Source organism: Leptosomus discolor, chromosome 21, assembly GCF_034619465.1.
Source record: "Leptosomus discolor isolate bLepDis1 chromosome 21, bLepDis1.hap2, whole genome shotgun sequence".
In the NCBI taxonomy this organism is placed as follows: Eukaryota; Metazoa; Chordata; class Aves; order Leptosomiformes; family Leptosomidae; genus Leptosomus; species Leptosomus discolor.
Genome location: NC_141411.1, coordinates 7,431,607 through 7,496,314, shown reverse-complemented (window position 1 = coordinate 7,496,314; position 64,708 = coordinate 7,431,607). Strand labels below are relative to the sequence as shown.

Below are 64,708 nucleotides of genomic sequence, written 5' to 3'. Positions count from 1 at the left end.
AGGACCTGATGCAGACACCACATCCAGCCCTGCAGGGCTTGTTTGGATCTGCCCCAGCCCTGACACAAGTTCATCCCACATCTGGACCAGCCTGTGGAGTGCTGTGCCCACAGCGGGCAGCTCCTCCCTGCCTTTGGCTCACAACCGTAACAAAGATACCGCTGGCCTGAAGCAAAACGGTTCTCATGACACCTGATGGCATGTCTCCCAGCATGCCTCTGCTCCTGGGACTGGGGCAGGGGGCAAAGAAGGAGAACAGGAGCCAAAATAAGTAAGGCTGCAGTTAGGAAAAGGAAGGGTCTTGGTCAGTTTTGGGCTATCCTGTGGCCAGAGCTTTCTGTCTACCTCAGGCCCAAACTACAGGTCTTGGCTGCCATGAGACTTCACTCCCACCAGCTTGGCAGCAGCAGAGCTCTTCATGGTATGAGCATGGCTGGCCAAACCTGCTCCCTGCCCAAGGTACAGCCTTCTCACTTGTGAAGCCTGGCTGCAAACAGGAGCGTCTGTGTGCTTTGGGGGACAGGCCAGGTGGAAAGCTGGTAGGTTTGCTTGAGGGACTGTACCCCTATGTGTAACTTGGGGCTGTGGAGGGAAGCTGCTGAGAAGTTCATATTTATCCTCCATCAGCAAGTGTGACCCCACTAACCACGGTGTCACCCTGATTCCTGTGCTGGCCACCCTAAGCCTGGTCCACCTGGGCACCTTCTTCCCCAGCAGTGGGGATTTGACAGCAGTCCTGCCTCTCCTCCGTCAAGCAGCATCATCAGATCCTTGTGGGAGTTCCTGGCAGAGTCACACTCAGATGGCCCCATGCTGATCCACGGCCACAGATATGACTCCATCCAGGAACTGTGGTATTTTCAAATCAGGACCAGGGACCCAGTGCTGCCTCTCCAGTGCCACGGGAAGCCCGAGGTGTCTTGGCAGCACGTGTTCATTCTTCGCTGCTGGTGACCTGTGAGGGGCACACATGCTTCTGGGGACATTCCAACTCTCCATCCGCTTGGCGTCCCGTGGGAAGATTTAAGGCACGTGCTGATGAGCAGTAGGACGTGACGGGGAGTACTTGTGGTCATGCCCATCCTGCTGCAGCTTGGCTGGTGGTCTCCCAACAGCACACCACCATGGCCCTCGTGTCTAGCAAGACTGGGACAGGTTCAGTGGGAGCAGGTAAGATTTAAGCTAATCAGGAGAACCTGACCACCAGCAGTGCTTTAGGACTGGGTCCAGCAAAGCAGAGGAAGGCTGTAGGAGCACCCCAATCGACTGCAGCTGCTTCTCTGAGTATAGCTCGTGCTGGTGATGGGGTGGCCCAAGCCAGCCTGGATCACCTCCAGCCTTGTACACACACATAGTGCCGGACTTGGCTGGCCTGTAAATGGCCACAGGAGGGCAATGACCACATGGGACACTCAGAGAGTGCTTGTAACAAACTGTATATCAATTGAGACCACTCCTGCATGGAGCTGGTGAGCCTATGTAACCCTGTGGGTCATCCTCCAAGTGCAGATTTAAGCTGTTTGTTCTTTTGCTGTTATAGCACTGTCTTTCTTCCAGTTTAGGATCATAGGATAGAATCACAGAATCATAGAATAGTTTGAGTTGCAAGGGACCTGTAAAGGTCATCTAGTCCAACTCCCCCCGCAATGAGTAGGGACATCTTCAACTAGATCAGAGCCTTGTCCAACCTGACCTTGAATATTTCCAGGGATGGGGCATCTACCACCTCTCTGAGCAACCTGTTCCAGTGTTTCACCAGCCTCATTGTAAAATATTTCTTCCTTCTATCTAGTCTAAATCTCCCTTCTTTGAGTTTAAAACCATTACCCCTTGTCCTATCACTAGCCTCCCTGATGAAGAGTCCCTCACCACCTGTCCTGCAGACCCCCTTTAAGTACTGGAAGGTCGTTATAATGTCCCCCGGAGCCTTCTCTTCCCGAGGCTGAACAACCCCACCTCTCTCAGCCTGTCCTCACAGGGGAGATGCTCCAGCCCCCTGAGCATGTTCATGGCCTCCTCTGGACCCGCTCGAGCAGGTCCGTGTCTGTCTTGTGCTGGGAGCCCCAGAGCTGGGCGCAGCGCTGCAGGTGGGGTCTCACCAGAGCAGAGGAGCAGAATCACCTTCCTCAACTTGTTGCCCACGCTGCTTTTGGTGCAGCCCAGGGCATGGTTGGCCTTCTGGGCTGCAAGTCACGTTGCCAGCTCATGTCCAGCTTTTCGTCCACCAGCACCTCCAAGTCCTTCCCAGCAGGGCTGCTCCCAATCCTTTCATCCCTTAGCCTGTATTGATACTGGGGATTGCCCTGACCCAGGTTCAGGACCTTGCACTTGGCCTTGTTGAACCTCATGAAGGTCACACAGGTCTGCTTCTCAAGCTTGTCCAGGTCCCTCTGGATGGCATCCCATCCCATTCCATCCCATCCCATCCCATCCCATCCCATCCCATCCCATCCCATCCCTCAGGCGTGTCAACTGTACCACTCAGCTTGGTGTTATCTGCAGCCTTGCCGAGGGTGCACTGGATCCCACTGTCTGTGTCACTGATGAAGATACTAAACAGTACTGGTCCCAATATGGACCCCTGAGGGACATCTCTTGTCACCGATCTCCATCCGAACATTGAGCCATTGACTACTGCCCTCTGGATGCAGCCAGTTCCTCATCCGCAGAACAGTCTGTCCATAACTCTCCAATTTAGAGAGGAGGATGTTGCAGGGGGACCATGTCGAAGGCTTTACAGAATTCCAGATAGAGAACATCCATAGCTCTTCCCTTGGCCACTGATGTAGTCAGTCCATCATAGAAGGCCACTAGGTTGGTCAGGCAGGACTTGCCTTGGTGAAGCCATGTTGGCTGTCTCAAATCACCTCCCTGTCCTCCCTGTGCATTAGCATATCTTCTAGGAGGATCTGTTCTATGATCTTCCCAGGTCCAGAGGTGTGGCTGGCAGGTCAATAGTTCCCAGGGTCCTCCTTTCTACTCCTTTTAAAAATGAGTGCAAAGTTTCCCTTTTTCCAGTCGCAGGGGACTTCATCTGACTGCCATGACTTTTCAAATATCACAGAGAGTGACTTGTCAACTGCATCAGCCCGTTCTCTCAGGACTCTGGGATTCATCTCATCAGGTACCATACACTTATGTTTGGCTTAAACCAGTTCACAGGTGATGTACATGAACACATCAGCCATCCCATTTCTGTGAAGAAAAGACACCAGCACCAATTTACTGCCTTGAATTCATGCCAGACTGAGACTGAAGTGGGTTTGCTCTGTCATCAGCAGACTTTGGTCTTAGAGATGTCTTCATGTTATCCTTCTGGACTTGGAGAAATCAGTTCAAACCAGCCTATCCGTTTGATCAGTGCAGTTTCCCAGTGGGGACTTGACTGGGAGAAGCCTGAGAACTCTGTCACTGGCTGAGCTGGCAGTGCTGGGGATGTGGGGTTGGGTCCTGGGGTGCTTGTGATCTGCCCCCGATTATTAGCCCTAGCTAGCAGTGAGCCTGCAGCCACCAAACAGGAGATAACAAATCCTGACAGGAAAAAGCAGAGTTCAGAGCCCTGCCATGGCTGAGACCTTGTCCCTGGGACAACAGTGGTGTGGAGGAGGGATGGTGCAGGTTCAGGACTCCTGGCTACACTGCTATGGACCCAGGATTCACCCCCCATCCCGGCACCCACCCTGTCACAGCAAATTGGCTTTCCCATGTAGGAATTCTTGTGTCATCACCACCATCACATAGGGGTGACAGCAGTCATGGGGTAAAGCAGATCTGTTTGCCCCTGAACACAAGGCTGGTGAATCTCTCCCCTACCCCACAACAACCCTTCTGGCTCCAGCAGTCGTGGCTCGCCAGGCCTCCCCACCCTGCAGCCTCCCAGCTCAAACTGGATTTTTATTGCAAAGCCTGCAATGGGGGGAGCATGGGGAGGCACCAGTGGGGACATGGCCAGTGCCGGCCCTCCCTGCCAGCTGCTCGTCTCTCCCCACACACTGTTTGCTCAGTGCCGGGTGCCATGTGGAGGCAAACATTGCCGTGCTGGAAGAAGCAGAAACAAGGGCAGAGGCTGGCACAGCCCCACAGCCTCCCGCCACAGTGAGTGGCATTTGGGGGGTTCCCAGGGGGCACAGACAGAGCTGACGGCACCCCAGGGCCCTGACAGCCCTCACCTCTTCACTAAGACAGCTCAGAGCACAGTGCATGGGAACCACTGCCTGAGGGTCTCTTGTCCCAAGAGGAAAGCTGCATGACCCGTGCCATGGGAGACCTCAGCCCAGGGGCTCTGGCTGCCGCAGCCCCAGCAGCATCCCACAAGTTGCATTCACAGACAGCAGATTTAAAACTGTGCCATGTGAGCCAGGAGGACCAAGCTCCCAGGGCCAGAGAGACTGGTGGCTCCCGAGGACAGGGGCACAGTCCCCAGTGGGAGGATGGTTGATGCCATCACACTAAATTTGCTGTCTTCGTGCGCTGTCCTGAGGAGCAGAACCTGGACCAAACGGTCCTGCTGTGGGAGAGCGGCCCTGTGCCGCACTGGCTGTCCCCCTACACCCCGCATGCAGCACCCTGCCCTTCTCTCTTAGCCGCAGCCATGTCCTGTGCTGGTGTCACATCTGCAGCCAGAGGGGCTGGGGCGATGCACCCCCTGCTATTCCCAGCTCCCTTTGGCTGCCCAACGGAGGGGAGGGAAGCGAAAGGCTGAAGCATCTCTGCTGTGCTGCCTGGGGAAGGATGAGCCGGTTCAAAGCAGGGGTGGAAGTGGTGGGGGGTCAGGTCCTCATCTGAGATGATTGACATGTGTTGGCCTAGCCCCACTGGTGAGCTTCCTAGGGCCCTGCCTGGCAGGGCTGTCTTCATCAAGGCAGCAGCAGCTCGGGGAGACAAGGTGCCTCTTTGACCCAAAGGGCCATGCTGGGATTGTGCACACTCAGCTCCTTGGGAACCTGCAGCCCACGGTCAGAGCTGACCCCACACCAGTCCAGGACCTGGCTGACCCTTGGCCGCAGGAGCCTCTGAGCCAATACAAATCACCTCCTCCTCCTATAATTAGCACAACGATTTACTGGGGAGCCATGCTAATTTCTCATATGAAGTCCCAGGTCAGAGACAGTCCTAGTTTTCCTCCTAACACCTGCTGAGCCTGACCTGCTGAAAACACACCCCGCTCATCACCCATGTGTCACAGCAGGCTTTGCTCTCTGCTGGACATGTGGGCAGGCGGGAGCCTGGCCTTGTACTTTGGAAGCCATTTACACCTCTTAAAAGGGAGCCCAAAATATCTTCTCACCCGTTCTGATCTGCCTCATAGGTACCAGCCAAGGGGATTCGGTGTGCCTGCTGTACCAGGAGCCGCATTGACGCAGACCAGAGGGATGTGGCCCTGGGGAGCATGGCCTGGTTGCGTAAGAGCACTGGCATTTCCAGGGCCACCTATGCCAATTTAAAGCAGACAGAGAAATACAGTGTTCACAGGCTGATAGCTGCATGCACAAGGTGTGAGGTGTGTCTGCAGATAATGACGGTGGGGTCTGAAGTCCAGGAGATAAGAGGCTGGGGAAAGTAGGCTGGGGAGCTGCAGCCAGGAGACATTTCAGGGTCCTGCAGAAGGAGCAGAGCAGGTTCCCAGTGCACAGTGCTGGGGCTGCCAGGTCATGCCAGGAGAGGTCAGGTCCCCACTGGCCACCTGTCCAGCGTGGCTCTGGCTGCCCCCACCCTGCTCATCTGTGCAGCCCCAGAGCACAGCCCTGGCAGAGGGGCAGGGGGACATTACTGGAGGATGTGCTGGGAGCAGTGGAGGGTGCCCATTACTGGAGGATGTGCTGGGAGCAGTGAAGGGTGCCCGGCCGGGGATGGCAGGTGGTGGGAGAGGGCGAGGGGAACAGCCGGGGCTCACAGCATGCAGAAGGGGGTGACTGCTGCTCTGCCAAAGCTCCCCACGCCCGCCCTGCCCCGCACAACGGCCCTTTGTCCCTGCCTGACACAGCGGGGACAATGGCTCCGCTGCTGCTGCTGCTCTCCGAGCGAACTCCAAGTCCTGCAGCCCCAGCGGCTGTCACAGGCAAAATGAGAATAATTAGAAGGAGGTGCCTTTTATTACAGGTGTCTCTGAAGGCCTGGCAGAGCCCGACCCTGGAGGACCCTTTGATCTCGGCCTTTGAAACCCTATAGCTTTGGTGACAGAGCTGCTCTGTGTTTCCAGGTCACCGGGATGATCATTTCCATCTGGGAACAATGAGTTCTTTATGCCACCCCGTGTGCTGGAGCCTCCCCGTGCCGAGCGGACTGGGAGGATGCAGCACCGTGCAAGCCTTCATCAGAGTGGAGCCGGCTCCTTCTCTGAGTGGGTGACACAAGGGACAGAGGTGGGAGGAGGCCACCCAGTTCAGCATCCTCCTTCCCCATGGCAAAAGGGAGGCTTTTAGTGCCGGGAGATCAAATTCCCCCAATGCATAGCTTGGGGAGACAGCCTTTTGTCCCCAGGATGTACCACCATGAAACCTTCCTGCTTCCCTGCAGGAAACCCCTGCACATCCCCAGTCCCAGCAGCTAAACCAAAATCCAGCCTCTGGGACGGGCCAAGCAGGCACGCAGGGGTGGTTGTGCACATGAGTTTCTGCATCTCCCGTGAGGAGCAGGTTATGTGAGGGCTCCCAGAGCAGGTCCCCGAGCCAGGGTGGGCACCTCTGCTGTGTGCTGCCACCAGAAGGAAAGGTTCCTGGCATTGCCCCTGAAACAGCCGCTCCCCAGGCATTGTGCTGGGGCCTCTCGCTGCTCCAGACTCTGCACGCTCAGCTCTCTGCGCTCTGCTGGTGCCCGGGCAGCAGGAGAAAGCTGTATTTCTCAGGGCAACATGGACTTTGCTGGTTGGACAGCCCTGCTACAGAGCCTGGGAGCTGGTCACCTGGGGACAAGCCCAGAGAAGGATTTGGGGAGGAGAAGCCCCTCAACACCCTGTTGGCCCTTGTCCCCCTTTGGGACTTCGTCTGAACTGGAGAAAGAGCATCTGAAAAACCCAGCATCTTCATTGTCCGCGTGTTCTGCCTCTGTGCCTTTTCCAGCTCCACAGCCTTTCCCAGCCCAGGAATCTGCAGGGGCACCTTCACCTACCCTTTCACTCCCCACTGCAGCCTGCCTGGCTCCCTTGCCTACCCTGGGGTTTGTACCTCCATCCTTCTGTGGGTCCCAGCTTGGCATGGGGCTGCTGAAGGCTGTGGTTTGCATTTGTCTTTGTCACAACAATACATTGTTCTCCAACAGCAGGCACAGGGACCGGTTGTGCAAGTTTCCTTGGTTGTGACAGTCAGTGTTTCCTGGGGTACGAGGCAAGATTTTGACTAGATGAGCTCTGAGGTCTGCTCCCTGGGGAACAGGGTGTCCCCAAAGTGCTCTGGGGACACACAATGGGGATGTGTCTGGGTTCAGTCTGACTCCTTTGGGCTGTGCTTGGGCGTTGCTTGTCACCCCCATACACCATGATGGAGCCAAGAATCGCATGGCTGTTCTCAGCCTGAGGAATGAAATGAGTTGTTCCTGGGGAAGCCAGCAGCATCAGCCACCATCTTCCATGTTCCAGCAGCAACTGGCTCCACCGTCATACACCAGCCCCTCCTCACCTGACCCACAGAGGCTTGGCAGACCCTGTGTGATGAGGCATGCTGAAGCCAGAGCACCGATCCTACAGCAGCAGCTGCTGTGGAGACTGTGGTTGTGGTGACTGGCTGGCTGATCGATGAGTGGATAATACGGTCAGAGTCAGCGTTGTCCTGGTGTGCAGTTCCTGAGTGCATTTGTTGCCCTCTCCCTGTGCTGGATGTTACCTTCTGGTTTTGCAAAGCAAATCCCGGCTGTGCAGGGGTGGTGCAAAGGGAAACCTGCTCATTTGCCAGGTAAATTCCCCGAGGAGCAGAGCAAGACCTCTCGGCCTGGCCCCATGAAGCTGTTGTCAAGGGAGGGCAGGATGAGGGGGCCCATCTCCACTCCCCCCACCCCCTCCCTTTCTGCTCCATGCTCCCCCCATGCAGAGCTATCTCCAGGCAACCCAGCCAGGGCAAAGGAGCTCTCCCGGCCCAGCCTGGTGTGCTTGTGCCGGCACATACCTTGCATACCTGGATGCAGGCATCACCAGGAACGCTAACCCTTTCCTGCTCTCCAGACATGAACGCCCGCCTGGGCACTGGCCTCTCACAGGTGCCACTGTCCTCCTAACCCAGTCCCAGCATCCTGAGGATCCAGCACTGACAGGCACTGCCAGCACCCACCTGGGCAAGGAGGCAAGAGCCTCCATGGTGCCAAAACTTGTGCTTCGCCGCCTCTACCTGTGTCATTGCTGCCTAAGAGCTGCTTTACTCCATAAGCAAGCTGGAGGGCAATTTGCCCTGCTTAAACCCTGCCACCCACTCACTGCTACAACCCCTCTTGCCCTGGGATTGCAGGGGCTCCCTCCAGCAGCCTCTGAGGTAAGGATGCTCCCAGCTGCCCCAGCAAAACAGAAGTCACCGTGTCCAAAGGGTCCACCACAGGTGGGGCACTTTGCAGCAGCTGTTTACCTCCTCTGAGCAGTGCTTCGGTGGATCAGACTGAATCCCTGCATCTCTCCAGGATAGTGAAAGATCCAGCATGCTCACTGCACATCTTCCACTCACGCTTGCAGCCTGGCCAGATACATGCTGGCTGCCAGTAGCTGCTGCCAGCTGGTGCTCACTCACGCTCAGGCCATGGTGGTCTGACTGATGTCCTGCACCCAAACCTGGTACATGCAGGGGTGTTACAAAAGGAGCCTGGGGACAAATCAACTCATGCCAGAAGTGGCAGTTCGTGCTGGGTAATTGCTCTTCTGGTTCAGCACAGACGTCCCAGCCCACACTTCACATGAAACATCCCTGGAGTAAGGTGTTTTTTCTGTTGGAGGCTGAGATCCAGCTGAGACCATGCCAGCACAGACATGAAGATGTCCATGTGTGTCTGGCACTGCAGGTGCTGTGTGTCCATTTTTGCATGCATGTGGATGCATGTGCCTCTGTGTACACACCGTAATGGGTGGGAGCCTGCATGCAACTTGGTCCCGAAGTTGCTTGCAGGTGTGTGCGTGTTCTCCTGGCTCTGTGTGCTATCTGCAGGGATGGATGTATGGAGAATAGGATCAGCTTATGCCTGGTCTTTCTCCATAGGTTTTGGTTGAAAGGACTCCACAAGATGTCCTCACTCTCTTCTCTCTGCCAGGTCTTGCTTAACCCACCCTAATTGCTACTTCTGCATCCTCATTCAGTCTGCTACCTGACTGCCTGGCTTCAGGCAGCCCACGCTGCAGGGTCTGAGACCTGGATGTAGCAGAAATCTCTCACCTGAGCCAGCCTACCGAGCCTGACCATGTCCAGAGACTCAGGTAATCCAGGTCCAAGCTCCCAAGACCCCTCTATCCAAAGGCCGAACTTTGCAGGGGTGTGTGGGTGGTCTGGACACCCTCAGCCATGTAGGCTGCTCAGCCTGTCTACTGCCGCTTCAACTCCCCACAGATCTGCATAGCCCATGGTGGAGCAGGAGGTCTACAGAATGGGGCAAAACTGTGAATGGGATTTTTTTGTGCTTGAGATTAGGGGAGCTTGTGCTCCCATGGTTCCAAGGCTTAAGCAATGTCTTAGAAGTAGATGAGGCGTGGAAGAGCACAGACACAGCACAAGCAGTGGCACCAGGACAGGCGTGGCTGTTAGGGATGCTAAGGCTGCACTCATAGCAGAAGCAGTGCCATTCTGAAGCCCCAGCAAGTGGTCCAAAGCAGAAAAGGGGCAGGCCAACCTCGAAGCATCTCATGAGATCATGCAGGCATCTCTGGAGGACGCTAAGGGTGAGCTACAGGTACAGGCAGTACCTGGTGCACACTGTACTCCGGGCCCTTTGCTAGGCAGGAGTCTAATCTGCCCAGATGAGCTAGAAGATTTTGGCTGTTTCCTGGAGAGGTGGATCCCAGGAGACTTGAGGGACTGCTAGCCCCAGCTCTCCTTGACTGTGGGTGCTGCCCGCTGGCCCTGTAGCCCAAGAGCATCTGCCGTGTGCCGGCTGGTCCAGACCGTGCCAGCCTGAGCACGACTCTCCGCCACTGGCACCCTCCGGCTGGTGGTTGTTTTGCCGGTGACTAATGGTAAGTGCCCAGGTGACAGGGCCGGCGCTTGTCCCTGAGGGCAAGCTAAGTTGGCTTGAGCTGGGGATGCAGCTCTGAGTGACAGAGCTCTGCTACACATCTGATGCTGAGTCCTCAGGGCATGGCACAGAGGCGAGCAGGGAAAGCCAGACAGGGAGCTCAGAGCACCTGGAGCAGAGCCGGGTCTGGCACCTTTGCTGTGTTTCCATCTCCCCGGTTATTATTGCTGTTTCCAGTATTGCCAGCTCCTGAGTGAGAGAAGTTTAAGGAAATCCCAACTTGATGTTGAGACCAGATTTAGATCTTGTGGCTGCTGAAGGAAGCCTGCTCCAGGGCATATTCCAGCACTGAGCACCCAGTCTGGAGCAGGTTTCCAAGCTGATGGGCATCTTATTCAGTCCCAGGCAGCATGGCTTGTGCTCAGCAGGGCTGCTCACAGCCACAGGGCAGCCCCACATTGGGAAAGCGGTTGGTGAAAGTGCCCAGGGTGATACACACCAGTGTGTGCGGAGCATGGCTGCACACCACAGCTAGCCTGCAGCACACTAGCCGAGGCATGGGGAGATCCCTGTGGCAAGCAAACCAGAAAAGCAGAGGAGCACATTGCTGTGGGCTTTACCTGCCTAAGACAGAACCACTCCACAGCCCCAGGAGCTGAGCCTGCCCATTGCCTCCACCTCTCCAAGCTCATGGGCTGTGCCTGGACGAGCTCTGGGACTGCACAGGAGGGAGACAACGGCTCTCTCCAGTCCTCTTCTCCTAACACAGCACAAGCCCCCCCTGGCCCCGCCGGGTGCTGGGGTGAGCCAAGAGCTGGGGTGAGCCAAGAGCTGAGCCCTGCTGCTGCCTTTCCCCCTAAACTGGGTGCTGGCAGCCTGTGCTGTGCTGCGCCCGGGCTGCAGGCCCAGGAGTTGCACAACAAGCAGGGATGAGCCTGCTCCGCAGCCACCAGCTCAGAGGCACCAGCCTGGACCTCCACCAGCCCCTGCCTCTCCTCGTGCTCAGGGGTACTGAGGAGCAAATCTACAGCTGGGGTCTTGGAGCAGCCCAGGCTGGGACAGCTTTGGGGATCTCCCCAGCTGCTTGCAGCCAACCCAGTACCCTGTGCCATGGGTCCTGGTGTCACACTGCACTGGACAGGTGGCAGCACCATCCTGGCACACTGCCACAGCGGCTTGTTTCCACGCCAGGGAACTGCATCACTTCAGAGCAACTGGAGAGGAGCTAAAGTCCTCCCTCGCGTGACCTTGGCACAGCTCGCTCTTCTCAGAGGCAGTGAAAAGCATAGAGATGGCCTTGGGGGTCTCCCACCACCAGTCCTGTCCTTGGCCCCCAGTGATGAAGGAGAGGTGGGGCCAGCTGAGCACTGCTGCCAGGGAGGTGGTGCCTGCCAGCTCCCAGAGGCACAGCCAAACTCTCCAGGCAGAGCAGGCAGCATGCCTGCATTTTTTTTCTCTGTGCCTTGTTTTGTGAGCTGCGTTTGCGCTGTGTTTTGGTACAAGGCATTTCAATCTCCAGCAGCTTTGGCTGGCCCTGGGTGCACACCCTGGGGGTACCTGGCAGGAGTGCACTGCTGGGCATTCGCAAGAGTGGAAAAACCGTCCCCAGGTGCAAGACCCCTCTGGGAAGCTGTCCTTCCACACGGGTGTAGTGTGTGATGTGCTTGGCCCTGCAGAGGCTGTCTCTGACATGTTTGCCTTCTCGCAGGCTGCTGGTAAACTGAGTCAGATGCCTCCTAACCGGAACACGTTCTACCATGGATGGGGAAACTGAGGCAGGGTAGGGGTTGTGACTCACTCCCATCTTCAGGCAATGCTGCGGAGGAGCCAGCGCCCTGCTCCGTGCTGCATTGCCCGCAAGAGGAGGGGAGCTGCGCTGGTGACACAGTGCAAAGGAGAGGGCAGGCTGGCTGAGCCGGGACTGCGAAAGAAGCAGCCTGGAGCACAGGATGACTCAGCTGTGATGTGGGGGTGTGAGGCTCAGGCTCCGCCAAACCCAGCCTTTCGCAATGTGTTTACCAGGACCCAGGCAGCCAGTGCCTTCCAGGACGTCAGCTCATCCTCCTTGGCCTTGAACCTGCCCACCAGGCTCAGCCAGGCAGAGGAGGGACTGTGTCCCCACCCCAGCCTCGCTGGCTCACGGTGGGGAGCCAGGCAAAGAGCCTCCAGCCAGCATCGTGCTCCCTCAGCGCTGCTGCTGGTGCTCGGCCCTTGCCCGAGAGGAAAGCGGTGCACCATGCCGAGGTTGGGCAGCATGCTCCCAGGGCAGCTGAAAATTACTGGGTGCACCCAAATATGGCCCCAACCCACAGGAAGGTGGTGGCACATTGGAGCATTGGAGTATTTATATGCAGATGATGTCATCCCAGGGAGAGAGACAGAAATTCCCCTGCTTTCCTCACACCGTTTGCTAACTGGTGTCCCAACCACCAGGCCACCTTCTGTCAGCTACCACGTTACAGGTCCTGGGTGGGAAGACACAGACAGTGAGGGGTTAGTCCCTTTTTACGCATGGCTTCAGAGCAAAATGTGCTGTTTTGAAAAATTTCCCTAGAGGAAAGCCAAGGACCACAGATCCAAATTATGTTTTATTTCATTTCAGCTTCTTGTGGAGTTTGAGATGGGAAATGCTGGTCAGAAGTGGAAACACCAACCTTTCTTTCAACATTGAGCTGGAAAGGAGGGTGTCAGGTGGTAGCCCTTCTCCCTGCTTTCTTTTGTAGGTGAACTTGGCTTTGCTGGTGCAGCACTGCCAGGGGTGAACACCCAACAGCAAGGGTCACCAGTGCTCCTGCAACCCACTGCAACTTGGAACCCACTTCAGGAACGCCTGCTGTACTATGGGCAGGAGCACCTGACCCATGGAGGCCCCCAGAAAAGAGGCACTGGAGCCATCAGTGGACGTCTCAGATGATTTCAACAGGTCCGTGTTGATCCCCACCACACTGGATACAGGGCATCATAGAGTGATGCCATCATCGCCTGAATTCTGCTTGCGCCTGTCCAGTCAGGACCCTTTGTCAGGCCACGCAAATGAACCATTTTCAGCAGTTAACCTCAAAAGGCAGTTCCCAGTTAACCCAGTTTGGCTCTGGGCAAGGCTGGGCCCTCCAGAAAAAAACACACATGGGCTTGTCTCCCGCTAGCCTCTTTGCTGGATGATTTCCATCATGTGATTCATATCAGTTCCCAGCGCCAACGGCTGGGAAGGGACCTGTGTCATTGCATTGTCCCTGGGATATTTATTGCTTGGTTACCAAACCAGGTTCAGGCTGGCAGGAGCTCACAGCACAAGCAGCAGACAGAAACTGGTGTCCCCAACCTGGCAGGAGCGGTGGTGGGGGTAAGGAGGGCAGCTGGGCAATGCTCTCTGCTGCTGGAGACCTGGCTCCTCTGGCACTGGGGGGGCCATGGGGATGGGTGGCACGAGGCAGTTGTGCAGTGCCGTGGCTGGGCATAGTTCTCGCTACCTGCTCTGGCTGCCTGCAGAGGGCTCAGCCACCCTCGCTGCCCTCTGGGCTCTTGTTCCTCCCCCCCAGTGCCCAAATGTTCACTTCAGCTGCTCCGTTGCTCCAGCTCCGCAGCAGGAACATCAGAGAGGGCAGGGCCCACACGTGAAAGAGAAATGTGTTCACCCACCCCATGCCAGGAATATCTGCCTGCAGGGTGTGTGCACCCGTGGGCACGGCAGGTTTTGCATTGGCTGCTGCTCAAGGGTGGGTGCCCAAATGGGCACCCAGCCCAGCCCACCGCCCCTTACTCTCCCAGTGCCAGCCTGTGGCAGCTCTCCCTCAGCTCGGGCTGACCTGCAGCCTCCCCGCTGCAGTAGGACCTGGCAGGTTTTTGGCTGTTGCGAGATATAAAACTCTTGCCCCCATCCCTGGGGTCAGAGGGTGTCCGGGCAGGTGGGGGAGGCGTTGCACGGCACATCCAGGAGCCACCCATGCCTGTAAATCAGTAACGAAGCCGACAGGTCCTTTGCTGCTCCTGTTTTCCCACTCTTGTGACTCTCCTGTCTGTGGCCTCTCCCCTCGGATGGAAGCAGGAACAGGTGACAATGTGACTATCGACTGCCATGTGCCCCTGGGCTGCCTCCGCCCTGCCGCGCAGTGGCACTGGGATGTGCACTGATGGGAATATGGGGAGCAGGGCATGGGATGGGGTGGGCTCCTTTCCTACGGGGGATCGTGCTTACCCCATGGTCCCAGCACTGAGTAGCAGACAGCCGTGCCAGGGCATGGTGTGGCTGGGGGCTCAGCCCTGGGACACAGACCTGTGCCTCTTCTCTTTCTTGCAGTCCTTGCTTAGTGACGCCCCTCATTTGGTACCTGCTCTTCCCTGACCACTTCTCATGACTCTGTGTGTATGTGGCATGAACCTACCTGGCTGGCAGCACCTCAGTGGTTTCTGGCAGGTGGCACCCCCTGGGACGTACCCATCCCTCCAGCAAGCTCCAGAGACTGAAATGAAGTTTTATTTCAATTATCATATCCGTAATATTGAGGGACAGAGGGGGCATGAAAAAAAATAACCAGTTTCTATGGCAACCAGGAATAACCTCCTTGGAGACAGTGCCGTCTCTGTCAGTCTCCGGTCCAAATCCCAGCGATACGTCAGTTCCCTGATATGTTGGCCACAAAAAAACATTTAAAAAGCCCCACGAGATCTGCAGCAGAGGTTGCAAACAGCAGGGTTCCTCAGCTGCAGAACCCTCCCATCCCTGAAATGCCTTTCCTCCTCTCTGTACCATCTCCCTTTGCTTGCTGTCCCGTCATGCTCTGCCAAAACCAGAGCCAGGAGGAATTTCTGCCATTTCATGGCTGGGGGAGCAGGACAGAGACCTGCCCTCTCTCAGCCGGTGAGTCAGCAGCCAAGCCTGCACCACCACCAGCTCTTTGCTGCAGATGAGTGCCCCTCACCTACAGTCTCACCCTGGCTCGGGAGAGCCTCTGCCCCGTCCTGCACCTCTCCAGGCTTCAAAGGGGGGTGACGGAGCACTGTTTACTCTGTCGCACAGTGGCAGGGGTGTTCCCACACGGAGATCTCACTGGGGTGTCCCGGCAGCCCATGACTTCTGGGAGAAGGCAGCATGTGCTACATCATATCATACCTAGGTGAGGCAACTCAACATGGGGGTACACAGGTGTCCACCAGCCACCCATGGAGCAGCCAGAGACTTATCTGCTCTGAGGTAGCTCATGGCACTGCATGGCACAAAGCCCGCCATTCCCACAACTAGAGAAAACCCTGGAAGGGGTTGCCCAGAGAAGTTGTGGAGACATCATCTGGGCATGGTGCTGGGAAACCTCTTCTAGAGCTGACCCTCCTCTGAGCAGGCGCGTTGGACTGGTGATCTCCAGAGGTGCCTCCAACCTTAACCTTCCTCTGATCTCCACTTTGGGAACCTTATGGGCGTCTGAAGAAAGGCACCTATGGGGAGGTATCTCTGTGCCTCCCCAAGTGCAGGGCCACAGAGTCCCACCAGAGCCATGTTCAGGCTAGGGGAGGAGATGTCCGAATATCCTCCAGGCTCCAGGTGTGTCACAGGCCAATCATTTCAATTTCAGCTATTCTGGCATAATTTTGTTTCCAGCAACAGGAAATTCTGACCCCTGAGTAACCCTTTATTAGCGGTCACTTCCAGTGGGCTCCAGTGCAGAACAAGGTCGCTCCCAGGGCCAATCAGAACACAGCTGCCACTCCTACATGCGCAGCAGCAACAGGCAGCCTCTGATTGGCCAGTTGAGTCTCTCCTGAGGGTTTCTTGATGAAAGCTTGGCTCTGATTGGCTGCTTGGGTCCCTCCTGGAGGCTCATTAGTTTTCATGACTGGTTTCTCGCTGGCTGCTGCATCGCAGCCTGGGACAACCCCTAGTGTCACAGCCGTGCCCAGTGGCCCAGCTCCTGGCTGCAGCTCACAGCGATACCCGGTCCCTGGGAGGCTGCACAGCACCCATCCCTACCCCTTGCACGTCCCCAGCCCCTGCCCGTGGGGTAGACACAACACCACTGGGGCTGCCCCCGTGCCCTGCGCTTGGCCAGTTGTGCATGGGGCAGGCTGCCCACGGTGCTGTGGCTCTCCTGTGGGGCCAGCTCCTGGGGAGAGGGTAGAGCCTTCCCTTGGCTCACCCTGTGGGTGCACACTCTGTTGGAAGCCAGCCCAGGCACACACATCCCCAGTGCAGGAGCTGGTGTCACACCTTCAGGGCGCTGAGGCTGTCTCTGCTGCCTTCCTGGGGATCCCTGTCTTCCAGGAATGGCCATCGCAGGCCTGGGCCAGGTTTTAAGCATCGGTTCCCCATCTTCCCTGCTCCACTTTGGGATCTCAGAGCATGCCCCAGAGCCTGAGAAAACAAAGCAGTACAGGTGGAAAATTAATCCTGGCTGCAGTCCTGAGAGCTTCAAACAATATCGCTGATTCCTTAGGAGAATAGTGGAAGGGAGCGGCTCCATCTGTGCAGCAGAGCATGGAGCAGGTCATAAAACACATGCATAGGCAGAGGCACTGGACAAAGTCGGGGGAAATAGGTACGAGGCATCACTTGTGTCCCTTCCCTCCTTGTTGAGTCTCCCTTTGTGGCACTAGGCCAATTAGCACAGCGCATGAAAACAGAAAGGACCTTTCCCACTCCACCATACCTGCACAGGGGTTTTCCTGAGAAGCTCTGTCTTTACCATTATCAGACCTTTACTGACTTAACTGGCAAGAGTTCGTCACCAAAAGGTCTTTCTGTAGCTTTTAATGCCATCGGCAGCACCAGCTCCAGAAAGGATCCCCGTGAGACTCAGCTGGTGACCTCAGTCTTTAGAGAGCATTGCTCTGCCAAATCACTCTGACTCTTCCCCATAACATACTTCTAAACCACATGCCGTGGATCCCCTGCTGGTCAGCAGCAGCACCAGTGAGTTCCCCAAGCCTCTGTGTGAAGACATTTCTCTGGGTGAAGGTCCCGGCGTTTTTTCTCTCCATTTGTGTAAAATAACACGTTCTGAAATTTTCTTCTCCTGGCATCCCCGTTGGAGGGACCTCATCTAACTTCTTCACTGTGAAGAAACAGTCCAGCCCAGGAAGCCCTTGGGTGCCTCTGCAGGGGACAACCATGTGAGGAATTCATCTCACTTCTCTTTACAGCTTATCTTCAAGTGCTCCTGTCGTACTCCATTGTTGGTTGACTCCGGCCTCTTTGGCAGGCAACCATCTTTTGTGTACTTTAAAAAACGTTTGAAAGTTGTTATGCCTTTAGCAAGTTGTTCCTCAAAACCAATTTTGGCTTGCCTTACTGTGGTTTTATATTTCACTTGCCCAGGTTTATACTCTTTGCTGTTTGCCTTGTTTGGACACGGCTATGGCTTATTCAAAGATATCACTTTACTTCTAACAGGATCCCATACTTGCTTTTTAAAAACATTTACTATAATAGTGCTACAATCTCTTTGGGCAGACAGTGTACATTTACTCTGTACCTCCAGTATCGTATTTGCATAACGTCCAACATTTTACTCTTTTGGTTGCCACTTTTAATTTCTTTATTTCCCTGTTTTCTTAGTTCCTTAATTTTAAGCATCTCTCTTTTTGCATACAACTATTGCTGCAGGTTTTATGCCACTGGTTTTCCTGTCCAAGACATCGTTATGGTCATCAGAATGACATTTTGGACTAGGTTTGTTGTCCCAGTTGTAGAGCTATGTGACAGATATACTAAGACTGGGATGGAGAAAGGGTGTATGGGAATGTCTGGATGTGAAAGTACCAGAAGAAACCCTAAAGAGGAAATTATGAGAATGTCCTGCAATGATAACCAGGGGCACAATCAACATCAGGCAGATTCTGAGGAATCTGGTGTTTGCATCAGCCCAGATGATTTGATAAGGCCTGGGTGTAGATGACTCACCAGCAGAAGACTTGTGCTTTGATAGCAGGAGGATGGCAACAAGATACAAGCACATCTCTTCCATCTTCATCCTAGCTCAACACCATGATGGCATCTATAAAGACACCCACAACAAAGAAGTCCAGACAAAGGGCAGCAATCCTGCCTGAGGCTCCTGGAGGGTGGCGTAAGCAAGGACCAGAGGCTGAAGGTGCTGCAGTGAAAATGGTTAACTCCTAAATAGTATAAAAGGCCTGTCATCACCAGTTTGCTGCAGCCAATAAAGAGAAGCCCGTGAGATACAGTGAAGACCCATCTACCAGCATCCTTCATACTCAGTGCTGCACACTGGTAACCTGGTCAGACCCTTCGTGTGGGGATGAGTGAAATTGGGCGAGTGGCAGTGTGAGAGACTGAGTCAGTCTGATTGAAATTAAAATTCCCCTGCCCCAATTTATTACATGAACAGCTTATGGTGAGCCTGGCCCAGAGACCAGGTACTGCTGAAGTGGAAGCGTGACCCCCAGCCTGCACACTGTTGGCAGGGCCTTGGAGGGCTTTCCTAGAGCTGGTCCACACCCAGGCTGAGAACCCGGTGGTATCGGTGTGTATCCAGTCTCTGTGACACCGCCTGGTGACTGGTTGGGTGTATTCCTGGACCTGAGATGCATTCACCCGTCACAGTTGATTGGGGGCTGAGGAGTTGAAGGTGTGCAGGTCAGGATGACAATGCTGCTTCCAGTAGCTGCTAGGGACAGTCTCGGAGGGTAAGGTTGGATCCCACAAAGGCAGGGCCCTTGTGAAGTCCTGGACAGCTGCAAAGAGCCACCACAGCAGCTGCTAGCTGGAAATTGTACTGCAGAAGGCAATGGCTGGTGCTGTGCAGTGCTTAAACCTGCCCAGACACATGGAGGTCCACGGAGAGGGTGTCTCCTGAGGGCAGAACAGCCACCTCTGCCATGGTTCCTCCCTGGCAGGCAGCATTACTTCTGCATCCTAGAGCCCAAGAGTGCTCTCCTTATCCTATCTCCAACACTGCAGAAGAGGATAACGCTTGAGACAGGATCCGTGCTGCTCAACACCCTACCTCTGCTGAAACCCAGCACATCTATGGCTGGAGAGGCTCACCCAGGAGAGTATACCTGGTCTGTCAAGCCCAATACAGGGAACTGTGGTTGGTAGGGAAAGGGGTTGCACAAAGGGTACCACTGACCCAGCAGAGGTGGGGTGTGTGTTCAGAGCAAGGTGCAGGTGTGGGCCTGAGGGCTTGTGCCCACATCATCCCTGCAGGGAAACAGATCACCCGCAGACTCAGGGAACCCCTTGACACCCTGGGTCAGGTTGTTGTCCTTTCCCTGCCACTCCATCCCGACTGCATTCCTGCAAGCTGACTCACAGGTTTGCAGATACCACCTACGCAGGTCCAGCAACCGGGGAGGGCACAGCTCCTCCTCCTGGCCCAGCAGGTTGGCAGAACTCTGCCACCCAAGGTCAGAAAGGTGTTTGGGATTGGGGAAAGGGTGAGAGAGAAGAGTGGGTACGATCATAAGCTCAGGCTTGGAGCTACAGTAGATGCATCTTGCAGGGCTCCTTGCTCCTCTGGGAGGAGAATGTTCCTGGTCTGTGTCTGGGCACTGCTCTTCCCACTCACAGCTCCCCCATGGTTTATCTACAACCAGGCTGCTGCTGCATGGACCCTCTGGGTGTTGTGCCACTGTGCTGACCTTGGGCTATTGAGACCTGGTCCCCCTGCAGTGACTGTTCAGCGCGATCTTATCTAGATATCCCAGGCTCAGCACCCCCCCAAAGCAGACTGCAAGGAAACTGCAGAAACACCAAGTGGCAGTGCCTGGCATCCAGCAGTTAATGCTCCTTGTCACTTTTCAGTTGTGGAGTGGGAAAAGACCAGTGGGTGTAGAAGGATCCTTCTATCCTGCAGGCTGAGGTCAGAAAACTTCAGCACCCTTGAATAAAGGACAGGAAGAAAAGTGAGAAAATTGTGGTAAAGAGAAAAGTCATTTCAGCAAACAGAGAGCCATTTAACAAAGCTCCTAAAAAGAGATGCCCAAAGATATGTTTGGGTTAGGGACCAGCAGTATCTCTGCCTATGGAGATGAGGAGATGAGATGGGCAGAGAAAGACATCACAGACTGAAAATCATGTTGGACAGTGGAAATAGCAGACCTCTCCCCGCAACTGCCAGGAACCATTTGGGACTGAAACTCTGCATTGAAGGAAGAATTGTCTCTAATGAACTACTGACCTACTAATGAGGGCCGCAACACTGATCAAACTGGGCTGGTGGAGATCAGAGCAGAAATGCAGGAGAAGCAATGACAGTTCCAAGCATGTAACAGAACTCTGTGCCAAACCTTGGTGACAGGGGATTTCTATTTTAAACAAAACTGACTCAGTCTCTCACACTTCTAGCTGGTCTCTCTCACCCTCGCAGCTGCCCCCACCCCGATGTGTTTGCACAAGGGATATGGCCAGGTCTTCAGGCTGAGACACAGAGGACAGGGCTGCCAAATCAAGTTGTCCCTGCACGGGATCCTGTCAACCAGCAATGACGAACTCGGTTTTGGGCAGGCATCAACAGTTATTATTGCAGGATCTTTCACCTTCAAAATTTTCTCACTTCATCCTCCACGAGACCCAAGCAGAGCTGCTGCTTTTTGTCTGTTCATCCTCATTTTGGGTGTCTTTTTTGGCTGCTATCTTTCGAAGTGCTGGGGTTGGAGGAAGACATAGGGTGTCTGCTGGCATCATCATTCTGTTACAACAGTGCAGGCCTCCTGGGCTCAGCATGAACACTTGTTTCTCGGTGTTTATCGGTTTGCCTGTGGTCACTTCCACTGCTGGCTGTTGATAGAGGCCACTCGCATAATCCCTGGTGGTTTTTTTGGGTTCTTTCACATTGGGATGTTTCCATCCATGCTTCAGCCAATCTTATCATTTTGGTTACAGTGTACACTATGATGCTGCCAAGATCCTTGCTTTGTGTTCACCAGCTCTTGGTTCAACCTGGGATCTACTGAAACCCATCTGAGTAGTCTTGCTATTTGATAAAGAAGCATTTGCATTATTGCAAGGCTAAAGAAGGCCACTCTTCACAAAAAGCATTGCATTTAAGAGGGCTAGATCTGGTCTGAGGGTTTGTTGAGTGCCAAACAAATTAGCAAAAAAGTCTTCAAGTGAGGTTTGGTTTGACCAGGTGGGGTTTTAAGACCTTTTTAAGAGCATTTCTAGGTCAAAAGGTAATTTGAGCAGTGTCCCTTCATGCTTCTTTTGGAAAATGTCCTATTAAAATCTTCCAACTGCTTTCCTCAACATTTTATTTCTAAATTCAGCACATTTGGTGCAATTGGCTGCCGCCCTGTCCCAGTGAAGACAGAGACCTATGTGCCCCACGTAAAGGGAAAGAACACCCTCACATGCAGCTTTTCCCACAAGTGTCTGAGCAGTTGATGCCACTCTCTGCTGGCAGGAGTGTCCTTGCACCGCCTGGCAGTGTTACCTCTTGCCTGGCAGCCTGCCCCTCCACGGCCCCTGGAGCCGGACACAGTGCTAGCTCACACACCTGCCTGTGGTAGCTTATCTGCCAGTCTGCAGCAAGTGCTGGGAGTGGGGAGATGGCCCCAGATATTTCCACATTTCATGGGTTTTCTACACCCATAACCATGAGCTTGCAGGAGTCCAGGCACGCAGGGCAGGAACACCCTGGCTGTGCCCCGCTGGCTCTGCTCAGTGCTGGCTCTCTGCTTCCCCCTCCCTTCTTTGAGGACTCACTCAGCACCCCTCAGATAAAGGGATGTCAAGTCCTGAGGTGCTGGAAATCATCCAGTGCTTTGCCACATACAATGATCATGGGGTGTCGCCATTTGCATCCCACTCTTTCTAACCCCCCTCTGCCTTTGCTCTCTGCTGGCAGCCCCAGGATCGCTCCCATACAGAGAGATCAGAGAGATCAAGGAGAATGTTTTGTTTTGTTTTCTGAGTGGCCCAGCAAAGAGAGAGTTGTGCCAGCCTGGGCAGGACCTTGCCCTGCCCCATTGAGCTCACCTGCATGGCTATGATTAGGACAACAGACTTAAGATGCCTGTGTAGGACCAAGTGATCATCTGCCCCAAGTACGAAGAGTCCCCAGGAATGTGCTGGGATTGTGGCCAGTCCTGGACTTCTGCTCTCCATCACGTAGACCAGCTTTTTGCCTCTCCAATCCCCCTCATGTTGTGCAACCTCTTTTCTTGCAGTTTGGAGATGGCAATGTCAGGTGTTTTAGGGAAAGGAAACAGCACCTTTACTTTTAGGCCAATGGGCCTAAAGCTGCACAGCACCAGTGGCCAGAATCCCCATGGGAGACTTGCCTGTGACATGCTGCTCTTCGGCCTGAACGTGCCCTCTTTGCCTGTACAGCACCTAGCAGGGACCACACAGTCTGTAAGTGCTCGCCAGCTACAGTAGAAGTCAAAGCATGTCCCAGGGACTATTTATCCCCCTGTTCTGGATGTGCTTGCAGCATCCCACTGCTGCATTTTGTGCATCCCCAATCTGGGGGCTCCAGGATCCCATGGCCTGGTGCTGTGGCTTTGGGGAGCCCAGCTTTCCACTGCTCACAAGGATGCTGGGTCCAGGGCCAGCTCTGTTCCCAGGTGGTGTGTCTGACTGACTCAGTGGAGCAGGCAGGGAGGTTCCCAGCGTGATGATCAGGACATGGCAGGCAGCAGACCATGCCCGTAGCCATGCTGTCAGGGACAGGGACAGAGGGGTGAGGAGTCTGCCTCAGGCATGAGCCCCAGACAGCCCCAAAAGGGTTCCTTGGAGCTGAATAGCTTCTCCCAGGAGACAGTGACCCAAATCCTGGCAGAGTTGTGACATCTGCCAGCCAAGCAGTCTGTCTTACCAGCTCCTCAACAATTGTCCAAAGCTGTGAGTACCAGAAAGATATTCCTCACCTACAGTCACGAGTGTCATCAGCACCAGCCTGAAATTACTTCTGCATCACCACGTCAGTGCTTGTGAGCCAGCTGGCCTCACGTCATCCGTCGAGCTGCCACACCTGGGAGATACCAGCAGAGTATGGCTGTGTCACCTGGTGACTCAGGGCCACTGGCTTTGGTATGAAGCTGGAGCTACTGGCCTAAAGCTAAGGGAGAACCTCTTGCAAGCTGCTGGGTCCTGCCTTACTGCAGCGTTGCAAAGCTCCAGCCCTTCGTGGGCTGAGGGCTGGTGGTCGTGTGGGTCACTGTCTCAGTGCTGAGCAACTCACCGTGTGCGACTGTGTCTACAAGGAGAACAGGGAAAACTGCACAGGAAGCCTGGAGTTTTCTCCATCACTGAGGAGAGGACAACATCTCCCTGTCACTAGCCAGCCGCCACGTTCATAGCTGACCCCTCTGACCTCCAGGCAGCAGGGCTTGGAGCCTGGGATGGATGGTGCCAGCAGCCTCTGAATCCCACTTGCACCTCTGTGCTTGTGGCTGGCCCTGCTGATGCTGCGGGTGTTGGGGTAGAGCAGCTCCAACATCGATGGAGCCCATCTCACCCACCGGTGGCTGTGTCCTTATGGCTCTAATGTGAGCATCCCAAGAAGCAGGGATTCTGCAGGTTAACAAGCTTGATAGGGAGGTTTTTCCCTCCCTGCATCATCCATCATCCTCCAAGCATTCCAGGCAGTACCACAGCCTGGGAAAACAGGACTTCTAAGGCAAAGGCTTAGGAGATTCCCTTGCTGTGCTCTGCCCTCTCCTGAGCCTGGTCTGCGGACACCTTCGAGCATGCAGTACTGATCGTGTCCACCTCTGGCACCTCAGGGAGTCCTGCCCACCCAGTTGCCAGGCCAGGCCTGGCCACACAGTGTCAGCACAACCCCAGCACCGCAGTGCCCGGTGCTCTCCAGCAGGCATCAGTACCAGCCCTGCATGGCAGAGCACAGACAGCTGCCTGGCTCCTCCCGTGAGCTCCTACCTCTGAAGACCCTGGCACAGTCTTCTCCCCCACATCCTTGGCCACAACAACAAGGATGTGACCAGCTCCATGGGACACCCCTGGTCCCTGTGGTCTTGGTGTGGCCCTGCCTGTATGTGGCTCCAGCAAAAGGCTCCTCTGGCTCCAAAGAGTGGGTCCATCAGGAGGATGTGTCTGTCTGGCAGGGCATGGGCACAGCCCCCGCAGATGTATGGACAGGCTGCGGGCAGTGAGAGCTGCCCTGCAGCCACAGCCATGCCCTGTGACCAGGACATCTCCAGGGTGGAGGACAGGTTTCAGGGGGACTGATCTGCCATGATGGCAGCTGGGTTGGGGGCAGCACAGAGAGCCCCCAGCCTTGCTGGGGCTTGGAGAAGTGAGGGCAGTTGCAGGGGGCTTGGGCACAGGGTCCCCGACCCTAGCCCTCATTTGCATGTGCACAGAGAAGGGAATTTCCCCATTTTTTCCGTCAGCAAGCAGGCGAACTTTCTGCACGGTGACCTTCGTCCCCACCCAGGGTGGGGTGCCCACGGCAGCTGCCAAATGTCGGTGCAGTGCCTCGCTTCCCACCGGCGGGCTGAGGACGGGTCCCTCTGTGTGGAGGGAGCAGCAGCGCTACCTGGGCTGTGGGCAGCCAGAGGGGGCAAAGGCAAGGGGTCCAGACCCGCCCCCCCCCGAACCCATGCACTGCTGGCTCATGCACAGCAAGCAGTTGAACCACCCCTGCCAGACCCCCAGCATGTCCTCCAGGGAGGGCAGGGTGCCCCGGTCCCCAGCCATCCCTGGGCATCGGTGGGGTCTCTGCGCGGGGGGTTCTCACTGCCCATCCTGCTGCCAGCCCCAGGCACTGACACCCCAGCCCGCAGGAAGCTTCGACAGTGTCACCGGCTCTGTGGTGTCTGGTGGCTTGTTGGCACAGATGGACATTTCGGGGGGCATTCAGCACCTCACAACATTAGGCCCCGGCCACTGTGGCCAGATGCTGCCCGTGGATGCAGAAAGGGCTGTATGCGGTCAGGATTGTGAGGATGAGCTGTCTGGTTTGAAGGCAAGCTGTGGGGGGACCAGGAGAAGCCACTCAGGAGACAAAGCATGGATATGGGGTGGAGGTCTCTGAATTGCACCCCTGCAGCGTGGAAACCTGTGGCCATCCCCGCCCCCCCTGCCCAAGTTGCCCACAGCCCTTCCTGTGCATGAGGTCCCCCTGGATGCACCACAGCCTCTCACAAAGCTCCTGGCCCCTCTGTGCTGGGCACAGAACCCCTCCCACAGGGACTGCGATGCTGGAGCACCCTGCTGCCAGCCTGGAAGCCCAGCAGTCCTTGGGGTGTGTGTGGGGGGGTCCATCGCCCCTGCCCAGGGGGTCCATTGCTCCCAGCAGCGTACCCAAGCAGAGACTGCTTACATGCCAACTCCCTCCTCGCAGCTTTCCAAGGAGAGACAAGCCATGATATTCCTGGTAAGCGCAAATTACCTTGACTTTTGCTCCGGGACCTGGAGTGGTTAGGGCAGAGCGTGGACGGAGTCCAGCTCTGTGCCTCGCTCGGGACAGTGTTTCTGCAGGCGGGTGATTTTCCACTGGTGTTTCCCCAGTGCCCAGGTTTTGGCAGGCAGGTGGGTTGCAGGCACAGGTCACCCAATCTGCCTCTCCCTCTGCTGATGCAAGCGGGGATAGCAGCCCCTACACAAGTCACCCAGCACAGGCTCTCTGCCCTCCAAGCTCCCCCAGACCTTTCTCCTGCTCACCTGGAGCCCCAGCTGTGCTCTACAGCCGGCTGGGGTTTACCTCCATGGCTGCAGGAGGAGTTGGGATTCCCTGAGAGTGGTCAGGGCTCTGAAGCACCCTCAAAGTGGTCCTAGGGAAACAGAGGGTGACAAGCCCCATTACCTTGCGGCATGGTGGCTTTCAGCAGTGCTCTAGCTGACATCCCTGAGGACCTAGAGGTGACGCTGCAATAGTCCCCGTGCAACTGTCACCCCAAAGCCATCTCCACACAGGTCTGAAGCCCCTGGCTGAAGTATGTGGCAGCCAGAGCAAAGAGACACAGCAGAGAGGGAGCATGAAGTTTACCCCAAAGCAGGGAAAAACAGAGGAGTTACTCCTAGAGCCAGAGGGACTGAATTGAGGGAAATGAAGAACCCAAATACCTCATCCCCCCAAAAAAGAAGGTGGCAGACTTGAAGATGGTTTATTTTCTACATTAAACTTACAAGTATTTTTGCTCCAAGTTGCATTTTTGCATTTGTGAGTCCTTATGAATTTACAGGGAACTGGAGGGTGAATCACCCAGTGGTCTCCAAGCTCAGGGCCTCTCCAAACAGCCTCTCGCTGCTTCCAGCCAGCGCTCGTTTTATTCCACGGGAAAATACTGCCTTTGCCCTAAGTTGAACTTGCGTTGGGTTCTCAGTTCCTCCCCTGAACACAACGTGACCGCCCTGCTGCAAAGAGAAATGAGCTGACAATGCTTCCCTGCACAGACCAGGCTGCGTCCAGCGCCACGGCACCAACCCACGGCCAGCCCGGACATCCCCACAGCGCCCCACGCGAGGAATCCCTGGGAACTCAGCTCCTGCTGTGCCTCAAGGAAAATCCCACCGCCAGTTTGACTTTCCCACTGCAAAACAGGGTTGAGTGTCATGTCATGCTTTAAACCACTGACTGCCGGGAAACCGGCCCAGCAGGAGCAGAGCCAGTGTCCCGCAGGAGGCTGGGAAGGCTGCGGGATGTGGGTTGGTTCCAGCAGGGCCGGCTGCAGCGAGCTCAGCGCAGTGTGGCTGTGGGCAGGAGGGAGAGGCTGTTCGTGAGCTCTGAGGAGCTGGGGAGGGGGAGCTGCCAGCTCCAAAGGCTCTCATGGCTCCCGCGCACAGCTGCTGGCACCGTGGTGGGCTGGGAACCGCTGGTCAGGCACCACAGGCTGCTTCACTCCAAAACCCCGCAACTTCTGGGCTGAACTAGCCCTGCAGGAGACAACAGCTTGCAGCATCGGTGCCGTCAAGACACTGGTGGGAACTCCAAAGTCCACCACAAAGCACTGAGTGAGATGGGCTCAGCCCAGCACTCCAGGAGTTAATTTGGAGACAGGAGTGAGATGGTGGGCACAGATGCCGGGCTGGGCGTGAAAATCACACGGGAGCATCTTCATTCAGGACAGAGGGTCACAGGGGTGGTGGGGAGCTCCTCACCCGTGCCCACCCCCACGCAGCCCTGCCGTTAGAGCAGCAGCTGCCCGAGCACTGGCTTTGCCTGCACCAGCCTTCTGTGTTTACCATGTCCCCTCCCTGCCCTCTCCCCCCTTTCCGAGGAGCCACCCAGATCACTCTAACAGCGCAGGGCAAACAGGCGTGTACCAGCCCTGTTATTGCTCTGGTCCTGCCACAGCCTGGACTGTTTGGTGGAAACAAAAGGGAGCCATTTTCCTCCTCTCATTGGGTATTTGGGCCTCGTCTGCCCCAAGTCTCTCTAGCAACAGGGGACGGGACGTGCAAGGTGCCGCAGGGTGAGGGGCACCTGCAGTGGCAGGGAGTGGCAGGGGTCTGCAGCAGCTTGCCCTACCACATCTGCAAGGCAGCCAGGACAGATCCGCTTCTGCTGTGCGTTGCCAGAGATAGCCTGTCGTGGCCCCGAGGAGCTCACCAAAGCTCACCAGAAGGCAGGCTGGAGCCTCAGGGGGGTTTCTGATATTTATACTGATTTAAGAAAAAAAAAAACATTTTCATCAAAGGAGAAAAATCAGGAGTGGAATTGAGTCTGACTGTGCCCACTCTTCAGTCATGTCAGGCTGTTTGCAGTTGTAGGGGGCTTTCACCCCCTTGCAGGGCTCTGGAAGAGCTGAGTATGTGAGGTCTAAACTCACTGGTGAGGACAAGCTTCTGCCAAGTGCCGGGGATAAGATGGATGGCCCTGGCATATCCCAGAGCCCTTGGTGAGGATGCTCTGTAACACGGTAGAGCACAGATCTGCTGAGCGGGAGGTGCAGAGCACCAGGAGCAGGGCCATGTGGAGAAGAACGGGGCTGCCGGAGGTCATAGTCAAGAGCCTCAGTGTCAAGGTGCTGGGGCGGTGCACACCGAAGGGAACAGGGCAGCTTGTCCCTGCCACCCAGCTGATCTCCCAGCCTGCCTGCAAACTCAGCTCAGCATCACTGGTGCTGTCACTTCCTAGCAAAAATGGTCCTGATCCCTCCCACAGACGGTCCCATGTCCCCTCAGATGACTGCCTGTCCAACCGTCCATCTCAGCACATGGCATTACGCTCGCAGGCACGGCTGTCTCACTCCTGACCAGACTTTCAGGCTTCCTTCCCCTCAGCCATGCCTCTGAGCTTGGATTACAGCAAACTGCATGGGGCGAGTCTCCTTCTCCCCAGAAATCACAAGGTCATATGGACTGGGGCTGGGCACAGCTCACTCCGCTGGGCTCCTTCACGAGGGTGATGCTGCAGCACGAGCAGGAGGACACTGCAGCTTCCTGTGGAGGTAAGAGGGAGTCAAAGAAACCCATCGACTGACATGGGGGGGTCCCAGCTGCCACAGACACCACCCACTCACGTATCATGGTGTCTTGGCACTGGTACTCCCACTATTGCCTCTGGCCAGGGAGAGACAGTCCAGCAATGGGATCAGCCATGGCATCTCCCTCACGTCCCCCTGTGTCCCTGCTGAACCATCTCCAGCATCTGGAAAGCCATGGTGGGTACACGGACACGGTGGTCAGGAGGTGAAGCAGTTGCTGGGTGGCTTTGTAGCTGCCCTTGCCTGCAACAAAGCTGTCTTGCCCCAAAACAAACAACTTTAAAAAGCCCCAGAAGGGGGAAGATGTTTAGCGTGGTGCAATGCAGGCTCAGAAACACTTCTGACTTTTGCCCCTTTTCTATCAGATGATTTTGAATTTGTTACTGAGGGGGCTGACCCTGTGGGCCCTAGGGTGGGGAGATGCAGTTCTTAGGTTGGGGTGTGATTTTTGTGCAGACTTGTCCAAAGCTTGGAGGGTTGAATGAAATATCTGGAAAAGGGTATTTAAGAAACCTCCCCTGGGTCACAGTGGAAAGCTCAGACTCTGATAAAGTACCTCCAAGGAGACGTCTGGAAAACTCCAACACACACTCATCTCCTGAGAAACAGTCTCAGCCCGTCTGTGAATCTGTGCTGGAGAAGATAATTGTGCAGTTCCCAAACAGTCTCTGGGGCTGTTGTCTGGCCCCCAGTTTGGGGACAGCCAGGGACCCATGCATCCTAGACAGAGAGAGGGAAGGAAGAGCAGTGTCTCGGAGAGGCTGTTTGGACAGTGGTGCCCTGAGTGACAGAGCCCGCCCGAGGTCACTCCTGTGCCACTAAAGTGTCACCTTGCCTCAGTGAACTCTGCTGCTGTCTTCAGGCAGCTCCATGACACACCCGGCCGTTGTGCAACGGTCATGAAATGAAACTAAAAATAGCTCCTTACAGGAAAACACCTGGTGCCATGCGCTGGGGCGGGAGGGTGCTGGGTGCCAGCGCCCTGCCAGGAGCCACATCCCTCCTGGCAGGCGAGGAGCGCACCGAGGGCTCCCTCCTCCGAGCTGATGTGGGTACTGAGGAGAGACCTCATCCTCCTTCCCTGAGCTCCTGCCCCAAGCCCTGCCTTGCCTCCATTCATCCCTCACTCAGGCAGCGTGGTTTTCCTCTGCGCCTCGCCAAGGTGCAACGGCATCACTCCCTGAGACTTATGAGGGGACTGATGCCACCATCTCTCCTGCCTGGCCTTTGCAGGGGGAGCTGCGATCAGCACTGGGGAGTGACGGAGGAGCAAGTTCATGTTATCCGTCCTTCAGTTAACCAGACTATTAAAATTCTGGAAGTGCTTGGCTGGCCAAGTTGCCCATGTCCTGGCTCTGGTGGCACCCCACATCTGGGCATAGCACTGTGCCCCCGCGCAAACTGGCCACAGTTCAGCTCTTTTTGGGGTTGATAACCCCTAAGGAGAACACGTGGCTTGTTTTAGGTATGGGATGGTGGACCAAGGCCAGAGCATTCATGAACCCTGGGGTTGGTCCCCTGGCCTTCCATGGATTCCCTTGCATCCTTACAGCCAGAGCACCTGAAGCAATTGCAGCCCAACACAGTCCTGCCTGATCCTCAGGCTGTCACTGAGCTCAGGCTGAGCTGTTCTTCCTCTGTAGCAGGTGGGCTCCACAAGTGTTAGGCCAGTGATCGCTTCAAGGCACCGGTCCCTCTGCACCCAGGAGAGAACTCAGGTTATCACCACTGCCTGCTCCTGTAGAACCTGGCAAGAGCTGAAACCCTCCTTTCCCTGTTGGAAATACCTAAAGGATGCTCAAAAATCATAGCATTATCAAGAGTCAAAGAGCAGGAGCTGGCTGCAGGAGAAGCAGTGTGAGGAAGGAGAGCGGCCAGGCACAGCTGCCAGCTCCTGCCTGCAGGGCCCAGGGCAAAGCACTGCCCACAGGGCTGTGAGCAAGGCACCGGGCTGCAGGTGTGCCTCCGAGTTCTGTGGGTTTTGCTGATCACCACGGTCACACATGATGAAGGAATGGCTCCAGCACAGGAGGGATCAAGGGCTTGTGCTTGGCTGAGCCAAATGATTTGGGAGCAGAGACTCCTCCTGCCCCACCCTGGAAGGACATGGGGCAACAGGAGCCTCCACCAGCCCTGCTGTAGTGGCCGAGCGCCACAGGCCGGCTGAGCACAACGTGATTTTGAGCAGAGCAGGAGCATCCCACCACTGAGGCCCATGCCAGCAAATGTCCTGCTAGCCGTGGTTGCATGTTCACCTGGAAGGGGCAGCCTCTGAGCTCTGGGACTCAGTTTCCCTCCACTGGCTCCGGTGACATCGGCTGTCCTAGCTGCCAGTGATGCAGCAAGAGGCCCAGGTCCCCTTCAGTGCTCCGGGAAGTCAGCCCAGAGGCCCTTCTGGCTCAGGGAAGGGCAGGCACAGTGCCAGACAGAGACAGCAGCAGGGTCCCAGCTAGGGGGAAGCTGGTGTTTGCTGGCTGCAAGGGGGTGAGGCAACCTGGCCCCTGCCGCTGCCCCATGCGGGAGAGGGACAGACTCCTTGAGACCCCCAGGTCTGGGGTAGCCCTGCTGCTTCAAGCCTGGCGTGCAGCCCCGTGGGCTGCCTACGTGCCACAGGGCATGTCCCCAGAGGGGACCCTGGTCCCTCTGGTCCCACAGTCATGGGGAAGAGTTGACAGCACAGGAAGAGATAACAGGTAGAGGAACGGGAGACTAGGGCAGAGGAGAGGTGGTGGATATAGGGGAGAGGCAATGGAAATGGGGAAGGATCATGGGTGCGGGGGAGAGATGATGGCTGTGGGGTAAAGTCACAGGTAAAGGTCGTCAGGGACCTCAGTTCTATTCAAAGCCCTTTCCCAGGGGGGGAAGTCAGTAGGAAAAGCAGCAACAAAGCTTGGGAGAACGGGGCCAGCAGACCTGACACCCCAGTGTGGCAAGGAGCATTGCCTGAGGTCACCCAGTCCTTCCTCTCACCCTCCCACTGAGGGCAGCCCTGCCACCCCTCCAGCCCCGGGGAGGTGGTCTGGCCATTCGAGGGTGTCCTGAGTCCAGGGGACGTGCCACATGGTGCCCAGTGCCGGACCTCGGGCATGCTTAGTGCCTCCTGCTCGGGGCCGGGGGGTGGGAGATCTCGAGTGGGAAAGGCTGAGCTCAGCAGCCCATCCCCAGTGCCAAGTCGTGAGCATCCTTCATCTGGCTTGTTCTGGGGGGCATGATGAGGGGATGCTGGGGGTGTGTTGTTGATGGAGGGATGCTGAGGGGATGTTGGGAATAGGTTGTTGGGGGGAGGTTGGGGGATACCGAGCTGCCCAGCCTGGGCGCTGGCGCATCTCCGCAGCGCTTGGCAGCCCCCCCGAGCGGGTGACCAGCAGAGGGCCCGGCTCTGCCGCTCCCAAGCGCTGCTTTTATTCTGCCAGGAGCCCTCCGGAGCGCCCAGAGCAGCAGCCGGAGCCGGACCGAGCAGCTGCTCCTCCGGACGGCTCCCTCGCTGCCTGCAGCCCCGGGGCCCCGGTGCTCGGGGCTGCGCTGTCTCCAGCCCCACGGTTTCTCCGGAGGGTGCGGAGGGGACCATGCCTTCTCCAGCGCCCCTTGTCCTCCTGCTGCTGATGCTGCTGGCACCGGGGGCCGCGGCGATGCGAGGCAGGGCTGGGCAGCCTGGGGAAGGCAGCACCCGCCACGGCAGGGGTGCAGATGGAGGTAGGACCCTGCCGGTGATTTCCCGGGACGGTCCAGAGGTCCAGGTGACGAAGGACAGGCTGCGCCGAGGGACAGAGGAGGACTCCAAGTCAGTGCAGCAGTACGTGCCGGGGGTGCGGGTGGAGTTCCCACGGCCCCTCAACTCTGCCAGCTTGCACCCAACCAAGGCCCTGCTGCCATCCAGCACGGACCCATCTGAGCAGCAACAAGGGGTCCCCACAGATGGGGAGGGGGCAGGGCCCCGAGCCAACCTCACCACTGTGTCTGACAAGCGGTTGCAAATCCAGAACCCCTTGTACCCAGTGACGGAGAACTCCTACAGCGCCTACGCCGTGATGTTCCTGTCCCTCATCGTCTTCGCAGTGGGCATCATTGGAAACCTCTCTGTGATGTGCATCGTGTGGCACAACTACTACATGAAGAGCGCCTGGAACTCCATCCTGGCCAGCCTGGCTTTCTGGGACTTCCTCATCCTCTTCTTCTGTCTGCCTGTGGTCATCTTCAATGAGATCACCAAGAAGAGGCTGCTGGGGGATGTGTCCTGTCGCATCGTGCCCTTCATGGAGGTAAGGGGCTGCACAGGGCCCTGGAGGGCTCAAGGACTTGGCTTCTTTCTGCCCTCTTGCTGCTCATGGCCTGGCACAAGGGCTGTGTGCCCCAGAGACCCCCATCGTGGGGCACAGCAAGGAGCCAAGGGATGGTCCCAATATTGACCTTCCCTTTGCCTCTGCCCTGGGCCATTCTTCAGGCTCTGCAGCAAGCGCCAATGCTGCCAGGGCTGGGAAGAGCCCATGAAATCCTCCTTTGTCCAGCCAGCACGGGGACTTCTGTCTGTGGGGTCCCTCTGCCTGTCTGTCTGTCTCTGTCCCAGCCTGACACTCCCCAGCTGTGGTGGGCTGATGAGGATGGCCCCAGGGCAGGGGGCAGCAGGTGGGGCAGCACCAAGCAGCACTTGTGTGGGTGAGCTCAGGAATTAGGATTGGTATCCTGATTGGTATTGGTTGTCCTCAAGCCTCACATGTGATGGGTTGGCCAAGTTCAGGGTGAGCTGGGGACCCACTAAGAAGGCTACAGGGACTGTGGTGATAGGGGAAGACAGAATAAGCAAAAATGCCCCAGATGGCATTGCTCTTGTGCTTAAAACCAACCCTGGCTGTGGGACATCTGCCTGTGCACAGCAGACACATCCAGCCTGCCTGTGTTGTCTGCGGCTCCAAAGCCCAGTTTATCAAAGGAGGGTGCAAACACAAGGTTGGAAGAGATGAGAGACAGTGTCAGGTCCCTGGAGACCTTCTCAGGCTTGGTCAGGCCAGATGGGGTTCAAAACCTGCCCGTCCCACCAAGCGCCTACTGCCACAGTCACTGCCCCCGACACAACATACAAAACCCAGCTGCAAGCTGAGGCCACAGCTTGTGCTGGAGGGCCCGGGGGCTGCTGCCCTGGCTCCCCAAACCTGATCGAGTTGTGTGGGAACACTGACAAAGCTTGGCACCCACGCCCAGGCCAACCCTGCCCTCCCCAGGGTTGTCACTGTGCTGAGTTGGGACCTGGCCTTCTGTCATCACCAGCCCTGTCTGTGCCCATCACCAGGACTCAAGCCTGCTCAGAGAAATGACAGCTGCCAGGGACAGAGAGCAGGCCTTGGCACTCAGGCGAGAAAAGCTCAGGGCTGCAGGGAGCTCCGTCATTACAGGCAAAGAAATGCCCCCAGGATATTGGCATGTCTCATCACAGTCCCCTCCCCAACATCCCCCTCCCTGGTCCAACTCCTGCTGGAGAGCAGGATATGCAGAGCTCTCTGGTGCAGGACCTGGCTGCACCCCCCTCCCTGGGTGGCTGGGTTATCCTCTGCAGGTTGGGGTGACTCCAGCATGGGCTGGGGGGTAGACGTGGGCCTGGATGGCCCGGCAAGGCCCCACTGTGAGGTGAGCAGGTCTGAGGCCATCGCTGCCACCAGTGGTCCCACTCTGTCTTGCTGCTGCGTGCCCTGCTGGCACCGTGACAGTCAGCTCCCTGGTGTCAGTGCCTTTGCACATGGTCTGCAGAGGCACGGGGGTCCCTGGAGATTGATGGACAGCTTGGCTGTGCACAACCCTAGCAAGGGACCCCGGCAATGCCACTGGGTGCTTTGGGCGCAGACCTGGGGTGATGGACACTCATCCTGGGTGTCCTGCCAGACACAGCCCTAAACCTGCAAGATAGAGCCCAGCACGACAATGTGGGGTTTGCTAGAGGAGATGTGCAGCCCCTGCCTCTCCACGCTGTCTCCCTGCTCAGCAAGCAGGATAATTTCTGGAGATCTCCCACCCCAGCCTCTTACTAAATGAAGTGTTTGCCCCCATCACTATCCTCCACCTCAGGCCCCTGACACTGCGGCCAGGTGGAAGGAGAACTCAGACAGGGGTGGGCATATGGACCTGTGTTTGCCCAGGCGGGCTTGGGGTGCCCTGGGTAAGGATGGCAAGGAAAGGGTGATGTCCCCAAACCAGACTCCTTCTTGAGGAGGATCTGCCATGGCTTGTCTCTGAGTTGCTCGTGGGCTCCCTTGCCACACCTGGGGGTGGCACCTGCAGGGGCAGAAAGGGGCTTCACGGCTTCTCTGTCCACCTGGGACTCAGAACCAGGGACCATTCAGCCTGGGTGGGAAGGCATGGCCAGGCCAGAGCTAAATCCTCAGCAAAGGGTGAGCCACAAGAGGGGAATCAGTCTGCGGTCCAGTAGTTAATGTCCAGCCTTTCTGCATGGGTCTGTGCAAGCGTTTCAAGCTGCTGGATGAACTTCGTAAGGAGCAAATCTTTGGTGCTCCACTTTGTGGCTACTCAAATGCCCTGCGGAGCGGCACAAAGCCAGGTTTTTGGAGCAGAGCTGGCTACATGAGCTCCTGGTGACAGGCGGTGTGCAGGGATGTGCCTGGGGTGACCAGTGGCACCAGCTGCATCCCTGCCAGGGCACTGGGGAAGGATGCTCTGCCACGTCTGAATTACATGCCAGGACCAATGGGCCCAGGAAAGGCAGAAAATCCTGTGAGAGGGTGTAGGGGGAGAGAAGAAGCAGCAGCACAGCAGTGCTGAGAGGGCTGTAGGTGCCAGCCAGAGAGCTGGGCAAGCCTGGTGGATGCTGGTTGTGGGGCAGAGCAAGGGTGCTGGATGCTCGGGGTGGCTTTGGGCGTTGGGCAGAGGAGCTAGGACAGGAGCAGTGTTATTGGGCGGTGGGACTGGGTGCAGGATGGTGATGCTGAGCTGGTGCCCTGATGCTGTGTCTGGGGGGATCCAGCTGCGCCCAACCGAAGGGAGATGCTGGGTGCTTGGTGTCAGTGCTGGTCATGAGCTGCTAAAGGGGCCAACCCAGGACCACCGGAAAAGGCTGGGGAGGGCAGTGCCAGACCTGTTTTGGGCTGCTACCGGGGGCATCACGCAGAGCCCTGGGAGGTTTCCTGAGTGCTGGGAAGTTTCTTCAGGACAAGGTGACGTTTGATGGCTTCGTGAGGCCAGGAAAGGCCACGGGGCTGGGGGGCACCAGCATGTGATGCTGCCATTTTCCTGGCCAAGGGCTGTGGGACTTGGCTCTGAGCAAAGCTGCAGCTCTGGGGGTGGGACTGTGAGTGCTGATTGTGACCCTCGGTGCCTTGCCAGCCCTCCCAGAGCCACTGCGATTCCTCTGCCTCCTTTGGCCTCTTCCCTTTGGCAAAGGGGATGTTTTTCCTGCCATTCTCAATGCAGCGGAAATTGCCCCAAGCTGGTTTGTGACAACGGTGCCTTCAATGGGTTTGGCCTGTTCAGGAAGGGGGAGGCAGCTCTGCAGAGCAGGGCAGGGACAAGCCAGCCTGGGGCAGCTGGGGGGAGCCTTGGGGACCCTGGGAAGGTGCTGGTGAGTGTGATGGTCCCTGCTTTTCCTGTCCAAAAGGCCATCCAGAATAGAGGACAGCCCTGCTACTCCCACCCTGCTGGGTGGACAGACAGACATCCAGCAAAGCTTCTCCCTTCTGCAGAAAAGGGAGCTGGGCAGGGACAAACGGGTCAAGGGACATTTTTATCCCCCACCGTTTCAGGAGTCACAGAAAAGTAGCTCTAGCCCTGGGACGCAGCCACAGGCTGTGACCTCTCTGCCATCTTGGAGGAAGGGTCTCGGGCAGTGGTCTTGGGTAGCCAGGGCTTTGCCACCAGCCTAGTAAAGTCAAGTCCCCCGTGATGTTCCCGCAGCAAGACCCACTTGTTCTGCCTTCCCCCTCACCAGGTATCGTCGCTGGGAGTCACCACCTTCAGCCTGTGTGCCCTCGGCATCGATAGGTTCCACGCGGCCACCAGCCCCCAGGCCAGTGCCCGACCCATCGAGCAGTGCCAGTCCATCATCGCCAAGCTGGCCGTCATCTGGGTGGGCTCCATGACGCTGTCAGTGCCAGAGATCCTGCTCTGGCAGCTAGCGCAGGACACGTCGCCTGTGTCCGGCGTGGTGACGGAGTATTGCACCATGAAGCCTTCGTCCAACCTGCCCGAGTCTGTCTACTCGCTGGTGCTCACCTACCAAAATGCTCGGATGTGGTGGTACTTTGGTTGCTACTTCTGCTTGCCCATCCTCTTCACCGTGAGCTGCCAGCTGGTGACTCGGAGGATCAGCGGCACCGAGAAGAAGACTGAGTGCCGAGGGACCAAGCACAGCCAATGTGAGAGTCACTTGAACTGCACCATCATCGGGTTGACCATCATCTATGGGCTCTGCACCACCCCTGAGAACGTCTGCAACATCGTGGTGGCCTACATGTCCCCTGACATGTCCAAGCAGACCTTGGATCTGCTCAACCTCATCAACCAGTTCTTCCTGTTCTTCAAGTGCTCAGTGACACCTGTCCTGCTCCTGTGCCTCTGCAGACCCCTAGGCCAGGCCTTCATGGACTGCTGCTGCTGCTGCTGCGAGGGCTGCAGCCCCGACACTGCCTCCAGCGAGGGCAGCGCCGACAGCAAGCTCAAGACGGAGATGTCCTCCTCCATCTTCTTCGACAAGCCCCGGGAGTCCCCTCCACCCCTCCTGGCCCTTGGCACGCCTTGCTAAGTGTCACCATGGAGCTGTAGAGATCGTTCCACCACCTCCTCCCAAGACCAAAAGTTTTGCCGTTAGTGCCTGTATCTGGACGTAGAGCAAGCAGCAGAGACAGCTCAGGGGGCTGCGCCATGGGCTTCAAACCCCACACTGGGCAAGTGGGGCTTGAAACCCCAGTCCCTGTGGCTACATTGGTGGCCTTCTTGCCTCTGCCCAAAGGCCAGCAAGGACATCAGCACCCTCCTATTCTGGCTGCCTGGCCAGGCTCAGAGGGGTTGCTGCTCTGGAGATGGAGCTGTGCCAGAAAGGTCCCATCTGGATTTTGGAGGGTTTCCATGGTGGCTTGCAGAGGACATAGCAAATACAAACTGCCCTCGTCCTGTCCCATCCCCTCTCGTCAGCCCCCTCCACAGTAGGAGAAAGTCCCAGTGACTATATCGCACTGGATCCAAGCAGTGCCCTGTAAGAGCTCAATAAACCAGTAACCTAGAGCACGTCGTGCATGCAGCCGTCCAGCACTACCGCGCAGATTCCCGGGGAGCCAGTGCTTGGGGCTTGGATGGCTGTTCCCTAAAACCTCGGGGCTCTGGGGTGGGCACAGGCAGCTGGGGGGGGGGCATGAGGGCACTAAAGCAGCCATGCCAGGTCCTCAGCCCCTCTGCCCCCGTCCCTCTGGAGTGATGCTGAGCAACCCAGTGCCAGGCCAGCCCCTGGGAGGGTCCCCTCAAAATCCCTGGGCTTGGGATGGTTTGTAGGACTTGAGCTGGTCCCAGTAAAGCCCAGCCAGCCCTGAACTGGGCTGAGGTGCTCCACAGCCTGCAAGGCAGCCAGTTCCTCACCTGCACCGTGCAGGACCAAGGTGCTGCCACGCAGGGCTGGGGAGGCCATGTGGGACCACCACCCCCAGTACCCCTTGGGGAGCTGATGGGGTCAGCACATCTCACCCAAACAGCGCCGTGCAGGGCTCCTGGCCTTCACCCATCTGCCCTTTGAGGGGACAAAATTGTCCAAGGATGACGGTTTCAGGGCACCAAGGTTTCCAAGCCCCCGATCCACCCCTGCCCAAGGCTCCTGCACGCAGGGGAGACTTCGGGGGCAGCTGGGGCAGTGGAATCAGGCTGAGAACAGGCTGGCCATGCCGGCCCTGTCCACTGGAGCTGTTAAAGCTCCTTGTCCTGCCGCTGGCACTCGCCCCAGCTCACGAAATGCCGGGGCGAGGGAGACGGTTGCTACGGCCGGGTGAATGCGAGGGGCTCACTGCGGGCTTTGTGCGGCATCGACACCCACCGGGCTTTGCTTTCGCAGCCCCGTTTCCAGGGAAACAAAAGCCCCAGTTTTCTTCCGAGAGCACAAAACTGGGTTTTTCCTTTCCTCCCCCCCTGCCAGTGCTGGGCCCCGCAGTGTCAGAGCAGCTGGGGAGAAGAGGGGTCTCATCCTGGCTCACGGATAGAAGTGGGGGAGCAGAGCCCAGGCTGCCCACTGTGCCCTCACCTCCTTGCATCCCCAGGAGGCGAGCGGGGTGCCTGTGGGGGGCCAGCGGCAGTGGGAGATCGGGAGCGGGGGCAGCTCTCATGCGCCTGGTCCGTGCCGCTCCGTCCTGAGCCTGGGCCAAGGGCGAACAAAGCCGGGCTTGTTGGTGCAGCCCCGTGGGGCTGGATGCGTGGGGAGGAGGAGAGCCGGGCGGGGGGCAGGGAGGGCGCAGGCAGCACCACTGCAGTCGGCACCAGCCCCAGGGGCTGCGGCCAACACACGGCCCCACAGCAGGCAGAGCACCGCATGGGCTGGGCTGGACACCAGCCCTGGTGCCCGGGTACCCAGGCAGGCACAAAGGACAACCCTGGGGGGGGCAGCGCAGGGGGCCAGCCCCTAGAGGACACGAGGCAGGGGCGCCCTGGCCAGCAATGGCCACAGGCCTCAGGACGGGGCTGGTGTGGGCAAGCGGGCAAGGAGAGGGGGCAGGAGCCCTGCAGCAACCCTGCTCCAAAGCCAGCATCGAAGCGGGGCCCCGCAGCAGTCCTGGGACACAGTGTGGGGGCAGAGGAAGGTCCGGCAGCAGCGATGGCTCCCACTGGAGTCTCCAAGCTTGTCTTCACTCCCAGGCCACGAAAATGAGGCATCCAGAGCCACACGAGTTGGCTCCAGCACCTCTTGGGTGAGCACGACCTTGTGGGTGTCTGGTGCTGCCAGGGGTAGAGGGATCCCCCCTCTGTGCTCCAAAGCACAGGCACAGCACCAAGGAGGGACAGGTGGCAGCAATGGCAAGGAAGTAACGGGACTGCAACCACACCCCCCAACGCAAAATTGGTAATTTATTATTATTAGGAGGCAAAAAAAATGTACAGTTACAAGAATCATTTCCCAACAGAGGTCAAATCTGAGCCAAAATAGCTCTTAAAAAAAAGGGGGTGGGGTGGGGGGTGACAACACTTTACAATTCATTAAATTAAAAAAAAAAAAAAAAGGAAACCTCTCTTTGTGCAATTCTGCAAAAACAAGAACAGAAGAGAAACCCCCAGCCTCACCGCCCCAGAGCCGAGCAGGGCAAGGGGCTGGGAGAGGGGCCCTGCAGCCCCCTGCCCCTGGGCCGCCACCCCCCTCTCCCCCAGCTCTGAGCTGGGGACAGGCAGCTGCCTCCCCGCTGTGCCGCTGACCTGACCCCACTGCACACCCACCCTCATGATACCAGTGCGCCCCCTCCCCCAGCCCAGATAAGTCCCCCCAAACTGGCACCAAACAACCTGGCCAGGCCCCCAGGCTGCACCCGCAGAGACCCAACAACTCATCTCACAGCACAGACAGGTACGGCCTTCCTGAGCCCCCCAAAATTTCCTCTTGCCCTCTCCCCACCTGCAGACAAGAACCCAACTGCACCCCACCGCCCCTATGTCCGTCCCCCCCCCCAGCCAGGGCAGCAGAGCTGGGGGCTGGCACGGGGAGCAGGGGACGGGGAGCACCCCCCCACTCTGGTGGGCAGCGCTGCAGGCAGACGGCGGCTCTCGCAGCCCCGCGCGCGTCTCCAGGCGTCGCCCCCCTTTTGTGGCACCCCCACGCGATGTCCTCGGCCAGGGCAGAGCCCGCAGCCCCCAGCCGAGCGCGGGCGATGCCTTTTGGCACAGGTGGAGCCAGCGTGGCCGCCCTGAAGGGCCGAGCGGGGCCGAGCCACCTCCGGGGGCAGGAGCCAGCGCCCTGCTCACCGCGGGGGCTGCTGGCAGCGCTGGGACCCCTGCACTGGCACCGGCCCCTCAGGTCATGGCCCCATCGGCCCAGGCACGGGGGCCAGGAGGGGGACGTGGGACAGGGGGACAAGCGGCCCAGGGCGGTGAGGAGGGGTCGGGGCAGTGGTGTGGCAGCCGGAGGGGCGAGGCTGGTCGCAGCGGGTTGTGACTAATCCCTGTCCCCCTGGAAGGGTGAGGAGCCTGCAGAGCGGCATCGCCTGCCCCCCAAACCCTGCCCATGTGGCCGAAGGCCGAGGAAGGACAAGGCTCCTGACACCCCCGGGGTGCCCTCTGCCCAGGGGTACAGGCAGGACAGCCGGGTAAGGGACGAGGGAGCCCGAGGGGACCTGCCTGCAGCCTGGCACAGCCCCACGCCCAAGGGGCTGCCTTCTGCCACCACCCTCATCTTCCTCCCAGCACTGAGCCTTGGCCGGCCTCAGGGAGCCCACAGCCTTCCTACTGCTCACAGGGCCCATTTTAGTAACAGCGCTATCGCTTAAATTAAAAAATTAAAATATATATACATATATATATATACTGTATACACAGACAACAACAGAACAGTGCCAAAATGGGAGGAAGAGACAGAGAGAGGAGAGGAGGGCGGTCGGACATTTTCTTTACAATAAAAACAAGGGCTCCACCTCAATACGAGGGGAGTCTGGGGTCCCCTAAAAATACCCATCTAGAGAGAGAGCTGGAGGGACAGAGCAGGAGAGAGAAGGGGCATGGGCTTGTACAATGGCATCTTCCCGATCTGAGCTGCAGTCCACGGGATCTCAGCTTCTCCTAGACTTCGAGTGCTGGATAAGCCACTGTAGGGTGATGTCTGTGAAGGCAAGTGGACACTTACAGCCTCTCCCTCCAGCCGTCACCCCCTGCTGTGCTTGGGCAATCGGCCTGGGCATGCTGCTCCCGTAAGCGTGGGCTGCCCCCCCTCCCGACCCGCAACCCAAGCCCCACACCGGCGCCGCCGGCACTCACCGATGTTGTCCTTTTCTTTGCAGGAGATGGAGTAGCAACAAATCTCTCGGTCCTGGATGGCAGAGAGGTTCCTGCAGGAAAGGAGCAAGCTCTGGCTGCAACCCCCCGCGGGGCTGCTTGTCAGCTACCTCTGCACAACCTTTTGAAGGGTCCCTGTAAACCCCAGCTCCGAGACAGGGGATGCTTTGCAGGGGCAACATCTCCCCAGGCTCTCAGGGACCTGCATGTAGGTCAGGCGAGGACACCGGGGCACCCTGCCCAAGACTGATGGCCAGGCACAGGACGTGATGGGGCAGGAGGGACCTGACCCCACAGAGCCCCTGGCCACAAAAATCAGGCAGCTTCCCTCCCTACACCTCGGCGGCACAGGCCTGGGGCGAGCCAGGGCAGGGAAGGTCTGGGAGCGGCACAGGGCTGGCAGCACCGGAGCTGCATAGGTGTGCACGGGACAGGGGACACCTCCGAGGGGTGGCCAGGGGGGAGCAGAGATGCTGCGAGCCAGCGCATCGTCCCAGGCCGCCGGCTCCATGGAGTTGGGCAGGAGGCAGCATCGGCTGCGAGGAGTCCACGTGCCGGCATGGAGAGGTACCTGGATGGCTCCTGCACCGGAGCAGGATCCGACCTCCAAGCACCGAGGGCTGCCCGGGGAGCAGCGCCCGCACCAGGCACCCAGCAGAGCTGTGAGGGTGATGGGAGCAGCACCCACACGGGAGCCCAGCGCCACCAGTGAGCGCTGTGCCGGGCCCCAACGCCACCCTGTGGCACGCGGGACCCAGCCCTGGGACTGGCGGCTGTGGCTCCCAGCTCCTCCCAGTCCCCACAGGCGTAGAGACATCACCTCCACTGGGATGTCCCCAGCCACCCGGCTCTGCCAGCCCACTCCAGGGCACCACAATGCCACCCGGGCTGGGGAAGGAGTACTGGTAGAGCACAGCGGGGTGACTGTGCTGGTGGGGATACGGCCACACTGTGTCACAGCCCCACTGTGGCCGCCCGGGCCACTGGCACACTTACATCTTCTCAATGAGCTCCTTCTCATCCAAGGCACCGGGCAGGTCTCGCTTGTTCCCCAGGACTAGGACCTGCAGGTGGGGGGAGAGGGGACACTTGAAGCTCTTGGCCACCAGAACAGGCAGGAACCTGCTTCTGCCACCCAGAAGCAGACCCTGGACCCTGCTTGAGATGCAAGAGAGCCCTGAACACTTCACCAGGGTGTGCTTGGACAGAGAAATACCCTTCAGCAGGCAATCAGAAGGCAGAGCACTTCAATTAACAGCCTTAATTAGCCCGTACACAGCATCTCCTGTATGCTTTTTTAGTTCCAGTGAGAAGCTGGCCCCACAGCACATCCTCCCTGAAGGGCACCAGCATCTGTCATGCCATCTAGGACATTCTCCCAGGAGCCTCTTGCTGCCTTTGAGCAAAAAGTCAAGCTAAATGGCTAAAACCAACGTTATCAGGAAGGAGCGAGATGCGGATGCCATGCAGAACCTTCTCTCCGCAGGCAGCCAGCCCAAAAAAGCAACGGCTGTTCGCACCATCCACTGATCTCTCCTTATTTCAAGGCTTTTCACATCCACAAAGGCATCCTCAGACTATGAAAGGAAAATAATCGCCCAGCAGGACTCGTTCAACCCTCCGGAGCGCGCCACGCGACTGTCATCTGACAAGGCCAGCACTGAGGCTGCGGCCACCCTCCCAGGGTGAGCCAGGGCCTCGGCAGCAGCACAGTCATGCAGCATCCCCCCACTGAAATCTGGAGACTTGTTCTCCAAAAAGAGTACTTGGAAGGGCTGCAAATCCAGCGTGTTAGGTCAGGAGCTTAATTTAGCCAGCAGCCAACATTTGGGATCTGTGGTGCGATCCTCGATGAGCTCCTTTCCCAGGAGGCTGATTTCGGATGCTCCGTAAGCGTCCTGCCCCGGCACGCACAGTGCGCCCCGTGCCACCGCCACAGCCCACCTCCTGCCAGTGCCCCGGCCCTGCAGCCGCTCTCCTTGGAGACGAGACCTGAACATCCCACCATAAATGAGGTGCAAATTCATGTGAGGGGCCAGATCTCACACATCGGCGGTGGGTGGGGGTGTGTTCCGGTCTCTTCTAAAGCTCCTTCATTTTCGGTGGGCCCAGCCCCGGGCTAGAAAGCGTCATTGCCCCAGCTCCTGCAGGAGTGCAGCAGGGCCCTCGCTGCAAACCCTGGTAGCCACCAGCCTGGGGACCGCGAGCGGCGGCAGGGGACACCTATCTAGGCAACAGCTCACCGGGATGCCCTGGAGCTGTGGCTTGTCGAGCAGGTTGTGCAGTTCATTCTTGGAGGCCTCGATCTTCTCCTGGTCGGCAGCATCCACCATGTACCTGCAAGGAAGGGCCATCCCTGAGCAGAGGTGCCAAGGCCTGGTGCCGTGCTGAGGTCTGTGCCACCACCAAACCTTGCTCACACGGCAGCTGCTCCACACCCCCACTGGGCCCTGGGTCCATGCATGGAGGTGATGGATAATGGGATCCTTCCCCCAGGACTCCTCTTCCCAAGGAAGGCTGTGGGGCTGAGAGCCCCAGGGCAGTGGGGGTCCTCCTTGTCCCTGTCCCCACAGGGGTCCACCCTGTTGACAGCAGGGACACGGCAGGCAAGGGAAGCCCAGAGCACTGCGTGGGCAGAAGAAGCTGCAAGACCCATGTTGTCCCCAAGCGAGGCTTATCTGCACGTGGTAGCTCCTATGGAGACACCCAGAATAGAGGACAAGTGGAGAAGACAAGAGGAGCTGATGATGGGGAACAAGAGATGATGTCAACCCAAGAGGGGGAAGGACTTGCTCATCCTCTCAACAGGAGCAATCTTGGGCATGGGGCACGGAGCAAAGGGCACTGAAACCAGCAGTCAGCAATGACTGAGTAGACAGGAGAGATTTAGGGAAGGATTTAGCTCTTACGGGTGGACACCCATCCTGCAAAGGACATATATGAAGCCAAAACTGGGGAGAGGAACTGATCAAAGCAGCCTTTATTTTAAAGATCAAGAAGCTGGGAGAGAAGTGAGAAACACCATCAAGCTTCATCAGGCCTTTTCAGGTTTATAGGAAAATAGGAAGAAAAAAATATAGGAAAAAGAAACCAGGAAAAAAGCCTTTAGCTACTGAAGTGCTGAACACAGGAAAACGTGTACAAGCTATACTGAGAGGGAGAGGGAAAAACACCACCCAGGCACTGCCACAAGCCTTCAGCATGCTGGATGGGGCAGGAGGGCTGAAGGCAAGTGAAAAGGGACATGATGCAGCTCGAGGAGAGGAAGGCAGACTGGAGTGTGACCTGGACGGCCACAGGTCCTTTTGCTTCCTCTCAACCAGAGCGGCCACTTTGCAAAAATTACGAAATTATGCAAGGAAGCAGTAAAAGGAGTGAAGAAAATGGGATTTTGTCACTTTCAGCAAAGCTCACTTTAAGAAAAAGTGTCAAGGACATGTCCTGGCATGGTGACAATTAGCAAGGGCAGGACCAGATACCGTTGTCCCAACAAGCAGGACAAGCACTCCCTCACTCCTCCTCACCTGCCAGACTTGCAGTTGGGAAGAGCAGTACAGAAACACAGCCCTCCAAAATCCCAGGGTATGGTCAGATGGTGAAGATGACATATATATGATTTTCTGATTGGGTTTAAGTGACCCCAGCGTGGCCTCCCAGGGTAAATATTTGTCCTTAGGAGCAGTAAGCCCATGAGCATCTTGCCAGGCTCATCCCCAGCCTAGACTCCCTGGGACTGCACTTACTGCAATGTTTGCAAGCAGGGGACATGCAGGGACACTCAGAGACTTGCTGACAGTCAGCAGCAGGCATTGCACAGGTACTTACAGAATCATAGAATCATTAGGCTGGAACAGACCTCTGAGATCATCAAGTCCAACCGCTGACCTAACACCACCAAACCCAGCACTAAACCATGCCCCGACACATCTACACGTTTTTTGAACACCTCCAGAGACAGCGACTCCACCACTTCCCTGGGCAGCCTGTTCCAATGTCTGACCACTCTTTCAGTAAAGAAATTCTTCCTGATCTCCAATCTAAACCTCCCCTGGCGCAGCTTGAGGCCATTTCCCCATGTCCTGTCACTTGTTACTCGGGTGAAGAGACCGACCCCCACCTCACTACAGCCTCCTCTCAGGCAGTTGTAGGGAGGGATGAGGTCTCCCCTCAGCCTCCTCCTCTCCCAGCAGAAGATCCACCCAGCAGCCCATGAACACCACAACCTGGAAACACACTGCTGGCAGCCTCTTGGAAAGGGCTGAGCCACACTGGTGGCCTTTGCTCAGGCCCTGCGATGAAGAGGCAGCGCAGGGGAAGCACGGGAGCCGGGAAGGGCAAGATCCGAGCTGAGCACTGCTGGAAGGGAAGGGTCTGCCACAGCTGGCAGGGACCTCGCTGCCCTCTGCCCAAAGCCCGAGGGGGCACCACTCCCACAAGGAAGCATCTCAACTCCCGACACTGCTGTCCAGCTCTGGCAGCGAAAGCACCACAGCTCCCCCGGCTCAGCCCTGCCCAGCACCCTTGGGTGGGGCAATGGGACCGTGCCCCCATCCACCGGGGAGGCTCAGCATCAGCACGTGGGTGACGGGGCTCTCAGCTCCCAGGGATACTCACACGATGGCACTCACTCCACGGCAGTACCGCTCCCACATGCTGCGAAACCGTGGCTGGCCACCGATGTCCCAGAGCTGTGACAGGGAGAAGGCAACGTTACCCCACCGTCCTGCCCCTGCCCCTGCCCCCTGCTGCCCGGCCAGAGCACCGGCCATGCACCAAACCCACCCCCATCCCCTTCTCTTCAGCTCAAACCTAACGAGGAGGCTCCCGACTCAATACAGAAAGGAGACATCTCGGGAAGGGCAGATGGAGGGTGTTGAACACCTCCTGCGATGTGCCTCTGCTGGCACAGAGGGACCCCCTGGCCCAAGCCAGGGTGTTTCTCCCCATGCCCACCGCACCTCCCAGCCTTCCATTGATGCATCTGCCATTGCAAGTCACTCAGCATGCTCGTGGAAACATTTCTGCAGCAGGCAGAGATCCCCAATCAGCTTTTCAAGCCCATTCCACCATTATTTCCCAGTCCAATCCAGGGCCCTTGAAAGATCTGGAAGGGGTAGAAGCCTCCTCTCCCTTTGCTCTTGAGGCAGAGACCACCACCACAAGCCATGACCTGTTTTTCCTGGAGCTCCCAAGGTCACCACATCCATGAGTCCCCACCAGCAAGCCAGAGGTATAAGGAAACCTCCAGCTTTGCAGCCTGGACTGGCTCTTACTTGAGAGTCTGGATCTCCCACATCCCCTCCCACCATCTCCTCTGGGGGGTACCTGCAGGAGCCTAACAGGGCAGATCTTCCCAACTGCAGCTGGGGTTGCTGGCATCCTTCAACCTCCAGCAGAAGGCCCACCAATCTCCCTTCACTCCATCTTTTATCCCAAGAGCCCCCATCAATGACAATATCTGCACCTTACTTTTATGGTAACGTTCCCCTTGGTGATCTTCCTCATGTTAAAGCCCACCGTTGGGATCATGTCTTCGTTGAACTGTCCTGACTGCAAGGAACAAGGCAAAACAGTGTTAGGAGGCATGGAAATCCCACCAGCTTGCCCCAAGCAGGGCAGCGAGGACCAGAAATAACCCCAAACGCTCTGCCAGCCCTGCAGCAGGCATGGCGTGACCCTCCTCCTGATCCACACCAGGAGCAAAATTAGAGCCAAGGAGACAAAATGCCTGTGGAAATGATGATGATAATGCACGGGTGCAGGAGGCCCTGGGTGCCCCACTGAAGCCTCCACCCCCCAGCAAGCTGCCACCCCCAGCCCCAGCCCCACTGCCACCTTGGTGGGGCAGTGGAGGCTCAGCCAACCCAGCCCTTTCCTGGTGGGATTCCCAAGCCCTTTGCAGAAGGAGGCCGAGACCTTCGCGCACCGCAGTGACCTCAGGTCAGCCATGCCAGGCCCAAATCTCTCCCACAAAACCCACTGGCGAGGACCACTGAGGGGGGAGGGAGCCGGACGGGCTTCCCATCCAGGAGAGCCACCTCCTGCATTGGCTCCTTTTCGGCCGTGAGTCCTGGGGGCTCTGGCACATTTCCTGCTTCGGATCATTCACGGCCCAGCCCAAACCAGACTGACTTCTGCTTTCCTGCAAGCCTGCTGCCTGCCTGCACAGGCCTTCCAGCCCCTGCCCCCTGCCCGTGCAGAAGAGCCAAGTGCTCGTGCTGGGTGACATGGGGGGATGCGAAAGGTCCCCTCTCCCCTCCCCTGGAGCCGCCGATGTATCTTTTCCAGCAGCGCAGCTCCAAGCTGCTTCAGGCAGGAGAAGCATGAAATTGCCACAGATTTGCAGCATCCCAGTGCCACCGCGCAATGAGGTTAGTCTTGTCAGAGTGGTGAGCAGGAACTGTCCCTCTGCCATCACGGAGAGATGCTGGCTTGCCAGCCCACGTGCCCGGCACCACACCAGAGCGACAGGACAGCACTGGTCTGTTAAAGCCCACCCCACCTTCCAGTTTGCTGCTCAAATCCCAAGGCTGCAAGACCATCCTGGGCTGAGCAGCACAGGGCAATGCTCCAGGCAGCCCCAGCAGCAACGTGGCATCCCTGGGGCAGGATGCGGGAGCTGCCACAGCCCTTCACCCTCTGCCTCTAGCAGCCTCCCGCCTGGCAGGCAGCCTCACTGGGACTCAAAACAGGTTTCTCTTTGCTTTTTAAATGCATCCCTGTGGAAGGCCCTGCTGCAGGATGCTGAGGAAGCCGACGGGGAAGAGGGTTTGATAATCAGGATAACACAGTGCTGGGGCTTTTGGCCACCAGTGCCAGAAACCTGCAGGAACCAACAATCGTGGATGAACTCATCTCAGCAGCTCTTTACTGGCTTAAAAATCTCAGTTTCCCTCGGACTTTTCTGCGTTTTATTTCAGTTAACACAAACCTCAAAAAGGGAAGGCAATTTATGCCATTTTCTGATAAGCAGAATTTTGTGCCTGGTTGAGCCAACAGCTTCTCCAGACCCACCATGTCAGCGTGTCCCCAGGGTTTTCCTGACCTCTTCCAACGGTTCTGCGTTACACACCACTTCCCTTTTTCATTTCCCTTTTGCGTTCATCAGCAAAGCCCGGCAGCCAAGGGGTCTCCAAGCCACGGTGCACCCAGAAACCACACCAGGGACTGGCAGGGAAGGGCACGGGGGAGAGGAGGGGAAGCAGGCAGGGATCGCTCTACCACCAGCCAACACGGATGTCTCCTGCGGACTGAGGTTCCACACATAATTTGGGTTTAAGGACCAGGTTTTAAGAAATTATCAGGCTTTGATCACAAGATGTGGAAAGCAATTGCTGAAGAGCTCTCAGAAGCTGCAGGAGCCTCCATTGGGGATCCTGAACCACATCACGGGAACTGCTGGCTGTGTGAAAGCCACCTGAGACAGGATTCACGTGTGACAGGAGCTCTTCTTCCATGAAGGGATGGGCTGCAGGAGCCAGGAGTCACCTCTGTTTTCCCCCATGAGAGATGCGAGTGAGCACATCTCCGCGAGCAACACATGGCCTTGCTCCCTGCCCCAGATCCTTCCCCCCACCACAGTGCCTGCCTCCAGGCTGCCCACAGCCAAGAGGACAAACCCACTCGTGCCGTCCAAAAAAGGCCAGGCTGAAAATGTGACACATTGTGGTCAAGGACAGTCTGCAGTAGTCCCTGCTGTCCTGGCACCCGCAGCACTGTCTTCAATACGTTGCAACATGCTGAGCTCCTCCTGCATCAGCTGCTCTCTGAAAGCAACTTTGAACCATGGAATCATGATGTCCCCTCTTCCCTCTCCAACCGTCCTGGGTGCTGATACCCGCAGGGTCCAGCCATCCGCATCTCCACTGCCAGAGAGAGGGGAGACCAGCCCAGCTGCAGCCATGCAAAAGCTTTGCTAGACACATCCTTCCCTCGAAATTTCAGTTACGCAACAGACACAGCATCCGTGCTGACCCCAGAGGTCATGCCCAGATGCACCGATCACTTGGGAATGGGATTTCTCCAGGAGGCACAAAAATCCTTGCAGGCAAGATGGATTTTGTGGCTACAATGGGCGGATCAGGTCTCTGCAGGCTCTAGTTCATCACTAATTTTGTCAAGGTCCCCTCAGCACCCTGGCCAAACCACCCTGCCTTGGTGTCCTGGCTGGAAGATGAATGACCCTTCTGCTCAGCCCCACCTCCTTCCACCTGGGTTACTGGGAGAGGTGGCCAGGATCCAGCTTTTGTGGGGGTGAGCAGTGCCCCCAGCTCACTCTGAGCCCCATCTTCTGCCACATGCACGTGGACACCACATCACCTGCCACTTCAGCCATCGTCACCTGCTCGGCCAGCACCCAGGACCTCAGCTCGCTGGAACAACCTCAGCCTCCTTGCTGCACCAGCTCGGGTGAGCAGCACGCAGAGCCGCTCCTCGCTGTGGCCAGGTGGCTGTCACCCTGTCCTAGCACATGATGACACCACCTTGATGCCACCTGCTCTCGATAAATCGCTGCTGGCTGTTTTGCAGGCCCATACTCCCGGGTGCTCACAAACAAGCCGTTCCCCAGGGACTGGAGATGGCAGTGCTGAAAGTCCATCCCCATGACATCTGAAGTCATGTCTCCACCAGAACATGGTCCTCCATGGGGCAGGAGCAGATGGCCAACATGCCCTGGGTTGGACGGCTCTCACCAGCGCCTGGACCCTCCCCAAAACCACCCAGCCTTATGCTCCTCCTGCCGTGTGGCTCAGCCGAGTCCCTGCCAAACCCTGCCCAAGCTCCAACAGGGAGAGGAAGGCAGGGGGTTCATTTCTCCCTCACAGCCCCCCCGACTGGCTTCGTGCACAGCGCAGGGCGGGAGGGCCCAGCAGGCACAAGCTTCCCTCACAAAGCCGCTGCCTTTCCAGGAGCTCTTCTCTGAAACAGTTACAAAAGACCAGCGCTGCTGCGGGGGCTTGCTCTGGCCCCCAGCACGTCTTGCACCGCTGAACCGAGCCGTGACAGCCCCTCCAACAGACACTTGACTCTGAGCACCCCACTCAGATGGAAAAGTCAAATTCAAGCCAAGCCTTTGCAAAGTTCCCCTTCGACAGCGGGTATTGCAGCTTTTTGGGGCTCCAAGTGTCGCGGGGCAACTATAGCATGGAACTTCGTGTCGCCCTGCAGAAGGCACTGGAGAGGACAGGGCTGTCCCAAAAGCAGCACAGCCCTCCCAGGGAACCCAAAGATAGGGGGCTGCCACCCAGAGCTGGGCAGGATGGAGCTACCCCAGGGCTGACAGCCAGGAGGAAGAGCCACAGGAGTCCAAGAATGAGACAATGCTGACTTTTGCCCCAAATCCTCAGCGTGCTTTGGTTTCCAAACCTCCACAGAGAGGAACAGTGCTGAAGGGACCCATGTTGGCCAGACCCCACCACTGCAGGCAAGCCAGCAGCCAGAGCTGCGCAAGTGCAGTGCTGCAGGACGAGGATGGGCACTCCAGCTCCCCTCCACCCCGAAGCAGACGGTCTCACCACCAAGACCTGCAATTAACATACACAGTCCAGCTCTGCAGCACCCCTCAGCTTGAAAATTCAACGTCCCAGGCTTTCAGTGGAAAACCCATGGGCCCCTGCAGGCCATGCTCCTGCTGATGCTACCGCAGCCGAACCAGGCTGTGCTGCCCTCCCCAGGGCCACAGGCCTGTCCCCAGGGCACTCTGTATCTCAAGAGCAAAACTGGGACTTCGGGACAAACCTGCAGATGGCAGCCAGGCCATGCGCCAGCTGACCCTGGAGCCCAGGTAACGCTGGCATGACCAACACAGCCGGTAAACCCACAGGTCTCCGGCAAGACGATGCTCTCCAGGACAGACTCATCCCACTCCCTGCAATGCAGCTAATGGCTTTTTTTTTTTTTCAGAGCATGGTATCACTGACGCTCAGTTTCTTTCATAAAAATGAGGCTTCTCAGGTGACAGGGAACATCCTTTGGCTGGTTTTACATCTTCAGCGCTGCACCACAGCCCGAAACACCCTGGATGGCGGTGCTGAGGCTGCGCTGACCCAGCGCCCTGTTTGAAGTAGAGACACATATGAGATCCTCCAAGCAGCTCCCCAGGGATGCACAGCACACCTCTTGACTCTGAGGTGGAGAAGGCATCGCTGTACAAGAGCTGCAGCAATGTGTGCTCCCACCTCTGTCCAGACAGACGCTGCAACTGCCTACAAATTTATCAGTGGTTGCTCTTATTCAGGATGTGTCCATAATGAGGCAGCATCTGGACAGAGGGACAGAGGTGGTGGCCACATGAAGCGCTGGTGGTTCTAAAGTGACCGCTTGCTGCTGGCCCAGGCTTTGGGCTGCTGGACGTGTGCAGCCCCCACTAGCATCAGCGCTACTTGGTGGCAGCACAGGGTCTGCTATAGAGACTCTGGAGAAGAGCAAAAGCCTCTGGATCCAAGCAAGGCACGAGAAGATCCCCTCCTGCAAGCTTGGGGAATGATGTGGGACAGGACCGAAGTAGAGTCGCTCTGCACCACACATCCCGAGCCAACCTCACAACACGGGAGCAGCAGGCAACACCTTCAGAGGTCTCCAGATCCTTTGGGACAAGGCAGAGGCCGCAGCTCAGCACCTCTGTCCTTAGCATCACCCTCTTGAAGGAAACAGAAGCGGCCCCTCTGCTTTTCAGCGCAGCCTTAGCTCCAGCTACCCAGCCCGATGGACGACCCCAGCGATGGGACCTTCAGTGCATGGTGTTTAATCCATCCCTAACCCAGAACGTCTCCATGCCCCTGCTCTGTCACCGCCAGCATCCATCTGCTTCTGCCTCATGGTCCAACCCAGCTCAGTGGCAGAGCAGCTTGGCTCAACTCTTGTTTCTGAGGTTGCTCACTCTCCCTTGGTCTTCTACTGAACTACAACACTCAGGCTGTCCCCTCTTCAATCATTGCTCTGGCTTCTCAGACACCTCCAGTCATTGCCCTGCTCCCTGCTGGACCATCTCCCTTCCTCCCCCAAGCAGAGAGCACCAAACCAGCTGTGACAGCCCAGCCAAGGCAGGGGCAGCCAGCAGCAGGGCTGGAGGTGCTTGTACCTTGCAGGACACTTGTGGTCCCTCAGGGCACAGCACTACTGGTAGCTGTGCCACAGGTCTGCAGCCTGGCCAGGACAGATGGCACTTCATGAAGACAAAAACTTGCGCTCTCCCTTCCTGAGCTGGGTTTAATCAAGAGGAAGCTGAAAAAAACCTCCTAGATGAGCCGGGCAGAGGCAATTATTAAGTTCTGTGACAAAAAACTCCCCTGCGCACACACAAAGGAGCACAGAGAGGCAAGAATAGGTGGATGAACCCAAAAAAAACCCTGGTCCAGCTACGCCCTGGGCATGAGCCAGAACAGATTCCTCCACCAACAGATACAACAGCAGGTGGGGACCCAAACTACAGCGGGGGAGAAGCATCTTGGCATTGCACAAGACTTCTTCTGGGATGTCTATGGGAAAAAACATGGGAAACCAGAGGGATAAGGGGATAAAAAGGGTGAACAGTTTGCTGGTCAGTATGTTCGTCTGGCCGTGCCTCGTGCTCAGTCTGTCCTGTCCTCTCACCAAACTGCATTTCTAACTATTTCCCTGGGTAAGGGCCTCTATTTTCTGCATGCATGTGCATGTTTGGGCGTCTGAGCACCAGCAACTGGTCTCCAAAGCAGAGTTCAGAGGCCACTTGTCCCTGGTGCAGCAACCAGAGTGCGTGTGGGTGAGCGTGCAGCCACTGCTGAGCAGGTGGAGCGGCCATGGAGCAGAGGGTGGGCGTCCCCAGTGGCGCGACCATGGGAGAAGGTGGCTGCTGGAGGGCCCAGGAGGTCGAAGACAACTGCCAGAGCAACCGTGGGGTCTGAGGGTCAACTGAGAGATCTCTCTCTGTGTGTTACAGCTGGGGAACACCACGGTGGGCAGAGCTGGCAGCCACTGGTAAAACTGAACTCAAGTGAAACCGCTACTTTCTCCAAGGCTGAAAAGATGAGACCAAAGTAAATATTTAAGCAGTGCCCATAGAAACCAATTCTTCCACCTGCTGAAGCTGCTGCGCCTGAGAAGTAAACTAGGAGAGAAAATCTGCATAATGGCAATAATTAAAAAGCAGGCATAACGAAGCCTGGAGCTAGACCAATGTTGACACGTTCTCCACTTTCAGAGGAAATGAGGGCTGCGTTTGCTTTTTCCATTGAAAAACAAAAAAAAAAACAGAACAAGAAAAATGGAGAAGGAGAACCAAGCAGTGGGGGCAGGCTATGGAAACAGAGCAGAAAGCTGGAGACAAGGACCAACCTCTCATGAGGCTGTAGCTGGTGGACTTTTGCTGCCAGGCCAGAGGAAACACAGGAAGTTGCTCCTTGGCCGTTCATCCATGGCTCAGAGCCTGCGCAGCCTCTGGTTTCCAATGTATGGGGTGTTCACCCCTCTAAGGCAGCAAGCACCCACCGCCAGATCCATCAGGCACAGGAGCCAAGTTTTCAGCTTGTACCTGGCCTGACTCTGCCCATTCCCACCAGGCCCTCGGGCACCAGCTCCTCCCTCAGACCTCTGCAAAGCGCACGAGGACACAGAATCCCTTCACATCTTCTCAAGCACCAGCTGGCTTCACCCCAGGGGTAAAGTCTGACGGCTGACGAGCGAACAAAGTGGTGATACATCCATACAGGACCTCTCAGGTGAGGGGCTCCAGAGCAGAGACCGGCAGTCAGTCAGAGAAATAAAGACCCCGCTGAGCTTGCCACAGCCTGGTAGTCCTTGGTTCTTCAAAGCTGATCAATCTCCAAGGCTGTCCTGCTTTGAAAGGCCAGAGATATCCAACCCAGGCTGCTTGAGGCTTGTACTACCTTCAGCTTCGCAATCTTACTGATGTTTACATTCTTCTGGGGCTGCCTTTTAACTTTGCGCTCTTTCATTAAAAAAAGAAAAAATAAAAAATTACAACACTCCTTAATTAGCAGCTCTTTCTTACGTCCGGACCTCGGGTTATGCTGAGGGAGACTCAAGCACTACGCTTGGGTTTTTCAGGATGTGCCAGTGCTCCCACCCTGCAGATGGCACCCACGCCGCGGGACACACGTGGACAAAACCCATCACTGGGGTGCAGCACGATGCTCGTGTGATCAGCCCTGGGGTAGGACAGTCACTTTTCTCAGCTATGCCCACAAGAGCCCTGGCAAGGACGCTCCAGTGAGCCCTAAGCATGAGTGTCCCATACGCCAGGGACAAGTGGCCTCTGACCCCTCGTCTGGACCAGTTACTGGTGCTCAGACCCGCAAACGCACACAGACACATGCAGAGGACAGAGACCCTTACCCAGGGAAACACAAATACAGTTTGGTAAGACAGGACAGACTGCATTGGCTGAGCACAGGGCACAGTCAAACAGACTGACCAGCAACCTGTTGACATGCAACGGACCCTTTTTATTCCCTTTTCCCTCTATTTTCCCATGTTTGTTCCTGTAAACATCCCAGAAGTCTTGTGCAATGCCCCAGGTGCTTCTCCCCTGCTGTACTTCGGGTTACTCACCACGTCTCCAAGGCAGGGCAGGAAAAGCTCAGAGACATGCCATAACGGTGGTTTGTCCGTTTTTTTAAGGCGGCCTGAGCACAGCACAGAGCATCCCACCAGGCCCAGTCCCTCTCCCAGCACCCCCAGCACCCCTCACAGTGCGCAGCAGGTCCCACAAACCCTTGTCCCAACGCAGCCGTGGCTTTTCTAGCAAAACCCAGAGCTCCCCAAGATACAGGGATGCTTGGGGCAAGCAAGCGGCTTCACCCACGTGGGCTGCACAGAGCATCTCTGGATTGAACAGCACCACAGCCAGCCCGGAGCTGGTGCCAAGGACACCGGGCTGGGCACATCCACCCCTGGGGCGTACATCCAGCTGGGGGCTGGATCCCAAAGCACCCAAGGAGGCCAGCTCACGGCTCTGCAGCACCGCTCTTCAGGCGAGCAGGTGGGCTTGTCTGGGGTTGCTTGCCCAGCGGGAGGGAGATGGTGTCACTGCCCACCTGGATGACCCTCGTCAAGCCCTTCAGACCTGCTTATGTTTCTGCTCTGGACAACGCGACTCGCCCATCACTTGTCCATACTGGGACCAGCACTGTTTTAGTACCTTCATCAGTGACACAGACAGTGGGATCCAGTGCACCCTCGGCAAGGCTGCAGATGACACCAAGTTGAGTGGTGCAGTCGACACCTATGGGATGCGATGGGATGGGATGGGATGCCATCCAGAGGGACCTGGACAAGCTTGAGAAATGGGCCCACATGAACTTCATGAGATTCAACAAGGCCAAGTGCAAGGTCCTGCACCTGGGTCAGGGCAATCCCCAGTATCAATACAGGCTGGGGAACGAAAGGATTGGGAGCAGCCCTGCTGGGAAGGACTTGGGGGTGTTGGTGGATGAAAAGCTGGACATGAGCTGGCAACGTGACTTGCAGCCCAGAAGGCCAACCATGCCCTGGGCTGCACCAAAAGCAGCGTGGGCAACAGGTTGAGGAAGGTGATTCTGCTCCTCTGCTCTGGTGAGACCCCACCTGCAGTGCTGCGCCCAGCTCTGGGGCTCCCAGCACAAGACAGACATGGAGCTGTTGAAACAGGTCTGGAGGGGGGTCACAAAAATGCTCAGGGGGCTGGAGCATCTCCCCTGTGAGGACAGGCTGAGAGAGGTGGGGTGTTCAGTCTGGAGAAAAGAGGGCTCCAGGGGACATTATAGTGACCTAAAGGGGGCTTGTAAGAAAGATGGGGCAAACTTTTTAGCAGGGCGTGTTGTGACAGGACAAGGGGTAATGGTTTTGAACTAAAAGAGGTGAGATTTAGACGAGATAGAAGGAAGAAATATTTTACAATGAGGGTGGTGAGGCACTGGCACAGGCTGCCCAGTGAGGCGGTAGAAGCTCCACCCCTGGAAATATTCAAGGTCAGGTTGGACGGGGCTCTGAGCAACCTGATCTAGTGGAAGATGTCCCTGCTGATGGCAGGGCAGTTGGACTAGATGGCCTCTAAAGGTTCCTTCCAACCCAAACCACTCCATGATTCTATGATCCTGGAAAAAACCCACTGTCCATTTTTTCTTGGCTCAGGCTGACAGAGTTTGCAGCAGTGGGGCAAGACCATGCCCAAGCCAGCTCCTTCTCCTCTTCCAGAGAGGAGATGGAGAAACCTCCCCCCAAAAACTACAGCCTTCTGCATTATGAAGCTCAGGTGCAGCTGTTGAGGGCCCAGACTCTGCATCTGGAGGCAGAACAACCACCCAGCACAAGGACTCATGTCTACCTCCCACCCCATCCTGGCCCTGCCAGACTCCTCACAAGGGGCACGTTCGGAGTTACTGGGAGAGGCGGGTGTCAGACAGACCGGCAAAAACGCATCAGAACAAGATCTCCTTCCTTTGCCCTCAGCATCTCCACCAGCATCTCTCTTCCCTACCTCCCCAGCAATCCTTGGGGACCTTGCAGGAGCTGGTGACGTCGCCTCCCCTCCCAGGCTCATGCACCCAAGCGCACCCTGTCAAGATGGGTCAGCTGCCCAGCGGAGGGGGATGGTGGCTTCCCAGGGAGGAGTGGGTGCAGGCGCTGAGAGTTCTGCGGTCCTTCAAGCCGCTGCCAGGATGCACCTCCGCTGGCAGCACTGTCAGAGAGCTGGCCAGCTGCCACAGCATCCATCACCCTACCTGAGGCCGTGCACGAGGCTGACATGGTTTCCTCTTGCAGCATTGATTCAAACCACTTTCTGAGCGGGGCTCAAGTGCAGGATGCTGCCCCAGGCCCCCCCACCATGCAAGTCCGACACCCCAGCACCCGATCTCTGCAGCTCCACTCCCCTGGAAGGCCCTAGCACAGGTGGAAGGTGTGTGATGTTGAATCAAAAGCCACAAAACACCCTCTTTTGCTAAACACGTCCTGCACTGACAGGTTTTGAGCCCCAGCGCCCATTGAGGGGCTCTCAATGCCTCAAGTCTCACCCTAGTCACCCCCAGACTGGTGAGAAGGCAGGTAAAAGCCCACCAGCTTCAGGCCTAAACCAAGACCAGATGCATTTTACAGCCTTTCACCCCTCCTTGCATGCAGGACCTCCAAGCTTCAGCTCCCAACAGCCAAGGAAAGAAAAAATGAGCCCTGAAAAATTAAAACCCCAGCCAGGTGACCCAGGAGGAGCCACCCCCCTGATCGTGGCTGCCTTCAGCAAAGCCTTCACCCAGCACAGCCACAGCTCGGTGGCTGTAGGAAACCACCCAATCTTCCAGTCAATCGGATTCCATTTTTCAGCCAGGTGCAGCTAAAAATCCAAGAAGACAAGGACAGCTCCAGCCCCAGTGCCCACAGCACTCTGTGGGCTGGGGAGCATCGCCTGTACTCACAGAGATTTCCTGGGAGATCGCTCCAACAATGCCAAAATCCAAGACTTTTCAGTTCAGGTTTTTCCCTTCCCCAAAGCCCAAATCACAGCTATTTCCCCTTCTAATGCTCCTATTACACCACCTTAAAGCCAGACGGCTCAAACGCTTCTCGTGCAGTTCCTGTTGAGTTGGGGTTTTGCGTGTGTCAGGTCGTTATTTAGCTGACCCCGATGAGTCCTTATTTACAGGACGTTTTCTCAAAGGTCACTGCTTCTTTTTTGATGCATTTGCCACAAAATCTAAACTTTCAAACAACTTCACAGACAGAGGCAAAATTGCAGCAGAGACCGAGCTCCTTGCTCAGCGCCCTGAGCCTCCTTGCCCTGCAAGGGTATTAAACACCCCACCACAGACCTCCTGATGCACCAGCAGACCACGAAGCCAGCTCCAGCCTGTGCACAGAGAGCTTCCCTCGAGAGCTGCTGCAATTCCTGGATGTCACTTTTCCCTACACCAGCAACACTGGCTCAGCAGAAAGGGCCTTGGTGCACAGGTTTTGCAGACGGGGTCTCACACACAGCAAAATTGCCAGGTATGAAGCATTCACCTGCAGAAGCAGGAACCCCACCAAAGCCCATGCTGCGCCCAGTCTGCTGCAGATGTGGCTGGGAGAGGAGGAGGCACATGGGGAAAGGGGAGCCAGGCTGGCAAAGAGCCATTGCAAGAGGATGAGGACCATCCCTGGTGATTCCTAGCCCTGTGCAGGCAACACAGTCCAGCAGGTTTGGGATAAAGCTCCATCACCCTTTAAAGCTGATCTGGTTTTAAAAAAGGCACTGAATTACTTTTCCATTTTTAACGCAGGCTGTGTTGCTGTAACAGGCTAGCAGCGCGCGGCGGGCCCAGAGCAGGACGAGCCCATGCGTGGTATTGCTGCGTCCCACCCCGACATGGGACTGCAAAAACTCACCATTAAGCATGCAAATGGCAGGGATGAAGTCACCCCCAAAACAGGTTTGTGCTCATGGCCACTGTTGCAGAGCCATAAAGCTGGCTGTCCCTCGAGGCTGGTCGATGTGGGGAGAAGCAGCACAAAGCGGTGACTGCCAGCAGAACAGCTTGAGAGCAGGAGCACCATCATCTCCCAGGTGAAAAGCATTTTAGGGCATCCTCCCTCTGCCCCTAGGCACTTCGGGAAGGACATTTTCATCCCTGCAGCACCCAGCACCAGGGGAAACCCTCCCGGGGAGCAGAGCTGCAGCCCAACGAAGCCTCCAAATTAGCTGCAAAATCACCTTTGACAGCCCAGCAGCTTCCAGCGCTGCGAGCGAGCAGAAATAACTCGCTTTGCTCTGGAGCCAAGGCACCGAGCAAAGCAACGTGCATGGATGAGGGGAGCCACGGGGGAACCGGGACAGCCAGAAGATCCACATCCGCCTCCCTCCATGAAACCCTCGGGAGCAACAGCCCCTCCGGGATCTGCCTGCCAGCGGCTCCAGCCTCGCCGCGTCATGTCTGGAGAGAGTGAGGACAACCCAAAAAGCAAGAGGGGAGACTCCGCTGAGCATGGGTGAAACCACACCCTGAGCTTCAGGATCCAGGGCCCTCAGGTCCTGCTCTGCCGCCAGATCCAGGGACCCCGTGGACAAGGCACCGTAGCCGGGGAGAGGCCAGGGCTGAAGGTCCCCGGGGTGGGTGTCGCTGCCCCGTTGGGGTGAAAAAGCTCGTGCCGCCGCGGCAGCACCCCGGCACCCCTGAAACACCGCTGCTAGTGGGTGCTGTCCGAGGAAGGGAGGGAGGTCGCAAGGCAAATAACCTCCCACACCGGCCCCCAGGCACACCAATCCCGCGGCACCGGGCCCCGCAGGGTCCTCACAAGGCCCCACCTGCGCGTCCCTCCGCGGCGGCAGGGCCCGGCGATGACAAAGCGCCTGCTGCCGCGGGGACGAGGGCAGGAGCTTCCCCCGGCCCCGAGGCACCCGCCATCCCGGGCGGCAGCAGCCCCCCAGCGGGACCGGCCGCTGCCCCGACACCGGCAGCAGCGGAGCCCCGGCCGGGCAGGGCCGGTGGGTGCTGGGTCCCGCCCGGGGCCTGCTCCAGCTGCGGCCCCCGCGCCGCCGCCGCCGCCGCGCTCGGCCCCGGGGATGCGGGAAGCAAACGGCGGGGTTTGCCCAGGCCCTCCCGGTGCTGCCGGGCCTGCACCCTGCAGAGCCGCCCGCACCCCACAGCCTGCGCCCCCCGCACGTGCCCTGCACACCCCACCCCCCAAATGCCTTTCCGGACTGGGGGGTGCAACAGGGCGGCGCGGCTCTGGGAGGGGACATGGGGGGGTGCAACACGGCGGGGGAGGAACGAGGGGGTGCAAGGAGGGGTGCGCAGGACTTGGAAGCAGGGAGGTGGGGTGCAAGACACAGGGCGGGGTGCAAGCAGCAGGGGTGCCACCGCGGGGAGGGGGGTGCGCAGCCGAGCCCGCCCGCAGCGGCACCGCTGGGCCCCGGGGGGCTGCCCGGAGGGGGGGCGGGGGGAGAGGGGCAGGGGGCGCTCACCGCGATCACGTTGACGAAGGTGGTCTTGCCCGAGTACTGCAGCCCCACCAGGGTCAGCTCCATCTCCTCCTTCCAGAACAGCGCCCGGAACCAGTCCAGCAGCTTGTTGAAGAGCGCCAGCATGGTGCCGGGCCGGGCCGCGCCGAGCCGAGCCGAGCGGGGCGGAGCCGGGCCGAGCGGGGCCGAGCCGAGCCGGGCCGGGCCGAGCGGGGCCAGCCGGGGCGGGGCGGGGCCGAGCCGAGCGGAGCGGGGCCGAGCTGAGCCGAGCGGGGCCGAGCGGGTCCGGGCCGAGCCGATCGAGGCCGAGCCGGGCCGAGCCGCCGCCGCCGCCCCGGTATTGTCCGCGCGCCGCGCGCACTCCTGCCGCACCGCCGCGCGCCGCCCCGCGCCCCGCGCGCGCCGGGTGGGGCCCGCGCGCCGCCCACCGCCTCCGCCACCGCTGCCCCCTGCCGGAGGGGAGGACCCGCCGCACCGGGCACCGGACCTGCGGTGCGGCCCGGCCGGGCCTGGCCCTCTGCACCCTGCACCGCTGCACCCCTGCACCCAGCAACCCCTGCACCCCTGCACCCCTGCATCCAGCAACCCCTGCGCCCCTACAGCCCTGCACCTCCAGCACCCCCAGCACCCTGTGTCCCTACACCTCTTCACCCTGCACCCCCAGCACCCCTGCGTCGGGCACCCCTGACACTCTGTCCCCCTACACCCCTGCACCCTGCACACCCACAGCCCTGCACACCCAGCCCCCAGCCCCTACACCCCTGCACCCTTGCATTCCACACCCCTAGCACCCCTGCATCCAGCAACCCCAGCACCCTGCATCCCTACACCCCGCACCCCTACACCCCTGCATCCAGCAACCCTGGCATCCTGTGCCCCTGCACGCCTCACCCTGCACCCCACATCCGTGCATCCTGCACCCCCAGCACCCCTGCATCGAGCACCCCTGGCACTCTGTCCCCCTACACCCCTGCACCCTGCACACCCACAGCCCTGCACACCCAGCGCGCAGCCCCTACACCCCTGCATCCCCCCACCCCTGCACCCTGCACCCTTGCACCCTTCACCCCTGCAGCCTACACACCCTGCACCCTCAGCACCCCCTGCACCCCTGGCATACATGCGTGCTGTGCCCTACCCAGCACCTACTGCACCCAGCACCCCTGCACTCCCCCCCACATGCTGACACCCAGCACCCCCTATACACCCTGCACCCAGCACCCCTGCACCTTGCACCCCCAGTTCCCCTACACTAATCACACCCCACGCTCTGCACCCTCAGTACCCCAGGACTTTTGCAAGCCCAGCACTACTGCACCCTGGACTCCTGTGCCCTGCAAACCCCCCACCCAACACCCCCTGCACCCCTGCCATGCCTGAACACCCTGCACCCCAGTACCCCTGCAGCCTGCATCCAGCATCCCAGCGCTCCCAGCACCCACTGCACCCCGCACCCCCAATACCCCTGGACCCAGCACCCCAGTAACCCCAGCACCTCTGCACCCTGCACCCAGCACCACCCCTTGCACTCAGCAGCCCTCGCACCTTCCCGAGTCCTGTGCCTTCTGCACCCAGCACCCTTCACACCCCCATCACCTTCTGTGTCCTTTTGCACCCAGTGACTGCTGCACCTGGCAGCCTGCACCAGGCAACACGTGTCTGGCACCCAGCACTGGCTGACACCCATCCTGCACCCTGGGACAGAGCCTCTGCAAGCAGCTGGCACCTGACACCTCCAACCATGCCAGCTGAGCAGACCCCCAATCCTGCACCCTTACGTGTCTCCTCCGCTGGACCCCAGCTCCCCCGTGCACCCAGGGGTCCCCAGCACCCGCAGCAGGGCTGGGCCAGCCCATGGGGCTGCTCCCCTGCTCTCCAGCCCCGCTGCAGCCCACGCCGTGGTGCCCCTGTTATCACCTGCCTGAGGTAACGGCCGTGGCAGGAAAAAAAGTGCCTGGCCAGGGGCTGAGGCAGCTTGGGTGCCACAGCACCCTCTGCCATGGGTGCCCCTGCCTCAGGGCTGGTGAAAGGGGCTGTGCGGAAGTGGCAGCGCGACACCAGTGGTGGTGAGATCCCCACAGGGCCCCCAGCTCCCCAGACTCAGCGGACACTAACGGGTGAGACAAGGGTGACCTGGAGGTCCAGCCCGGTGGGTGGCACACCGTGGTGCGAGGGGACGTCATGGGCATGAAGGGGACCATGTCGACCTGCTGCTTTTCAGTCATGGGCCAGTCACTGGTATTGTGGATTTGGAGGGTGCATTTGGACCTGGCACTTTGCCTTCAGGCCTCAGTTTCCCCAGGTAATGGGCTGCACATGCTTTTGTATTTTTACCCTTTGATTTCTGAAGACAAGACCTCGGCAGAGCCAGGAACAATGTCACAAGAGATGATGAGCAATTTTCCATGTGCAGAGGAATTCAAAGGCACAATTTTCTTGAGGGATGTTTCTAGAAGATGTTTATACAACCTGCTGCAACACCAGCCTTTAGTGATCGAGTTGGGCCCTGCAGCCTCAAACCCCTCTGATTTTCACGCAGCTAAGCTCTGCTGTATTGCAAGGGGACGCTATGCTGCTCCTGCACTCTGGGTACTTGTACTGGCTGTGCTGCCGCTCTGCTTTGCCCTTCCACGTCAGCGCTGAGCACTCCGGGCGCTCTGCTGCTGGCCGCGCTGGCTGGCTGTGCGATGCCAACAGGGCTCGCTTACATCCAGGCAGGATTTGAGCCAGTCCTAAAGTGAGGGCTGATACACGAGGGCATTTGCAATTCCCCTACACCGGGGTGAAGAGGCAGGACCTTTATTCCAGTGGTTGTTGGGGAGAGCCCACGTGCAGAGGAGGTTGCTCATGCTCCCACGAGAGATGAGGATGCTCAATTCACTGCTAGGGCTGCCTGACTGCCTGAGACAAACATGTACACACAGAAAACAGAGCTAAGCTGTGGTGGGACCTGCCTTACAGTAGGTATCTCAGAGCCGATGACAACTAATGGTGGGAAAGAGTTTCCATCCTCTGCTGTAAGTCACCGGGAAGCTGCCTTTGTTTTCGGAGGCAGAAACCATTTTGCTTTCAGCAATGCTGCAGCCTGCAGAAGATCCCATGTTCTCTGAAGGAGGCCTAAGGAAGCAGGAATATCGCTGCTTTCTGCAATTGCTCCGTTGTAGCTCCTCCTCACACCAGTGAAAAATTCATTATCCCCCAATCCTTGTGTGTAATTTCTGCCTGAAGATTTGTATTTTTTTTTTTTAACAGATTCCAGCACAGGGAATGTCCCTGCACCAATCTGGGGCTTCCCACCCAAAATGCTTGTGGCGAGTTGTTTAGCAGAGATTGCCTCCTGATAACAAATGTGTTACTGCGGTCCTTGCCAGAGAAACTGTGCGTCCAGTGCTCAAACAAAACAGATCCCTCACAGCACGGGTGGGAGCTGGGAGAGTCCATCCCCACACTGGCAGAGACACCAGCATATGAGCAAAAAAGACCCTTTTCAGGTACCAACCCCCCACCTCCCGTCCCCGTTCCCTTTATCCCCAGTAAGGGAAGGGTCTCATGCCGGCCCTGGCAGGTTTGGAGACGTGTGTCTGCTCCCTGCTGGTTTGAACCAGGGTGTCCCAAGCTCTGCTCCCTGCAGAGGAACCGTGGTGGTACATGCAGGGATGCACAAACTGGATCTGGTTCCCTTGGCTGCACCTCTGCAGCACTGTCTTCCACTATGTTTCTCCATGGTCTCTGTGCCAAGAGTGTGGGACTGGGCAGAGTGTCCCGTGCAAGACCCTGGAGCAAGACACAGCCCTGCTTCAGGACCTCTCCAGATAAGAGCATGTTTGAAATTCCCAGAAAGTTTTAATGTGGTTGCTCAACCAAGTTCCTTAAAGAAACTGAATTGTCAGGGCTGTGCCCATGTTAATGTGGGTAAAGGGTGGCTTCCTCTCTGAGTTCCCCTGTCTCATGGTTTAACTACTGGGTTACCAAAGCCCAGCATGAACAGATGTCACTCCTGTGCCCCATAGTGTCCCTGGTGCTCCCAGCCACCAGGTCAACCCCACCCATCCCTCTGGTGCTGGGTGAGGTGCTGCTGGGTGGACTTCATGCTCTGTAGGGTTCCACCCATTGCTGGTGCTGTCACAGGGCCTCCGTGAGATCCCGGGACCCCAGTGCTGCCCTTGAAATGCCAAACCATGCTTTGAAATTTCTCCTTTCTGGGTGATGGCTTGATCATCGATTACTTGGAGTCTGTGAGGATGCTGTTGGAGGCTCATCTGTGGTTACATTGCTTGCCTGAGCAGAGCTGTTATTGAATGCCCAAGACGCTGCATCTTATTCAATGCCCTGCCCTTCCAAGAAGCTGGCCAAAGCGGTGCCCTGCTGCAGCCT

At 57.6% G+C, this 64,708-nt stretch overlaps 2 protein-coding genes across 2 annotated transcripts; one reads left to right on the top strand and one right to left on the bottom strand.

Moving 5' to 3' along the window:
• The first annotated feature begins 32,048 nt into the window (after positions 1-32,048).
• GPR37L1 (G protein-coupled receptor 37 like 1) lies at positions 32,049-37,222 on the top strand. Its single transcript, XM_009960099.2, has 2 exons — positions 32,049-32,741; positions 36,410-37,222. Exons 1-2 carry the CDS (start codon positions 32,049-32,051, stop codon positions 37,220-37,222), a joined length of 1,506 nt encoding a protein of 501 aa, XP_009958401.2.
• Positions 37,223-40,511: 3,289 nt separating this feature from the next.
• Positions 40,512-60,476, bottom strand: ARL8A (ARF like GTPase 8A). Its single transcript, XM_086476404.1, has 7 exons — positions 60,338-60,476; positions 46,897-46,977; positions 46,042-46,115; positions 43,671-43,764; positions 42,424-42,491; positions 41,410-41,480; positions 40,512-41,254 (listed from the first exon to the last, which is right to left on the bottom strand). Exons 1-7 carry the CDS (start codon positions 60,458-60,460, stop codon positions 41,205-41,207), a joined length of 561 nt encoding a protein of 186 aa, XP_086332530.1. The 5' UTR covers positions 60,461-60,476; the 3' UTR covers positions 40,512-41,204.
• Positions 60,477-64,708: the final 4,232 nt, after the last annotated feature.

Bases quoted from the DNA above. Each gene is read 5' to 3' on its own strand.
- GPR37L1 (XM_009960099.2), top strand. From the start codon at position 32,049: ATGCCTTCTCCAGCGCCCCTTGTCCTCCTGCTGCTGATGCTGCTGGCA. The intron at 32,742-36,409 runs GTAAGGGGCTGC...CCCCCTCACCAG, and splicing joins GCATCGTGCCCTTCATGGAG to GTATCGTCGCTGGGAGTCAC.
- ARL8A (XM_086476404.1), bottom strand. From the start codon at position 60,460: ATGCTGGCGCTCTTCAACAAGCTGCTGGACTGGTTCCGGGCGCTGTTC. The intron at 43,765-46,041 runs GTGAGTATCCCT...CCTTCCTTGCAG, and splicing joins CGTGGAGTGAGTGCCATCGT to GTACATGGTGGATGCTGCCG. The intron at 41,481-42,423 runs GTAAGTGTGCCA...CCTTTCCTGCAG, and splicing joins AAGGAGCTCATTGAGAAGAT to GAACCTCTCTGCCATCCAGG.